Source organism: Lactuca virosa, chromosome 8, assembly GCF_052849685.1.
Source record: "Lactuca virosa cultivar CGN04683 chromosome 8, Lactuca_virosa_CGN04683_v6, whole genome shotgun sequence".
In the NCBI taxonomy this organism is placed as follows: Eukaryota; Viridiplantae; Streptophyta; class Magnoliopsida; order Asterales; family Asteraceae; genus Lactuca; species Lactuca virosa.
In genome coordinates this window covers 185,197,468-185,269,556 of record NC_136433.1, presented here as the reverse complement: position 1 = coordinate 185,269,556, position 72,089 = coordinate 185,197,468, and positions in this window count along the sequence as shown.

Genomic DNA, 72,089 nt, shown 5'->3' with positions numbered 1-72,089 from the left:
TGACTCCTCTTCTTAGTCATAAGAATGCACTAAGATGACCTTTAGATGACTAATTGTGATATGATTTCTAAATCATTAAGATGATCACAAACATGATACTAAAGTACTCTCCCATCTTTTCAGATTTGAGAAACTTTTATCTTTCTGCCTAATTTGATCTTCCCATTCGTTCTACCATACATGGATACTTTTCCAATGTTTCAGAATTATACTTAAACTTGTAAGTATAACCATATTTACTAAACTTTAGTAAATCAAATAGTCTTAACGAGCTTTGTAGTGGACATGACCAGTGCACAAGAATGTGTACTCGATCCCTTTAGTCCTTCACTTGACTCACACATCCATGTGAACAAGTAATTAGTCTTGATTTTCCAATGCTTGAAAGTTCTCATTCATCATACTATTCAACTTGCATGATTCCAAGTTTCGGTCCAATTGAAACTTGGGCGATGAGGAACTTTCCTGATTTGGTAAATTTAGACACTACCACAAATGAAAGAATCAAATCCTTTTTCCAATATTGCTGTCAGTGGAATCATATAAGAAACAATTTTCCACAAATGCCATTGTAAGGATACTTCAAATAAATATAATTAAACAATTTTCTTTTATTTTAAAACTTTGCGGAAAAACTTATCCTTACAATCCACATGAAAAATTGTTGTTATCTATTCCTTAGCAATATATCATAACTTCTTAAGCAACTGCTCAAAATTTTGATGCGATCGAGATCCACCTTCGCGATCAGAATCATCATATACTTCCTTTAAGATTTCTCTCTATTCTTTGATTCTTAAAACACCAACATGTGACCCAGTCACATCATGTAATGAGGATCTCAGAATAGAACTTAACAGAGTTAGATAATGGGCTCTACCTGATGTAGAGTCAAACTTATTGACTTTAACATCCTTAGGTAAATTTAGCAGCTTTGCAATCAACGCCCCTTCCTTTGGAAAAATAAACATATGGACCCTTTGGTAATGGGACTATCTCAGACTTAGCCTTTCTCTTTACCATTTGGTCAACCGGGTTGACTATGGCCAATCCCTTTCCATTGGGAAGATAATGCTTTTTCTAGATTTCCAGTGTCACCATTGTCACTGTCCATAAAGTTTTTGGGAAGTTGATCTTCTAATCAAATTTTCTTTACTATCGTTCCAAATCATTGCTGATTCAGCAGCACCAAGCAAATAGATATGATCATTAAGGTTCATGTTATGGTCTGTTTCATTGTAGTCCCAAAGGAACTCACTATGTGACTTAGAAAGTTATTGAACATCCAACTTTCTCAAGACTTTGACACCCAACTCTCCCGGCTTGTCAATATGTTACTTCATATCTAAGATGTGATCACACATAGACCTTGCTTGCCATTAGGTCTTGAGTGACCTTCAACTTGTGGGTTAGGGAGAATAATTGGAGGAGGTGGAGGAAGAGAAGTTCTAAGAGATTTGGGAAGATCATATATGTCTAAACTCGACATCTTTTGGGAGATATTCAAGATAGTTGATCTAAAGTCCTTAATATAACACCCAATATGAAATATTAAGGCTAGGATCCAACAACCTATTTATAACTGGAAGAGGGATGTCGTAATCCGAGTTATAGAATAGTTGAAGGTAGGTAAATGACGATTTACCAATTTCCACCATGAAAAACGAAATAATTTAATTAGGTTCTTTTACTTGGATTTGAAACTCCTAGATCTTTTGAGATTCATTAAACTTTTCAATGGCATGTTTCAATCTTGAGTGTGCCCTTCAGGTTTTGTGACTGGGATGCCGAGGATCACAAAACAAGGTGTGAAGTAACCATGCAAATATACTTGGTACCCTTAATATTTACCCCTCAATCGATGTGCCGGTTAACCATACACGCTCCAACGATACTATGATAAACATTAAGTTACCCTTTGCCTACCTTGTTAAGTCCAGGTTAGTGTACCGGTTAACCACACATGCTCCACTAACAGCTTAAACAAAGTGCAAAGTGTAATTTCATGGATTAGCACCTTATTCACATTTTCCTAAGTAACTAAGATTGGGAATTTATAAGTGTTTATTTACTTAGTATTTATCATTATACTTATAATGAAGGGAGAATTATAGTCCATGTCCTACCTATTCGGCTAACGACCCTCCACCGGTCAAGGAAGCGGTGAGTGAGAGTGGACACCCATGAAACTGCCATTTTATAGGCAGTAACCTTATACCCCCCTTATAGACCGGCTTCTTGAATGAGGCCTACTAATGGTAAGACGACTTGCTCTTATACATATAATATATTAAACTTTTAATATTATAATAGTATAAGGGTGTATTTTAGACATTTAAAATACTTGGTGGTTTAATCTATTAATTAAACTAGACTTTTAATTTAATTAAACTCAAACCATATATTTATGGATTAATAATACTCTTTTAATTAAACGCTTTAATTAACTATTAATAAAGTCCATAAGAGTTAATTTGAACTATTCAACAAAACATCATAATTCCAATTATGAAACTCAAAATTAAAACCATTTAATTAATTGTTTAAGTTATGAACCCAAGAGTTTTAGAATTCAATTCTTTTTTTCATAAAAAACTTTTCTCAAATTCCAAAACTTGAGGGCAAGTTTTGTAATTCTTGAAAAACCTTTGGATTCCATAACTTATGGAATTAATGGTGTTTTATGATGAAACTTTCCATGTTCCATAACTTAAGAACAAGTTATGGACTTGTTTAAAACATTAACACCAAATTTTGTAACTCCATAAAAACTTTGAATCAAATTTTTTTTTAAAAAAAAACTTTCATATCCATAACTTATGGAAGTTTCAAAAATCCTTAATATCACAACTTAAAAAAAAACTTTTTGAGCTCCAAAATTTTATGACAAAATTTGTAACTCCGTAAAACATTTAGATCAAACTTTTAAAACTAATAAAATAATCATATCATTTTATCTTTTACTAAATTTGACCTAATTCAACTCATATAGCAAATGATTCAAATTTTACAAATAATTAGTTTTTCACAAAACAAGTAATTATCTTAAAATTTGACAAACTTCATGTTTTTTTTCTTTTTTTTTCCAACTTTGAAAATCAAACATTTGCATGAATATAACAGAAAACAACCCATGGCTCTGATACCACTGTTGGGTTTTGAGCATTCTAACACTCCTATGGTGTACATGCAACCCTATAAACCTTGGATCTATGTTTTCTCTATTATACATGCAAATATTAACTATTCCAAGGTTTCATCCTAACTAGCATATTATGAAGCACCTATACTACAAAGTTCTAGTTTGATGACATACCTTTTGATGTAGCTTGATGTCTTCAAGCTTTAAGAGCTTAGCCCCAATAGTGTGGAAGCCTCAAATGGAATCACAAATCACCAAAACACCTTGAAAGAACTTGAGAGAATATGTATGCACACTAAAATCGGCCCATTCTTATTTTCACACACTTGTGCCAATTTTGTGAGCCAAGGACCCCTTTATATATTATGGAGGATTAGGGTTACATCCATGTAAACCCTAATACCCATGACCTTTCATTTACATAGGATCCATGGGTTAAAAGCTCCATGGACCATCCATTAAAGCTTAGCCCAACCTAAATGAACTTGGCCCATTCCATATATATAAGAGTCCATATTTAATTAGTTCTTTTTGATCACTTAATTAATTCTAAATTAATTCTTGATCAATACTAATTAAATACTATGATTCCATATTAATATATTAGAACTTATAATATATTAATATAAATTATAAATATACTATTCTCAAAAGACTATCATATAAATTGTGCCGGTGAAGTGCAACCCAAATGGACCATGCTGGGTCGGGTCAAGTATATACCAAATATAGTTATGGACTTAGACATTAATCCAACAGGTAGCATATTTGAAGACCATTGATTCTACAATCGAAACTGACATACTATTGGGAAGAGATGATAAGAAATCCAAGAAGACAAAGAAGACTAAAACAGAGTTAAAATCTTCGAAATCTCCAAAGAAGAAGCCTGAAACAGTTGAAGTGTCTATTGATGAGACTCAAGTGATTGAGCCTATTATTGAAGAAACACAAGAGCATGTAGTCATTCCTTCGAAGACTGGTATGTTTCGAAGAATCAAAATGAAGTCAACCAATAAAAGCAAGTCTCCTACACATAAAGTGGTTCGAAAACCTCAAATCACTCATCAAGGTGTTTTAATTAGAGAAGTGCCAGCACCTGTTTCTCCGGTGTCCAAGAAACGAAGGGCTGAGGATATGGCAAAACATTTGTCAAAGAAGAAGATGAAGAAGACCCGAAAAATCGTGATTTCTAATGAGTCAACAGAAGATGATGGTGAAAGAATTCCACAAACACCATAGTTAACTCCTCCCGCAGGAAGTTCAACTCCTGAGCAGACCGTCATCATACCACCCAAAGATTCGGTTGCCAAATCAGCATCTGAGGCGGTACGAACTTCAGGCATCCCTGCAAACGTATCTGATACGGATGCAAATGTCAATATGGGTGATGGAGATGCAAAGAATGAAGCTCAAGGTCAAACTACTTCTGCTCCCTTCGAAAGTATTGTTTCTTTATCACAATCCACTATTCCCACAACATCAACCACTGATTCCCCTACCTTCGAAAATATTATCAATCAACCATTCACTTCTATTTTTACTTCTCAATCCACTGACACACCCAAACCGAATTCGAATGTTCAAGAAACCATTTTTATGGAGACAGAAATTGATACTGAGGGGTTTGGAGGTACGTTTGAAGAATTAGAATTTCATGAAGAGGAAGAGGCGTTTCCAGATCATATGCTGCTGACCATGAAGCAATTTAAAATTCTGAATCAGAAGTTGAATTCTATAATTCAATCTCAAGCTGATCTGGGGGTGGTTCGTCTGTTTCAAGTTTGGAGGTTGATTCATTGTTGAAAATGTTCGAAGCCAGAATTGTCAGTAAAGTATCGGGGATGATTAAAGACTCTGAATCTCGAATTTTGGAGAAGGTTGATCATAATGATCAAAATAATGAACTTCATATCAATTCTCAAAATTCAAAGTTTACCAGTGATGTGAAAGAAGTGAAGAATGTCACAAAACAACGGCATGTTCTTTTTGTTCAAGAAGTGAAGAAAGTAAAGGAGGATGTCAATTTGCAAATTCGTGAACTCCGCGAAGACATGCAAAAAGAAATTGGAAATTTTCAACAAGATTATGCTTCTTTGAATCAAAAGGTTGATATCATTTGTGATGCAGTCACACGATTTGTTAAATTGTATGAAAATTTGAGTCCACAACTAACTCAACTTTCAACATCCGGAAGTGCCAACTTTTTGGAAGTGATCACTTTGTTAAAAGAGTTAAAAGATCTATGAGTCAAGCCGGTTTCTTCTTCCCTAATTACTCCTGAATTTTTATCACAAAAATTCATACAATTCGAAGCACTTCTCAACAAGCAACTCGCTCCTATATTTCGCATTACAAGCCTTCTTCCAAAAACATATGCCCCACCTGTTTTCACTGGGGTGCAAGGGGGAGAAAGAAAAACTGGTGAATCGAAGGCGAGTGATGAAAATGCGAAAGTTGTAGGAAAGGTATTTTCTTGAAAGATCCCAACAACAAAGCCAATTATAGTTTCTGCTGGGATGGTTACTTCAACAGTCGTTACAACGTTACCTATTACAAGACCTATTTCGAAAGGAATTATAATTGGTAAATCTACAGAGACTGGTGAGAGTGGTTCGAAACCAAACGAAGTAATTGATACTTCAGCCTTGAAAGATAAATGGAAATCGATTGTTGTGGAAAAGTCGAAAGAAGAAAAGAAGGCTGAAGCAGAAGCTGAAATTGAAAAACTAAGGTTGATTCAAAGCATTATGGCTCAGCGTGCTGGTGATCCGAAGGGAATGGACAAAGGTGATCCATCCAAACACTACAATTACGAAACAATTGAGGCCAAGGTAGCGTATAATCACATGTATTCGTTTGAGAAGAAACCAAAACAAAGTTATTTGGTCATGAATACTGATGCAAGCCAGCTGGATTTTCAAATAAACGAAATGATGTTCATCATGCCTCAGTTCAAAGCAGAAGGAAATTTTAAAGAAAATGATGAAGGTACACACATGAAAATTCGTTTTCATTCTGTTCTTGCAAAAGCCCCTGAGGAAGTGTGGTCATTGATTAAAATCAAGAAAGTGATCAATATGAAAAAGGATGTGGTATTCGAAAACACAGTCCAAAATTTCAAGTATGTGGTTGCCATGACAAATGGAAATATTTATGAGTTTACTGTTGCAGATTTTCCATTAATGAACTTGTATGATCTTATACAAGTTGCATTAATTTTAAAAGACAAATCATTTTCATACCTTCAAAACACAGAACCTGATGAATTCAAGCTTGGGGTTGCTCACATCAAGATTTTCATCGAAAATTACTATGAGTGCTTGGCTCTTACAGATGTGGAGTTAGCTACGGCTAAAGGTATGGAAATTAAAGCTCCGATGGATCCTACGAAGACTCAAGCATAATTGAAGAAGTATGCTGATGGTGAAATTTGCCTGAAGCCTTTTGGAATGGTCTTCGCAGGAATAGACAAGGCTGGTAAAGCAAAACGTTTCTTGTTCCAGGCATGCGAAGTGGAAAGGTATTCAACGTATCAATATACGAATTTAATTGTTCGTATGAATCACTGTAAGAAGAACAATGAAGGAGATAAGAAAGAGCTGAAGAAGATAATCTCCTGGTACACGGAGATTCGAAGAGTGATGCTGTATTCCATCCAGCTTCTTACAAATTAAGTAGTTCGACTTTGATTACAAAGGGGGAGATTGTAAGGGTCGAATTATTGTAATAAGTCGAATTGTATTCTGAACTCTTCGAATGTTTTGTAATGTATTTTACTAAGGCGCTTTTATTCGAAGCGTTAGTGGCTATGCCTTAGTATATTTTTTGTACACTTTCGGTTCCCTTTAAATATGGATATTTACTAGAGTAAGATAAGAGTTTTTACACACCTGTCTTTATTCTCTGTAAACATTCGAAAGTGTAATAGAGCTGAAACAAGATCATATTTACATCTGGTGTTCAATCTCGCATTCTTAATTGATTTCATACTCTGATTTGTTTTATACTTGATTCTTTGATTCATCAGTTTCACAACTTGTTGTGGGCACTGGCAATCAAGTGGTGTTTAACGAAGAAGGCAACATCATTTCGAATGTTGAAACTAACGAAGTTTTGCTCAAGTCCAAACGACATGGTGACATGTTTACTCTTGATATCAAACCGATCATCGGCAAACCCTCAGTGTGCTTACTTTCGAAACCTTCCTCAGACATCAGCTGGCTATGGCATCGACGTTTATCACATTTAAACTTTCGAAATTTGAATAAATTGGTTGTTGATGATCTTGTTCAAGGTTTACCTGTACTAAAGTTTGACAATGATACCTTATGTGCAGCTTGTGAACGAGGGAAACATCATAGGAAAGGACATCCAATTGTGGTAGATTCGAAAATTGTGGAACCGTTGGAACTTCTTCACATTGACCCTTGTGGGCCATCAACTGTTGAAACTCTTATCAAGAAATGGTACATTTTGGTTATTGTTGATGATTTTTCACGATTCACTTGGGTGTATTTTCTCAGGTTAAAATCTGAGGTTACTCAAACAATGATCGAGTTTATAAAGAAAATTGAGATAAGTCTGAAGAAAAATGTTCGAAAGATCAAAAGCGATAATGGGTCTGAGTTTCAGAACAAAGTGTTGGATTCGTACTTAACCGAAAAAGGAATTTTTCATAACTTCTCTTCGCCCTATACACCTTAGCAAAATGGTGTGGTTGAAAGAAGAAATAGGTCACTATGCGAAGCAGCAAGAACTATGTTGACATATGCGAATCTTCCTCAATATCTATGGGCTGAAGCAGTTTCGACAGCATGTTTCACTCAAAATAGATCTTTCATTCATCGTCGATTCAATATCACTCCGTATGAATAATTAATAACCGAAAACCTAATGTCAAATTCTTTCATGTTTTTGGTTGCAGGTGTTTTGTAATGAATCTTAAAGATAGACTTTCAAAATTTCAAGCTAAGGCTGACGAAGGCATATTTTTGGGATATTCACACAATTCGGTTGCATACAGAGTGTTAAATAAGCGCACACGGAAAGTCGAAGAGACATTCAATCTTACTTTTGATGATTATTATGTCAAACAAGTTGAAAGGCAATTTGAACAAAAACCAATTATTAATGAATCATCTGATGAAACTGAAGAATCAAATTCATCTGAATTTGATTATGATTTAATTTTTTGTATTCCTGATAGGGCTGTGGATGCTGAAGTTCATGCAAATGATAATCATCACTCTGAATCTTCGAAGCATACTGATGACTTGGAAATCCCTCAAACAATTGTAGATGTTAATTCAACAACGAATTCTCCAGGAGTTGGCGAAAATATGCATAATAATCCAGTGGAGGGGGAGCACTTGGATTCGAATACTCTGGTTAAGGGGGAGCATTCTTTCGAGGGGGAGAATGGGAGAATGGATGAAGTTGTTGAGGGGGAGCATCTAGTTGAGGGGGAGCATCAAAATGATAATCTTGTTGAGGAGGAGCATGAAGAAACTAATAAAATAAATCTTAATCAAAATGATGAGTTTCATGATCTATATGATAATGTTTCTGTTGCAGGATCTGAAAATGAAGAGATGTATGAAGATGCACCTTTCGAATTTGATCCGGCATATCCACCGTTAGAGAAATGGACAAGGACTCATCCGAAAGATCAAGTCATTGGAAATCCTCAAGATGGAGTATTAACAAGAGCTAAAATTCGTGCAAAGAATGAGGTATTAAATACTCATCAAGAATTTTGCATGTTCAATGTTTTCATCTCGAAAATTGAACCAAAAACAGTTAAGCTTGCAATGGAACACTCAGATTGGGTTGTTGCAATGCAATCTGAACTGGCTGAATTTGATAGAAACAATGTATGGAGATTAATTCCTAAACCTGAAAATGTTTCAATTGTCGGGTTAAAATGGATTTTCAAAAACAAAACCGACAAGGATGGAAATATTGTACGAAATAAAGCACGACTAGTTGTAAAAGGATATTCGCAACAAGAAGGGATTGATTATGAAGAAACCTTTGCCCTTGTCGCAAGACTCGAGGATGTTCGAATATTTTTAGCTTATGCAGCTCATAAGGATTTCGATATCTATCAAATGGATGTGAAATGTGCTTTTCTCAATGGTGAACTTGAAGAAACTGTTTACGTTGAACAACCTCCAAGTTTCGTAAATGAAATGCATCCTGATCATGTGTACATTTTAGATAAAGCTGTATATGAGTTAAAACAAGCACCAAGAGCATTGTATGCAACTCTTACCAGTTTCTTAAAATAGTCGAAACTTAAACAAGGATCAGTTGACCCCACATTATTTCGAAAGAAAGTTGGGAATCATCTAATGCTTGTTCAAATTTATGTCGACGATATTATTTTTGGCTCTAATGACCCTACTTTGTCTAGTGAATTTGAAAATTTGATGAAAAGCCAGTTCGAAATGAGCATGATGGGTAAAATCAATAATTTTCTTGGCTTAAACATTTATCAAAGCAGAGAAGGCATTTTCATCAATCAGGAAAAGTATACAACGAATTTCCTCGAAAAATTTGGAATGAAAAATAGCACGAAGCTAAGAGTACTAATGGCGGTTGGAACAAGGCTATCACCTTCGTTAGAAACGCCTGCTGTTGATCTTACCTTATACAGGAGCATGATAGGTTCATTGCTTTATCTTACTCCAAGTAGACATGATATCATGTTTTCCGTGTGTAATTGTGCTAGGTATCAAGCAAATCCACGAGAACCACATTTAACTGTTGTGAAGAATATCTTTCGTTATCTCAAGGGAACAATTTCGTTAGGATTGTGATATCCTTCGAAATCAGGATTCTTGATGGGAAGTTGGTTAGTTGGGAGTCGAAGAAGAAGACGTGTGTTTCGATTTCTACTGCTGAAGCTAAATATGTTGCAGCTGCTGCTTGTACATCACAAATTATTTGGATCCAGAGTCAGTTGAGAGATTATGCTATTAATATGAAAAAGATTTCATTGTACTGTGATTCACAAAGTGCTATACGCATCTGTCATAATCCAATACAATATTCGAAAACAAAACATATAGCTCTTCGTTATCATTTTATCAAAGATCATGTGGAAGATGGCAACATAGAAGTCCATTTTGTAAAAGCAACTGATCAGCTTGCTGATATTTTTACAAAAGCTTTGGATGAAAAATCATTTGTTCGAATTTTGACAGGATTGGGAATGATCGAAGCATGTTCAGTTCCAGGAATGATTTCGAATGTATAACAACGAAGTGTTATATAAATATGACGATTTAGAGGTCATCATGATTCATTCAGAGGCTGATAGTATTAACCATTCAGAGGTTACTGTTCATAGTCAATGCTTCGACATGCTTCGTATTCATTACATTGAGCATTTTGGTTTGGGGTAAAACTTTTCGTTAGTTTGTCAAATTTTTGTCTAATTGTCAAAGTTTCGTTTGTTTAAAAATTTTTTGATAGGTTTTTCAAATATTCGTTAGATTTCCAAATTTTAATTAGTATCTTAGTTTTATTTTCGAAAAATCAAAAACTACAAAAAGATTTTATTTTGTTTTGTCATTTTATTTTCGAAAAATCAAAAACTACAAAAAGATTTTATTTTTGTTTTGTCATTTTATTTTCGAAAAATCACAAAATCCAAAAAGATTTTCTTTTGTTAATTGTCTTCTTTTTCGAAAAACTTAAAAAAAACACACAAAAATATTTTTTCTTTTCGAAAAATCAAAAATATCAATAAGATTTTTGTTATTTTTTTTCTTTTATGTGTACAGATTTCACGAAAGTTATACAAGGGTCATGCTTGTGTTTCTCTGGGAAGGTACAATTTCGACAACTTTGTACTAGTTAGACTGTCCCTAGAAGCATGCTGCAGTATGTCGACCCAAGTCTCCATAGACTCAATGTGTGTTTATGAAAGCCTCAATAAAATCTTTCATACGAAAATTTCTTCCAAAGTCAGGCTTATATTCACATTAGTCAAATCAGCTACCTTACTCTTCTCAAATGAGTTAAGAGTTGTCTGTTTGGTCCAATCAGAACAGAGGTACAAGTGTTTTCGTGACCCAATCTTTTTCATCACCAAATTTCTTACACTCTCACACACAAAGACATATGCCCAAGAGATCTTTGATTCAACCGATCAAGATTTAGACATGTCAAAACTCTGTGTTAATGATCTGACATCATGAGGCCGTGATGTAAGTGAAACCCAAAATTCTAACTTCGTAAGGAATTGACGGGGAACTATGTTCCAATTTTGACGAAACTTTTGTTTCAGTACTGATTTTCGAAACTCCAAATCATATTCATTTCAAATGAGTGGTCTTGATCAAACTATCGAAGCCCACGATGTTTGTTACCCAACAGGATCCAGTATAAATTTTTTCATGAATATGATTTCTGTGTGAGTTTCATTTGCTTTCGAAGTCACTTTCAAAACAATTCAAATCATACTTGTCACTGACTACACTGGTCAAACAGGTAATTTCGGTTACAATTACTCACCTTATGTTTAGGTTGATATGTAATGAAATTGTAAACCACCCATGAAGCCTTATAAAAGAAGCCCTTCGATACTTCTCTATAAGTATTCGATTGTAATTCACGGGAACATACACAAGTAGTTGATTATCTCTCTTGATAATTAACGAAGTAACCTTTTCCTGGGGTTTATCTGCTTTTGTGTCGAACATTTATTTGTTTGACATCACATATCCAAATTTTTTTTAATTTGCTTCTTATCTTATCTTTGGAACACTGCACTCATGAAATCCTTGAGGTTCTGAGTAATACCAACTCAGGCTGATGATTTCGAACATCTGGCACATGACTTCGCTTTTTATCGCAAAAGTGAAAGAGCCTTACCTCCATCCGAAGGTTGGTGACGATTACAATTCAATTGGGATAAACGATCAGACTGTTTGAAAAGACATTTTGTATTCAGTCCGAGTTTCTAGGCGATGTGACAGCTACTTTTTGACGCATGGCTACTTTATCGGAGTGGTGCGAGATTCAAGGTGCCACGTCAGATCTCATTTAATGCCAGTCCCACTTCAAATTCAAACACTAGGGTTACATATAAAAGGGGAATCAAAGGGTTTTATCAGTTTACGCTTTCAAACGTAAAATTCCCAAATTCTCTCTGCAAATTTCCGATTGTTCTTCAAAGCTTCAACAAACCCTAATCATGGCCAATTCTACTGATGTTATTGTTCACTCACAAAACACTGAAGTTGTTACTTCACAATCGATCATGAAGATTCAAGGCACGAACTATCAAGTCGAAGATGATGTTTCTCTTTATCCAGACGAATTGAAGATGTTGGTAGTCGCATTGAAAAGCTCTGTTCTTTCGACTGCCATGTTCAATTCCTTTGATGTTCCACTTTCATGGCTTTCACAAGTAGGATCCACTGCTACTTACAGCAAAGCAATGGATATCATCACATTCCGACTGGTGAATGAAAAGAAGATTCGATTGTCCAAGAAGATTTTTTGTCGGATTCTTGATATCCCTAATTCTCCAATATATACTGATCTTTCTTCTGCACAAGTCATACACATGTTTAATGAGATGGGTCATCAACCCCCACTCATCAAGATCAGTGATTTCAAGAAGTCTGGACTTCCATCTGTATGGAATTTCCTATTCAGAATCTTTCTACGCTGCTTGATTGGTCGCAGTGTTGGCTTAGATAAAGGTCGAATGGAGGTGTATGTTATGGTCGTTGGTGTGTACTATGATATTACAGTGGATTATTCTACACAGCTGTGGAAGGAATTTCAGAAGAGTGTAGAAAACACGAATGTTGTTCGAGGAATTTCGTGTGCAAGGTATTGGAGTTTAATTCTTCGTTATTTCTATGCTAAAGAAGGAATTGAGGTGCCTGCTGAGTTTATAAAGTATCAATTTCCGAAGGAAGTTACTGATGATGCAGAAATCTTTACACACATTGCAAGGATTACTGATGCAATGTTACAACGTGTTGATCCAACAAACTTGGTTCTTATGGAGTATTTGGAAACAATAAATCCTGATGATGACACTGGAAAGTTGTTGCCAAAAGAAGCAGCTGGTCCTTCGAAGAAGTCACGAAAATCGAAGAAGGATGCAACAACTACTCCTGAAAAACCTGTTCAGGAGCCAAAGAAAAAGAAATCACCACCGAAACAGACGAAGCCAGAAGCACAAGTTTCGACTGTTGTGGTTGAGCCGATCGAGCCTGTTATTGATGACCAAGCAAAGGAAACCATCCCATAAAAATCAGGTATTTTCCGAAGAATTAAAAAGAAGTCTCGTGGATCACGAAAGCTTTCAGATGGTTCGTTTAAGTCTTCTTCTACTATGATTCGTAAACCATATCTGAATCACCAAGGAATTCTTATTCGTGAGGTTCCAGCTCCTATTTCTCCTTCCTCAAAGAAACGAAGAGCTGGAGATATGGCTACACGTATTTCCAAAAATAAGTTAAAGAAAAGAAAGATGGTTCTTCAAGAGGAATCATCTGAAGGAGAAAAGGTTCCTGAAACTCCTGAAGCCACTATTCTTAAATCAATATCTACTCCTGAGAAGACTAAGGTCACACCACCCGAAGTTTCGTTAACTGAATCAGTTACTGAGGAGGTTCGAACTTCAGACATCTCTACACACGTATCTGATACGGTTGTAAATGTCAACATGGGTGAAGGAGAATCCAATAAAGAAATTCCTGTTACAACTCAAGGTATTCCTGCACCTTCTGCTACTTTCGTTTCCTTACCTCCATTTATTGTTCCTGTTTTGAACACTACCAATTCACCCACTTTTGAAACCATTCTTACTCACCCAATCACTACGTTGTTCTCATCACAAACCATTGATCCACTTCAATCTACTGAGGACACTGATGTTGACGAAGGGGGATTTGGAGGAACATTTGACGAGATGGAGTTTGATGAAGAAGAAGAAACTTTCCCCGACAATATGTTAATGACGACGAAGCAGTTTAAGATTCTGAATAAGAAGATGAATTCGATTATTCAGTCTCAAGCTGACATGGGGGGAAGTCAATCTCTCTCAAGTTTGGAACTTGATGTTATTCTCAAAGCATTCGAAGCCAGGATGGTTAGTAAAGTTTCTGGAATGATTCAAGATTCTGAATCTAGAATTTTGGAGAAGGTGGACCAAAATGATAAGTGTAATGAATTATGAGTGAAGTCTCAATCTTCGAATTTTGTGGGTAAAGTTCAAGATTTACGAAGGATGGCTAAAGAACTACATGTCTTGTTTATTAAAGATGTGAAACAAGTACGCAAAGATGTCAACTTTAAGCTTCAAGAACTTTGTGAAGATATGCTTAAAGAGATTGTTAGTGCTGAGCAAGACTATGCATCTCTCAATCAAAAGGTGGATATTATTTGTGATGCTGTCACAAAGTATGTCAAGTTGTATGAAAGCTTGAGTCCTCAAGTAATTCAAATTTCTACGGATAACAGTCGAAGCTTTGTAGATCTTACTTCTTTGTTAAAGGAGTTGAAAGACTTATCTACCACACCTGTTTCCTCTTCGATCATTACCCCAAAAATTTTATCACAAAAGTTTTCTCAATTCGAGGCTGTGTTGCTTAAACAGTTGGCTCCGTTGTCCAAATTTTCAAGTCTTCTACCAACAGATGCCCCACTTGTTGTCACAGGGGTGCAAGGGGGAGAGAAGAAGGTTGGTAATGCGAAAGAAGGTGAGGTTTCAAATGAAGCTGTTAAGACTGTTGGGAAATTTTTTCATACGAAGATTCCATCATCAAAGCCAATAGTCTCAACTGCTGGGCCTGTTACTTCAACAGTTGTTACCACGATGCCAATTTCCACAATGCCAATTCCAAGGCCAATTTCTAAAGGAATTGTTATTAATTCTTCAGCCGAAGGTGGTAGTAGTTCGAAGCCCAAAGAAGTTGTTGATAGCTCTTCGATCAAAGACAAAGGGAAAACAATTTTGGTCGAAAAGTCGAAAGAAGAGAAGAAAGCTGAAACTGAAGCAGAATTGGAGAAATTACAAGTGGTTCAAAGTATTTTGAGTCTTCGTGCAAATGATCCACCTGGAATGAACAAGGGTGATCCTGCGAAGCATTACAACTACGAAACAATCGAAGCAAAAGTTGCATATAATCATATGTATGCTTTTGAGAAGAAACCGAAGCAAAGCTATGTTGTTGTTAATTCTGATATGAAACAACTGGATTTCCCAGTGAATGAAATGATGTTCATCATGGCTCGGTACAAGATTGTTGAGAAATTTGATAATGATGATGATTACACATACATGAAGCTCAGGTTTCATGCTATTCTAGGGAAACTTCCAGAGGAAATATGGTCACTTGTGAAGATAAAGAAAGTGATTAGCATTAAGAAGGACGTTCTGTTCGAGAACATGATGCAGAACCTTCGTTTTTATGTTGCAAGGGCGAATGGTCAGGAATGTGATTTCTCTATAGCTGATTTTCCATTGATGAACTTGTATGATCTTATACAAGTTGCATTACTTTTGAAAGATAAAGATGCTTCTTATCTTCGAGAAACTGATCCATAAGTTTTTCGTCTTGGTCTTGCCCACATCAAAATATTCATAGATAACTACTATGAGTGTTTGGCCCTAACTGATGTGGAGTTGGCAACTGCGAAGGGATTGGAAGTAAAAGTACCCATGGAACCAACGAAGACTCAACCTGAGTTAAAGAAGTATGCAGATAGGGAGATTTGCTTGAAGCCTTTCGGTTTGGTATTCGCAGGGAAGGATAAAAATGGAAAAGCCAAGAGATTCTATTTCCAAGCATGCGAAGTGGAGAGATACACAACGTCCCAGTATAGGAACATTATTGTTCGTATGAATAGCTGCAAGAAGAATAACGAAGGGGACAAGAAAGAGTTGAAGAAGATTATTTCTTGGTACTCTGAAATCCGAAGGGTGATGCTGTATGATATACATATTCTTTTGAACTGAAGATAGTCGACATTATTACAAAGGGGGAGAATGTAAGGGTCGAAGACCTGTTGTAATATGTCGAAGACATAAGTTTATTTTACAAGGCATATATGTAACGAAGCTTAGATGTTTAGTCCTTGTAATTTTTTGTGTGCTTTCATGTTTAAATAGGGACATTACTTAGAGTTAGATAAGACTCTTTGTATGAACTTGTCTATTTTCTCTCTGTAACATTTGAAAGCATAATAGAGCTGAAACCAGATCATATTTACATCGTGTTTTCAAACTATATTAATTTAACTCTGATTTGATTCATACTTGATTCTACACTTCATCAAAATACATTACGCCTAACATACTGGGTCAACCACCCCGATGGTGGTCAACATCAGGGCGAGTACGCCCCGCGTACTAGAGGAGTACGCCCCGAATACATCCTCTGTTGGGCCTTTGGTATTTGGGCTTCGGGTTTTGGGCCGTGTATGGATTAGTTGGATTTGGGATTTTTGCTGGACTTTATGAATATTATGTTTGTTGGATATAGTGTCTAAGTCCATAACTATATTTGGTATGTACTTGACCCGACCCGACATGGTCCATTTGGGTTGCACTTCACCCGAACAATTTATGGATACTCGTTTGAGAATAGTATAAGTTATGATTTATTAATATATTATAAGTCCTAATATATTAATATAAAATCATATTATTTAATTAGTATTGATCTATAATTAATCTAGAATTAATTTAGAGATCAAAAGTATGACTAATTAAATATGGGCTCTTGTATTTGTATAGTGTGGGCTAATGCTTATTTGGAATGGGCTAGGCTTGCATGGAAAGTCCATGGATAATCCATGGAGCTTTAACCCATGGATCTCATGGAAATGAAAAGACATGGGTATTAGGGTTTACATGGATGTAACCCTAATCCACCACACTATATAAAGGAGGCCTTGGTTCTTGAAATTACACGAGTTGATGTGTGTAAACTAAGAGGGCCCATTTCAAGAAGTTTGTGACTATTCTCTCAAGTTTCCAAGTTTGTGGTGATTTGTGACTTCCATTTGAGGCATCCACATTATTGGTGCTAGGCTCTCAAACTCCAAGCAATCAACTACTACTACAAGGTAAGTAATTCTACTAGTTTTATTTGATTCAAGTACCCCATGCCATGCTAGTTAGGATAAGAACCTTGGAAAAATAATTATTTGCATGTATCTTAGTCAAACATAGATCCAAGGTTTCTAGGGTTGCATGTACACCATAGGAGTGTTAGAATGCTGAAAACCCATCAGTGGCATCAGAGCCTGGTTTGTTTATTTGATACTTGATGCAAAAAAAAAACTTGAAAATCGAAGTTTTGTTCAAAAGCTCGTATCAAAATTTCAAGTTTTGTATATGTACTTACGATTCTTGAAATTTTTGATATGAACATTCATAAACATATGAGTTTAGAAGATCATAGAAATTATGTGCTAATAATTGATTAGATTAATTCTTGATCTTTATGTGTTTTAATAGAGTCCATAACTAGTTCTTAAGTTATGGATAACCAAAAGTCACATTTATAAATAACCATTAAAAGAACACATAGGTTACAAAAAAATAAAGAGTCTTCATTTTTAATAACCATTAAATTCATAAGTTATAAGAAATGAAAAGTTTTGAAAGTTTACAAAACTTGCTCTCAAGTTTTGGAACAAGTAAAGTCATGATTAAAACTTTAGTTCCAACCCTTAGAATTTTAAAAGTTAAAATTCAACCCTTATACTTTATAATATTATAAGTTAATAATATATATATGTATAAGATCAAGTCGTCTTACCGCTAGTACGCCTCATTCACGAAGCCGGTCTAAAAGGGGGGTATAAGGTTGTTGCCTATAAAATGGCAACTTAATGGGTGCGCACTCTCACCCACCGCTTCCTTGATCGGTGGAGGGTCGTTAGCCGAACGGGTAGGACAAGGACTTATAAATTCTCATTAAAAGTATAATGATAATACTAAAGTAACTAAACCTTACTAAATTCCCAATCTTAGTTATTTTAGGAAAATGTGAATAAGGTGCTAATCCATGAAATTACACTTTACACTTTGTTTAAGTCGTTAGTGGAGCGTGTGTGGTTAACCAGCACACTAACTTGAACTTAACAAGGTAGGTAAAGGGTGACTTAATGTTTATCATAGTATCGATGGAGCGTGTGTGGTTAACCGGCACATCGATTGAGAGGTAATACATTAAGGGTACCAAGTAATTTGCATGGTTACTTCACACCTTGTTTTGTGATCCTCGGCATCCCAGTCACAAAACTTGAAGGGCACACTCGAGATTGAAACATGCCATTGAAGAAAGTTCAATGAATCTCAAAGAATCTAGGAGTTTCTAAGCCAATTAAACCTAATTAAATATTTCGTTTTTCATGGTGGAAATTGGTGAATCGTCATTCACCTACCTTCAAATATCTTATAACTTAGATTACGGCATCCCTATTCTAAGTTATAAAATATTGTGTTGGGTCCTAGCCTTAATATTACATTTGGGTGTTTTATTAAGGACTATCTCTATATCTAATCTAATCTATTCCCTCTTCTTTTCAGATGTCTTCCAATAACAATGCTTATGGCTCAAACCCTACTAGCTCCTTCTCTCTCATGAATCTTTGTGGGAGAATCATCTTTGATGGGTCCAACTTTACAGATTGGATCAGAAACATCAGGATGGTCACTCGGTATGAGAACAAAGAATATGTTCTTGACAAGGAGCTGAAGGTACCCGAGCCAAGTGCTACTCCTGAAGAGCTTGCTGAATATGAGGTACATGAAAGAGATGCTACAAAAGTGGCATGCATCATGATGGCCACCATGATAGCTGAGCTCCAAAAGTCCTATGAGGACTATTATCCTTTTGAGATGCACCAGGACTTGATGGACCGCTACCATCAAAGTGCTCGTCAAGAGAGATATGAAATAATCTCCTCCATGATAACAAACCGAATGAAGGATGGTGAACCCATCACGGGCCACATACAGAAAATGCAAAGGTATGTGGACCGTTTACTGAAGCTGAATGTGAACTTCCCTGAAGAGTTAGCAATAGACATCATTTTTCACTCATTGCCATCGTGTTATGATCAATTCCGCATGACATATCACATGAACAAGGAAGAAGTACCCTCAGCAAACTTCAAGGACTCTTGAAGACAGCCGAAAGTGGTCTAAAGGGTAAGTCGGTTGTTACTACTCCTACTCCTACTCCAACTGAGGCCAATGTCTTGGCAATCGGGCATGGCAAAGGGAAGAAGAGAAAGAACCCTTCTAAGGGTACCAAGGGTAAGACCCTTGAAGGCTCCTCTTCAAACAAAACCAAGAAAGGTTTTGTCACTCCTTCTGCTAACCCTAATGAGGCTGAATGCTTCTATTGCCATGAAAAGTCGCACTGGAAGCGAAACTGCCCAAAGTACCAGCAAGATTTGAATGATGGGAAAGTAAAACCCAACCATGCAGGTATATACACTATATTGTCTAATAACTCACCTCATTCTAAGTCTTGGGTCCTTGATACAGGTTGTGGTATTCACATATGTTGTGATTTGCAGGGACTAAAAAGAAGTGAGAATGTGGAGCAGGGAAAGATAAACTTGATCATGGGAAACATGAAAGCTTCACCTGTCACCAAGATAGGAGTTTATTCCTTAGTGCTAAATAGTGGGTTTACATTAGATTTGAATAAATGTTATTATTCGCCAGAAATGGCAAGAAATGTTATTTCCTTTCATGCATTGTATAAACAAGGTTTTGCCTTTTATTTTGATAATAATAATAGTAGTATTGATGCTTTCTTTAATAATGTTCTTTATTTTAAAGCATTACCTTGTGATGGGATGTTTGAAACTGTATATGTTGTAGATAATCTAGGAAATAATGTATTGTGTATTAACTCTTCCACTAGCTTAGATAAAGCATCCTTATGGCATTGTCGTCTTGGACATGTAAGCAAGAAACGCATAGGACAACTCCAAAAGGATGGAGTCTTGGAGTCATTTGACCTAAAGTCAGATGATAGTTGTGAATCTTGTTTGCTTGGTAAAATGACAAAGTCACCTTTTACTGGCACTTGTGCTACGGGTGAAGGTTTGTTGGACCTCATACACACGGATGTGTGTGGACCCTTCAGAACCGCCACAAGAGATGCTAATCGGTTCTATGTGACTTTTACTGATGATTTTAGTAGATATGGATATGTCTACCTAATCAAGCATAAGTCAGAAACCTTTGAGAAATTCAAAGAGTTTAAGCAAGAAGTGGAGAATCAGTTGGGCATGAACATTAAGATGCTTCGATCCGATCGTGGTGGTGAGTATCTTAGTACTGAGTTCCTTGACCATCTTAAGGAATGTGGGATTGTCTCACAATTGACACCTCCTAGGACACCACAGTTGAATGGTGTAGCTGAGAGGCGCAATCGGACCTTGTTGGACATGGTTCGTTCCATGATGAGTCGAGCTTCGCTACCAATCTCATTTTGGGGGTATGCCTTAGAGACTGCCTCCCATATCCTTAATCTAGTCCCTACAAAGAAGGTTGCCAAAACACCTCACGAGTTGTGGACTGGAAAAGTTCCCAATCTAGACCACATCAAGATTTGGGGTTGCGAGGCTTTCGTGAGACGCGAGACTCACGATAAGCTCGAACCCCGAAACGAAAGGTGTATTTTCATCGGCTACCCACAGAAATCCTTTGGTTACATCTTCTACAGACCCAGTGATAATGTGGTCTTTGTAGAAAGAAGAGGATTCTTTCGAGAGAGAGAATTCATGAGCCAAGGAGACAGTGGCAGGCAAATTGACCTTGAGGAAATTCAAGAGTCAAGTGGTGAAGGAACCTCAAACCCTAGCCCTCAACCTGAGGAGGAAACTCCTGTTGAGCCGACTGAAGAATCTATACCTCTGAGGCGTTCCACCAGAGTTAGGAATGCACCTGAGCATTATTATGGTTTTCATATTACTGCAGAAGGTGAGACACTTATCAGTGATAACACACTGGTAAATCTGGATGAGCCTAACAGCTACACGGAAGCCATGGCAGGCCCTGAGGCTGCTAAATGGAAAGAGGCTATGGATAGCGAGATACAGTCCATGTATGACAATCAAGTTTGGAACTTGGTTGACAATGTACTAGATTGTAAGATAGTTGGGTACAAATGGATCTTCAAGTAGAAGACCGACATGGATGGTAATGTACACACTTATAAGGCACGACTGGTTGCAAAGGGTTATTCTCAAACTCCGGGAGTTGATTATGATGAGACCTTTTCACCAGTGGCCAAGATTAAGTCTATTAGGGTTCTGTTAGCCATTGTTGCATTTCATGACTATGAAATATGGCAAATGGATGTTAAAAACCGCTTTCCTTAATGGAAAGTTGACTGAAGATGTTTACATGGTTCAGCCAGAGGGTTTTGTCAGTACAGAGTACCCCAATAGAGTGTGTAAGCTCGAGAAATCCATTTATGGATTGAAACAGCCACCTCGCACATGGAATCTTTGCTTTGATGAGAAAGTCAAAGAATTTGGCTTTTCAAGGAGTGAAGATGAATCTTGTGTCTATATCAAGGCTAGTGGGAGTATAGTCAGCTTTTTGGTACTGTATGTGGATGACATACTACTCATAAGAAATGACATCTGAACCCTGCAGGAAGTAAAGTCCTGGCTTGGGAAGTGTTTCGCTATGAAGGACTTTGGAGAAGCTGCCTATATCCTAGGGATAAGGATTTTGAGAAACAGGAGTAAAAGACTAATTGGACTTAGTCAAAGCACCTATGTGGACAAAGTGTTGAAAAGGTTCAACATGCATAACTCCAAGAAAGGAGAGTTACCCATCCAGAGTAACGCCAGATTGAGTAAGACACAAAGCCCTAGTACTGAGGCTGAGATAGCAGAAATGAGTCGAATACCTTATGCTTCAGTTGTAGGATCGATCATGGATGCTATGACGTGTACTCGACCTGATGTAGCCTTTGCTTTAAGCATGGTTAGCAGGTATCAGGGGAACCCTGGCAAGGCACACTGGACTGCGGTAAACAATATCCTCAAGTACCTACGGAGGACTAAGGACTGGGTCCTTACCCTTGGTGGCAGCGAGGACTTGAGAGTTGTAGGGTACAGTGATGCTAGCTTTCAGGCTGACATGGATAATTTCCGCTCTCAGTCGGGCTGGGTCTTTACTCTAAACGGAGGGGCAATTACTTGGAAAAGTTCCAAGCAGGAGACAGTGGCTGATTCCACTTGTGAATCAGAGTATATATCAGCAAGCGAGGCAGCAAAGGAGGCTATATGGCTAAAGAACTTCATCGGAGACCTTGGAGTTGTACCAGCTATAAAGGAGCCAATGGAGATTTTCTGTGACAGCAATAGTGTGGTTGCCTTAGCCAAGGAACCAAGAGATCATGGGAGATCCAGACACATTGACAGAAAATATCACTTCATCAGACATCGAATAGAAGAAGGAATCCTCGTGGCAAAGAGGGTATCATCGGATGAGAACCCAGCAGATCCCTTCACGAAGGGACTGACTCGGGCTAAGCATCTCCAGCATGCTCGGAGCATAGGGCTGAAGGATGATATTAGTTTTTGTAGTTAGATAATCTTGAAATTTGTAAAATGTAATTGACATTTGATGATAAATATAAGGCTGTTATTTATGAGTAAAGTGTTGCTATCTCTTTTTAATCGTTTACTATTATTTCTTTTTGCATGTTTTGACTTCCAGAATAATTATGTTATGGTTTATATCATATTATTCAAACTATCCACAGTCGGTCATATGTTGGAAGTAGATATGAATCAAGATTGTCATGGGTTGGCTTGTAGAGGTCTAAGATGTTAGACAAATCTTAGACAAAGCAGGGCTACAGCACTCATGAGTGCTCATAAGTTCTGAGTATTGGATTCAACCCACGCTCACTTGTATCACTTCATGGAGTTTATCTCGAGTGATCGTGAGACGATAATATCATATAAGTCTTCAAACCTAGAGATATGATTTGTTGCCTATGAGTTGGTTATGCATTGATTGCACGAAAACGCATTGGTAACTCGATGTTATAAACCGTGCTTTTGTGTGTAATTCAACAAGTAGTAAAGCAAACATACGAGTCGAAGTTTATCTGTTCCTTCTAGGATTAGAAGCGATATCTGGGCCCCTAATATTTTTTGTTTTGACCTATGTACCGGGCCCGGTCAGAACTAAATTGATGTGTTCAGTTAAGTTCTATGTCAAACAAATCGGAAATTAGGAAACAAATGCTGGATAATAAGCAAGACCATGTTCCATGTATTTGTCCGGCTGATATCTAGAACAGAGGATTATATGATCACTTATCTAAAATGGCGCTTCATAGTTCAACAGAGTTTAAAGAGCTACGATTGCTGATCGGTTCCTGAAGTCATACTTGCAACTATAGTTATTAGACTTATCCAAGTGGGAGACTGTTGGATATAGTGTCTAAGTCCATAACTATATTTGGTATGTACTTGACCCGACCCGGCATGGTCCATTTGGGTTGCACTTCACCCGAACAATTTATGGATAATCGTTTGAGAATAGTATAAGTTATGATTTATTAATATATTATAAGTCCTAATATATTAATATAAAATCATATTATTTAATTAGTATTGATCTATAATTAATCTAGAATTAATTTAGAGATCAAAAGTATGACTAATTAAATATGGGCTCTTGTATTTATATAGTGTGGGCTAATGCTTATTCGGAATGGGCTAGGCTTGCATGGAAAGTCCATGGATACTCCATGGAGCTTTAACCCATGGATCTCATGGAAATGAAAAGACATGGGTATTAAGGGTTACATGGATGTAACCCTAATCCACCACACTATATAAAGGAGGCCTTGGTTCTGGAAATTACACGAGTTGATGTGTGTAAACTAAGAGGGCCGATTTCAAGAAGTTTGTGACTATTCTCTCAAGTTTCCAAGTTTGTGGTGATTTGTGACTTCCATTTTAGGCATCCACATTATTGGTGCTAGGTTCTCAAACTCCAAGCAATCAACTACTACTACAAGGTAAGTAATTCTACTAGTTTTATTTGATTCAAGTACCCCATGCCATGCTAGTTAGGATAAGAACCTTGGAAAAATAATTATTTGCATGTATCTTAGTGAAACATAGATCCAAGGTTTCTAGGGTTGCATGTACACTATAGGAGTGTTAGAATGCTGAAAACCCATGAATGTTTTGGGCCAAGTTTTGATAATGAATCTTGGATTTAGGCCCAATTAGGGAGTTAGGCCCAATTTGGTAAATTGGGCCAATAATGGGCTTTGCATAAGGGCTTTTAAGGTTATGGAATTGGCATTAGGCCTTGGCCCAACAAAGAAAATGGACATGATGGATTGTGTGGACCCCCATTAGTCACGATTGTTATGTTGTGTAATGACTTGGTGTTTATTATGTGATAGTTCAGGATTTTTAGTGAGATAGCGGTTCGGGAGCTCGGTTCTTCAGTTCAGATCGGCATTTCGAGGTGAGTTATCCTCACTGTACTCAAGGGTCTAAGGCACCAAGGTTGGCCCTTTGATTTATGATTTGTTATTTGGGCTTGTTACTGTTGTGATCTGTTAGATCAGTATCCTGGTAGATATGATGGTTATATGTTCGTATGATATGTTACATTGGTATCCTGGTAGATATGATGGTTATATGTTGGTATGATCTGTTAGATTGGTATCCTGGTAGATATGATGGTTATATGTTGGTATGATCTGTTATGTTGAAAATATACGATCTGATTACCACGAATAAAGGCTCGGATACCAGTTACTGGGTGACAGATATATATATTTAAGGAGATAAGATGCAAAAAAAATAAGAAGTGCGGAATAAATATAAACTGGAAAGCTATAAATGACTGAAAGCTATAAATGAAATAAATGACAGTATTTAAATGACGTAAAGCTGTAATAAAATATATAAATATATAAATATATATAAAGTCGGTTCGGCAATAAATTGACTGAACTGGTTTAGAATTGGACTGGATCTTAATAGTGTGTCTCTATTTGTTCAAAGTTCAATCCGGTAAGTAACAATAAGTTCTTTTTATGTAACAATGAATTGTTTACAAAACGATACAAAATACACGGGTAATGTTTTTTTTGTATGTGGGTATGGGGTTTTTTAAGGTGATTTGATGAGGTTGAAGTGGGTATTTGGAGGGTGGTAGAAGGTGTAATAAGGTTGTAGTTCTGGTGGTATAAGGTAACAAAGAGGGTGATGTTGAAAGAGCTTTGGGTGGTTACGAATATAGATTTTCGTAGTAAATCTCTCTGGATAGCCAATTCTCTCTCGCGTCTCTCTGGGGTTTGCATTGGTCAAAAAAATCGAGGAAAATTCCTGGATGTAGGTAAGGTCCTGAATAATTTGCGGTGCAAATCTCTCCTGTATTATCTTGTTGAGTTGTGCTCGGTGAATTGTTTCTTAACTTGCAAATTCTGATGTCGAAAAACAGCAAGGTGGTGATGGTTGTGGTGATTTGAAATGGTTTTTGGAGGAGATTTAAGGAGGGTATTTGGAGGGTGTTTGGAGAGTATTTTGAGGTTGGCTATGTGTTTATTCTTCTGGAGATGAGAGAGTAATAGGAGATATATTACAAGGAAACACAAAACACACACAAAAACTCATGTAAACATGCATCTATATATATGCAAAGGAATCAAGCAACTCTTGTTTGTTTAAGGAAAAGTAATGAAGTGATTGATTGTAAAGGTTGGAAGCACACATGATGTTTGGTACTTTTGCTTTTGTGAAGATTTCTTTCCAATATATATATATATATATATATATATATATATATATATATATATATATATATATATATATATATATATATATATATATATATATATATATATATATATATATATATGCATGATTCATGTATATATATATATATATATATATATATATATATATATATATATCCAATTGTGAATTGAATTTCCATTTTTGACCCTTGAGGTTTTTAAATTCTTGACAATTTTAGTCTTGATTTGTTTTGTCTTCAAACGACCAAATATTGCGTCTATTTTTCCGTCTTTGCGTATTTCGTCTTTTGCATATTTTTCTATTTCATAATTAAGCACGAATCCACGCAACCTGAAATAACTAATAATATTTGTTAGATAATATAAAACCAATTCGTCTTATTTCAGTGATGATCACATATAAAAACATTTTTCAACAATTTCCCCCTATGTGATCATTGATGAAATAAGGATAGATATAATCACATTAACAGTTTTAATCTTGAAGATATGGGATAAAAGTTTTGTCAATGAGAAGATATATATAAAACCATTGTAATCGTTTTGAAAGTTTGTGACTTGGTTTAACATATCTTATGTAAAAGATTTTCATAAATTTGTTTCCGAATCAAAGTCTCGGGTTCGGTTATCAAAGGGTAGTCATATATGTATCTAAAGAAATTTCCTTGGATTTTATAGCATTATTAATGACGACAAGTGGTCTAACAGGTCGATTCAGATGAACGCTCATAGGTATAGCTCACACTTCACTTGGGTGTTTGGTTGTTCTGGCAGCAGAACAAGTTAATGATCCCTAAAAATGAGTGATATCTCTCTCTGACGACTCACACTCATATTGGAGGTGTTCAGCTATGCTTTTCCTGTAAAGTCACCTAGTCTCATTATTAGATAATCAATCACATAAGACTGGTTTCGGCATTACTCAGCGGGTTTCTTCATTCATGCCATTAAAGTTCACTCTCTCTCCGTCGGGAAATACATGTAGAGGGGTTTAGCAATTTTCATAGTGCAGTTTGCAACTAAGATTCTTCAGTGATGAAGGCTATAGTATCCCGGGAAATCCATTGTTGTTGCAGCTTCTTCTTTGATAGTATCCTGTTTGTTGATCAATATCGATTTATTGTAAAAAGATATTTTGTTTTAGCATTGAGAATTTGCTACATTTGAGACCTTTTTAAGAGTATTTTGACTTGAGTGATTGAGATATCTTCTTTTGTGAAAAATGGTTAAAACAAATCACGGGATTTTATGATTTTTGTTTTGAAATAACCATTTGGTTGAAAGTTTGTTTGAAAATACCAAATATAGAATATTTTTTTTTGTTTTGTTTGGTATATCTTTATTGAATCCATTTGTTTTCTTGTTGATTTGTCTTTGAGGATTAGATGTTGATAGATATTTGTTTCTCCTTTGGTTTTCTTGTAAGGATATGTCGTTGTTTGCTTGATGGATCATGGGATCGCAAGTCTTCATTTTTGGTTGGCTTTTATCTAGGTAGGGATAGGTGGCATAAAAGACAGTTTATCTAGTATGTAAGAAATGAATGTATCGTCCCTGGTCATTTTGATATCTAAGCAAAAATGAGACCGTGACAAGGTATAATTGGGTATACCTTATAAGCAATAGTGACACACCTAAGCTCACAAGAAATGATTTCCACAATGATTTAGATCGACGAGGCACAAATTCTCACATGGGTTTTTGTTTTCATATGAACCTCCTAACCTTATGTCCCTTGATTGTTTAAAATCGTCAATAATGAAATAAAATCGAAGGAAATAAAGTTATATACATTATGAAAAGTAGGATATTTGAACCTTCACTCCAATTGAGAATCAATATGACTTAAAATCTTCATCGAGCATAAGCATCTGAAAATTAAGTCAAGAGAAGATTAATCACAAGGTTCTATAAAAGCTTATTATGGCAAGTCTTTTATTAATTTTTTTTGAAGATTTGTTTTTCTGAATGTTTTTGGAAATATTGGTTATTTGAATGTTTTTGGTAATTTTTAAAAGGAAAGCAATTTTCAATTGTTTTTGAATTTTCCTTTTGAATGAAAGTAAACACACTTTTGTACAAACAAAAAGTAAAAGTTTAAGGATAGATGTTATCTGGATTTAACATTCCTAGACGGCCTAGGAAGTATTGAAACTTTGTTTCATCGAGAGCCTTAGTGAAGACATCGGCAATTTGATCTTCGGTGTTGATGAAGTGCAATTCGATATGACCCTTTTGAATGTTGTCTTTGATGAAATGATATCGAATATCGATGTGCTTGGTCATGGAATGGTGAACGGGATTGTGAGAAATGGCAATTGCACTGGTTGAGTCACAAAATATGGGAATTTGTGAAATTTTGAAGCCATAGTCTCGCAGTTGAGTTTGCATCCATATGACTTGCGAACAACAGCTGGCGGCAGCGACGTATTCAGCTTCTGCTGTTGATGTGGATACACAAGTCTGTTTCTTTGAAGTCCAACTCACTAGTCTACCTCCTAGGAATTGCAGCTACCAGATGTACTCTTTCTATCTAACTTGCATCCTCCATAGTCTGAGTCGGTGAAAGCGTTCAGCTGAAAATCGGATTTAGCTGGATACCAAAGGCCAAGTTTGGGAGTGCCTTTTAGGTATTTGAAGATGCGTTTCACAGCAACTACATGGGATTCCATAGGATTTGCTTGGTATCTGGCACAGACACATGTAGAAAACATGATGTCAGGTCTGCTGGCAGTGAGGTATAAGAGTGATCCGATCATTCCACGATATCTTTTCTGATCAACAGGTTTGCCATTTAAGTCTGCATCGATTTTGTATCCAAAAGCCATTGGGGTTTTTGCGGTATTGGATTTGTCCATTGAAAAGCGAGTGAGTAGGTTTTTGACATAATTCTCTTGGTTGATGAAAATGCCATCAGTTGACTGTTTGATTTGAAGTCCGAGAAAAGTAGTCATCTCCCCAATCATGCTCATTTCAAATTTGCTCTTCATTATATATGCAAACTTAATACTCAAAGATTCATCAGTAGAACCGAAAATAATGTCATCAACATATATTTGTACGATTAAAAGATGTTTATTATAGATTTTACGAAAGAGGGTTTGATCGATTGAACCTCTTTTAAAACCTGATTCTTCGAGAAAGGTTGTCAATGTGGCATACCAGGCTCGGGGTGCTTGTTTCAAGCCATAGACAGCTTTCTGCAATTTGAAGTTGTGATCAGGAAATTTGGGATCTTCGAAACCTGGTGGTTGTTGGATGTATACATCGCGATCTAACTCTCCATGTAGGAATGCACATTTAACATCCATTTGGAATACTTTGAAGTTCTTATGTGCAGCATATGCAAGAAAGATGCGAATTGCTTCAATTCTGGCAACTGGAGCATATGTTTCATCGTAGTCGATTCCTTCTTGTTGTGAATATCCTTTGACTACGAGACGTGCCTTGTTTCGACAAACGATTCCTTGATCATCAGTTTTGTTTCTGAATACCCATCTTGAACCTATAACAGAAACATCGGGTGGGGTAGGGACAAGATTCCATACGTCATTTCTTTCAAATTCTTCTAGCTCTTCTTGCATAGCTTTTACCCAGTCTGGATCTTTGAGAGCAGAATGTATGGTTTTGGGTTCAGTCATGGATAAGAAGGCTCCAAATAAACAATCATTAGAAGTTGTGGCTCTAGTTTGGATGCCTGAGTTTGGATCTCCGATGATTTGGTCAGTTGGGTGGTTTCTGGTCCATTTTATTAAGCGATTCTCTTCCGCTATAATAATTGGAATTTCAGTATCCCATTGTTCTTCTCCGGGAGTTTCATCTTGGAATAGGTTTGAAGGTTCCCCCATAAATGATGCATCGGGAATGTTTTGGATATTTGGGGATGGGGTATTTAAAGGAGGATTTGGTGTTTGTTCCAATGAAGAAGTATGTGTAGGTGGTTCCCCCTCCAATTGATCTGCATCATTTCGGTTTGTTTGTGGAGTTCCTTCAGTGGTCGTTCCTGTAGAATCAATAGAAGTAGTTAGAAGTTCAGAATTGTAATCGGTTTTGGGTTGTTCAAAAAGTAAATCAAGATCGATTTCAATATCTCTGTCAGGAGAAGGTGTTTGTTGAATTGGATTTTGAAAAATATTATCGATCATTTTTGAACCAAAATGTTCACGATCCAATTTCCTGACATAAAATTCATCGAAATGAACATCGGTACTTTCTTCAATTACTCTGGTATGTTTGTTCAGTACTCGATAAGCAGCTGAAGAAAATGAGTAACCAAGGAAAATTCCTTCGTCCGACCTTGATTCAAATTTTGAGAGGTGGTCTTTATTGTTCTTTATGAAGCATCGACAACCAAAAATATGGAAAAATTTGATGTTTGCTTTTCAGTTGTTAATGACTTCATATAGTGTTTTATGAAGATGTTTATGGATTAAGGAACGATTTTGAGTGTAGCAAGTTGTGGCTATTGCTTCTGCCCAGAAGTATTGTGGCAGATCAGCGAAGATAAGCATTTATCTTGCAGCTTCACATAGAGTTCTGTTCCTTCTTTCGACAACACCGTTCTGTTGTGGAGTGTATGGGGCTGAGAAGTTATGTTCAATTCCTTTATCTTTGAGAAATGAATCTAGAGTCTTGTTTTTGAACTCTAAACCATTATCACTTCGGATTCTTCGAACAGGTCGTTTGAGCTTCAGTTCGATTTGTTTTATGAAGTTGATCATCTATTCAGGTGCTTCTGATTTTAGTCTTAAGAAGAAGACCCAAGTAAAGCGCGAGAAGCCATCAACGACAACAAGAATGTACTTCTTCCCTTGTATGGTTTGGGTTTTGGCAGGGCCACAAAGGTCTATGTGCAGCAATTCTAGTGGTTCGGATACATTAGATTCTGAGATGCTTTTGTGAGTGGATTTGGAAAGTTTTCCCTTTTCACATGCAGCACACAGAGTTTCATTATCAAGCTTCAGAAGTGGCAGTCCTCTAACAAGATCATCGCCGATCAGTTTGTTGATGTACCCAAAGTTTAGATGGGAAAGGCGGCGGTGCCATAACCAACTGATATCTGCTGGGGCTTTTGATAGCAGACATATATCGGGTTTACCATAGATAAGATCCATGTCAAGTGGATACATATTTCCGGCACGGTAAGAATCAACAATGATTTCTTTGGTTTTGGCGTCCATGATCAAGCTTCTTTGTTTGGTGAATAGGACTTCAAGATTGTTATCACACAGTTGAGACACACTGATGAGGTTGTGTTTCAGGTCATCGACATAGGCAACTTTCTTTATGGTGAAGTTACCATTTGTTATGTTTCCATAACCCTTGATTTTTGCCGTCATGTTGTTGCCGAAGGTAACGTCTTGATTGGTTTGGGTGGGTTTGAAGTCACGAAGGTAGTTTCGGTTTCCTGTCATATGCTTGGAGCAGCCACTATCAATATACCATGTATCATCCTTGGGTTCTCCAGCATTAGATACCTGCAATTTAGACAGAAGATTTAGGTACCCAAATCTGAATGGGTCCTGGTTTGTTAGTTGTTTTTATTTTGGGTTTTTTGTTTACTGAACTTCTTGTAGCATTTGACTTCATATTGCTATAAGAGTTTGGTTTATAAGGATGGAATGGTTGAGGTTTGATTTTATTTATCAAATTTTCCCAAAAAGTGATTTGTTTCTGAAAATTCGTTGGTTGATAAAATCTGTGATTTGGTGAATGATATCCTAGATGTGAATTTTTTTTTGAAAAGTTCTCTTCATATCTGGGATGTGATTGGCGGTTATGAAAGGCTTTTTGAAGATGATGTTTTGAAACTTTCTGATTTGGTCGTTTTTGAAAGTTCCTTGAATTTTTAAAGGTGATCTCTTGAAAGCGGTTTTCAAAAGGTTTTTGAAAAGGTTTTGGTTTTTGTTTGGAAACCTGTTTTTGAGGTATGACGTATGGTTTAACAGGTTTCTTTGGTTTGTTTTCAAAAGCCTTTGGTTTGTTAAGTGGGGTTATGGTTGCTTCATTGGTATGTTTGATTTGGTTTGTTGAAGAACTAGCAGAGTTTGTTTCAGATTTTACAACTCTTTTGATAGACTTTTTGGAAACAGTGAAAGCAGTGTCATCTGGGCTACAGTTGATAACTGTTTCGTCATCTGAATCTTCCTCATTAGCAGATGTGAAAAGATCTGGAAGAGTGGATTCAGAGTTTTCACAAATTGTCATGTTTTCTTGTTTAGCTAGTTCATTTTCAAAGGATTCTCTTCCAATTCATGGTCTGTAATTCGTATCAATTTTGCCAGTTCCTAAGGTGTTTGCTTTGGTGAAAACATCATCACTTAGTTTTCTAGCAATTTTGATAGAATTCATATTCCATATCAATCTTTTGTTATCAGATTCAAGAAAATTGGTTTGGTTTAAAGAATCAGTCAGTTTTTCATTTAAAGTTTTGTATTTTTCAGTTGATTCTTGAAAGTTTTGTTTCAACTGAAGGATTTCCTTTTCTAAAACATCTTTTGTTTCAGAGGAAATGACTGACTAATTTTTTTTGTTCCAAATCCTTTTTCTGAATTAGGGTTTGATTTAATTGTTCCAAGACGTGATTATAATCTTCTGATTTTCTTTCAACGTCTCTTTCCAATTTGTTCTTTATCCTTGTTGATTCTCCAAATTTGAGTTGCAAGGTTTGTAACTCAGATTTGCAGATATCGGAATTGATCATTGTGTCATGATATTTTTTGAGATCAGCTTCTAGACTTTTCTCAATCTTGGTTATATGGGACTCAAAAATTGATTTCGAAAGACCAAGTTCAGAGATCATAGACCATACCTGTTCTATGACGTTTGGAGCTCTTGAAGGTCTATCAACACCAACTACGAAACAGAAGTTTGATTGTGTTGGTTTATTGTCAGCTTCGTCTTCAGAAGTTGGCCAGTATTCCACGTTTGGTTCATGGATTGCCATCAATGCTCTTTGCTTATCTTGATTTTCCTGTTTCTTTAATTCATCGGGTTTTTGAGCGTAGTATGCTGAGTCTTTGACTTTGGTTTTGTTTTTGGCTCGGCATTCTCTGGCATAGTGATTAGTTCCTTTGCAGTTGTGACAAATGATCACTTCTTCATCACTGTCATCCTTTTGACTTTTAATCGGAAGTCTTTCAGGAACTTGAGTTTGGATTTGTTGGGAAGATTGGGAAGGGTTCTGTTGGAATCCAAAATTTTGGTTGTTTTGAAAGCCATTGTTTTGATTAGTGTAACCTTGATTGTGGAATCCTCTGTTTTGGTTTTGAAAACTGTTGTTTTGGTTATTGTTATGATGACTTGAGTTGGGATTGTTTTGAAATCCCTGGTTTTGAAAACCTTGGTTTGAATTGTTTTGGAAGGAAGGTCTTTGAAAATTTTGTCCAAAATAAGGTCTTGGTTGAAAACCTGAGTTGTTTTGAACAGGTTGAGGTCTTGGTTGAAATCCAGAATTATTTTGTCCAAATGATGGCCGGTTTTGAAAATTTGGTTTAAAATTCGATTGACCGTGATTTGGAATAAATCTCTGGAGGTTTGTGTTTGCTACCAAAGCACACAGTTGTTGGTAGTCTGCTTCATCATTTAAATCAGATTGATCAAAAGAATTGTTCAAAAAGGGTTGGTTTTGAAAAGATGTCTGATTAAAATGATTGAAGTTTTGTTCATTAAAAAGTGTTTAGTTTTGAGAAGATGTGGAAACGAGAGCAAGTGGTCCTCCAAAAGCTGTAGTGGTTGGTGGGTCAATCGAGGATTCATACGATTGAAGTTCTCCATACAAATTGTATAAAGTTTCAGTATGAATGGTTGGATTTCCCTGAATGATGAGTTTAACCATCTTCCAGCTTTCGTAAAGATTGTTTAGAAACTTGAGATTTATCTCGTGTTGTGTCTTTTTGATGCCCAAATTGTTCATTTTTACCATGATAAAATTGAACCTATCATGAGCATCATGGATGGTTTCTGATGAAAGCATCTTGAAATTATCGAATTCATTTAAAACAGATGTTCTTTTGTTTCCAATAATTCTTTGATTTTCACAAAAACGATTTTTTAAATTTTCCCAGATTTGATTTGCAGTCAACAGTATTATGTCATCCATTTGACTTAGAATACTGTGGGGAATTACAGACACAAGTTCCTTTTTGGCTTGGAGTTGCAGCCTTTTTTCGGTTTCAGCAAGAGTTGCTTGATTTGTAACAAGAGTAGTCATGTCTTCTGAAGTAATATATGTTCCTTCTACACAATTCCAGACATTTTCATTTATGGAGTTGAGATGAAGATTCATACGGCCAACCCATGAATTATACTCTTCGGGAATAAGTATGGGTGCCCGTGAACCAGATCCCAAGCTGTTAGCAATAGAAACAGAGTTCATGTTGGAATAATTATCAGAAGACATAATAAAATTTTTGTTTTTGAAAGGATTTTGAACAAGTGATATTAAAATGAAATTTTTAAAGAAAAGCTTATGGAAGGTTTATAAACGCTAACCAAAAGTTTTCGACAAAATTTTCAAGGTAAATCACACAAGCTCTGATTTTTTTTTGTTTAAGATTTTTTTTTTTTATTAAATTTTTTTTTAATTTTTTAATTTTTTTTTTTAAGGATTTTGAACAAGTGATATTAAAATGAAATTTTTAAAGAAAAGCTTATGGAAGGTTTATAAACGCTAACCAAAAGTTTTCGACAAAAATTTCAAGGTAAATCACACAAGCTCTGATACCAATTGTTGAAAATATACGATCTGATTACCACGAATAAAGGCTCGGATACCAGTTACTGGGTGACAGATATATATATTTAAGGAGATACGATGCAAAAAAAATAAGAAGTGCGGAATAAATATAAACTGGAAAGCTATAAATGACTGAAAGCTATAAATGACTGAAAGCTATAAATGAAATAAATGACAGTATTTAAATGACGTAAAGCTGTAATAAAATATATAAATATATATAAAGTCAGTTCGTCAATTAATTGACTGAACTGGTTTAGAATTGGACTGGATCTTAATAGACTGTGTCTCTATTTGTTCAAAGTTCAATCCGGTAAGTAACAATAAGTTCTTTTTATGTAACAATGAATTGTTTACAAAACGATACAAAATACACGGGTAATGTTTTTTTTTGTATGTGGGTATGGGGTTTTTTAAGGTGATTTGATGAGGTTGAAGTGGGTATTTGGAGGGTGGTAGAAGGTGTAATAAGGTTGTAGTTCTGGTGGTATAAGGTAACAAAGAGGGTGATGTTGAAAGAGCTTTGGGTGGTTACGAATATAGATTTTCGTAGTAAATCTCTCTGGATAGCCAATTCTCTCTCGCGTCTCTCTGGGGCTTGCAGTGGTCAAACAAATCGAGGAAAATTCCTGGATGTAGGTAAGGTCCTGAATAATTTGCGGTGCAAATCTCTCCCGAATTATCTTGTTGAGTTGTGCTCGGTGAATTTTTTCTTAACTTGCAAATTCTGATGTCGAAAAACAGCAAGGTGGTGATGGTTGTGGTGATTTGAAATGGTTTTTGGAGGAGATTTAAGGAGGGTATTTGGAGGGTGTTTGGAGAGTATTTTGAGGTTGGCTATGTGTTTATTCTTCTGGAGATGAGAGAGTAATAGGAGATATATTACAAGGAAACACAAAACACACACAAAAAGTCATGTAAACATGCATCTATATATATGCAAAGGAATCAAGCAACTCTTGTTTGTTTAAGGAAAAGTAATGAAGTGATTGATTGTAAAGGTTGGAAGCACACATGATGTTTGGTACTTTTGCTTTTGTGAAGATTTCTTTCCAATATATATATATATGCATGATTCATGTATATATATATATATATATATATATATATATAATATATACAATATATACACACACACACACATATATATATATATATATATATATATATATATATATATATATATATATATATATCCAATTGTGAATTGAATTTCCATTTTTGACCCTTGAGGTTTTTAAATTCTTGACAATTTTAGTCTTGATTTGTTTTGTCTTCAAACGACCAAATATTGCGTCTATTTTTCCGTCTTTGCGTATTTCGTCTTTTGCATATTTTTCTATTTCATAATTAAGCACGAATCCACGCAACCTGAAATAACTGATAATATTTGTTAGATAATATAAAACCAATTCGTCTTATTTCAGTGATGATCACATATAAAAACATTTTTCAACATGTTAGATTGGTATCCTGGTAGATATGATGGTTATATGTTGGTATGATCTGTTAGATTGGTATCCTGGTAGATAGGATGGTTATATGTTGGTATGATATGTTAGATCGGTATCCTGGTAGATAGGATGGTTATATGCTAGTATGATCTGTTAGATTGGATATGGTTATGCTTAGTGACCTATAGTTTGGCCTGACTGTTTGTATGCTGCTAGGAGATTACGTGTTATATGTGCACATGATTGATTGGTACTTGGGGGTATTCCATCCCGAGGATGATAGGACCCTAGTATGTTGTCTTTATAGACTGTTATATGATTATCTGATATAGGTGCACATGTTTGATTGGTTATGTTGGCATTCCAAACCGATGGTTGAGGGCCTGGGGTATCCCAACCCGATGGTTGATTGGACCCATAGTATGTTGGCATTCCAACTCGATGGTTGATGGCCTGGGGTATTCCAACCCGATGGTTGATTGGACCCATAGTATGTTGGCATTCCAACCCGATGGTTGAGGGCCTGGGGTATTCCATCCCGATGAATGATTGGACCCAGAGTATATGTTATATATGTTTTGAGTGCAGGCATTCCAACCTGATGGTTGAGGGTCTGGGGTATTCCATCCCGATGGATGATTGGACCCATAATATCTGTTATATATGTTTTGAGTGTGGGCATTCCAACCTGATGGTTGAGGGCCTGGGGTATTCCATCCCGATGGATGATTGGACCCATAGTATGTTGTTTGTTATTGTATGTATATTTTTGTGTATGGGTATTCTTGGGGTAACTCACTAAGCTTTCGGGCTTACAATTTCATTTTATTGTTTCAGGTTCAGCTGATGACCGCAGGAAGGCGAAGGCGTGACCGTACACTTCCTCGATTGATGATTATGATTTCTGGGAACTCTGATGTTTAAACTATTTTGAAAACAAATTGTAATAACTGAATGAGTTTAAATGGTTTGAAAAGTTTTAAATCGGCTCGAATTTTATGAAAAGTTTTAAAAGGTAGTTAGCTGAAAGTATAGCTTCCCCCCCCCCCCCCCCCACATTGAGGGTGGCAACCCAGAACTTAACAACATGGCATTCATCATTTCCTTTAAGGTCTGATTTTTCCTTTCTGCCATGCCATTTTGTTGTGGTGAATAAGGTGTAGTAAGCTCATGTATGAAACCATGAGTTGCACCAAATTCCTCAAATAGTTATACATATTCACCTCCACGGTCACTTCTTAGTACTTTAATTTTCTTATTAAGTTGATTCTTAACTTCACTTTTATACACTTTAAACTTTTCTATAGCCTCATCTTTACTTTTAAGTAAATATACATAGCATAATTTAGTATAATCATTAGCAAAAGTGATAAAGTACTTATTTCCACCCTTAGATGGAATGACTTCATGTCACACACATCGTTGTGAATTAATCCAAGTGGTTCAGTCGTCCTTTGAATGGACTTAAAAGATTGTCTTGTTAATTTTGATTTAACACAAGTTTTGCATTTGTATTTTGAGTTAATGTGAAAGTGTGGTATGTGTTCCAGTTTAATTAAACGATACAGAGTATCAAAATTAACATGTCCTAATCTAGCATGCCAAATATTTGAAGACTCAAGCAAGTAAGTAGAAGAGTTATTCATTTCATTATCATTTGGCATAAGAGCCATTACACAAAGTTTGAACACACCACTATCAGCATAACCCTTACCCACATACACACCATTTTTGGTTAACACAAATTTATCTGACTTAAACACCAAGCGAAAACCATGCTTGCTCAACAACCAACCCGACACAAGATTCTTACGAATTTTGGGTACATACAACACATCATTCAATGTCGTCTCTCTTCCTGACGTCATCTTCAACACAATCTTTCCAAAACCTTGGATATCAGAAGTGACCGAGTTTCCCATAAACAACTTATCACCATTGTCCACAACCTTGAAGTTTCTGAACCATTCTCTATTCGAGCAAACATGACATGTAGCTCCCATATCAATCCACCACTCCCTTGGATTAGACTCCACATTATTAACTTCAAAAATATCCGCTGCAAGATCGATGTCAACACATCTTTGGTTATCTTCTCCATAATATTTGCTTTTTTTTTTCTTTCTTTGGAAGCATGCAATTGGCAGCCCGATGACCATGGTGGTCACAATTGTGGCAGTTTCCTTGAAACTTCTTCTTAAAAGTTCCACCTTTGGTGTGACAACCATCAAATTTCGGTCAAGTCAAAGTCAAACAAAGTCAACTAGTCAAACCGGTCAACTCCATTAACCCTTGTATGATAGGGTTTACGTTATGTAATCACTGTACAATTCGCTATTTTAATGAGAAAACATCATTTGGAAAGTTCATGTGTTTGATTTTCCTTAGCCTTAACAGTGCTAAACAATGAACCAAAGCGATAAAACACTATTGCACAATCATCGGGATTGTGTAGGACACTAAATCATGGCTTAACGGGGTCTATGGACCTTGCGTTGCGAAGCCGGACACTCAAAAAGATCACAAACGAAACCTCTCTCAATCTCATTCAAACCCTACTCAAGATTACTTGACGCTAATAGGATCAAAACCCATACACTACGATATAAATTGACGTTAATAGCAACATAGTATAGTACAACGTTATAACTATAATCAAATTAAATTATGATACCATATTAAAATCAAATCAAAGTATAATGCTCTAATTAAATTAAAAGAATCAAACTTGAATGCTATAATTAAACTTCAAATCAAAGTAGATTGTTATAATCAAATCATAACCTATCTTTTATAAAACTCCATTTTTATAAACTTTACATTAAATTTTATAAAACTCTATTTTTATAAACTTTACTTTAAATTTTATAAAACTCTTATATTAATTATGTAAAAGATGCTTGTGTTAGTGGAAAATTATGAAGACCACCAAAAGCAAAAAGATTATTCCCATGGTCTCCCATTCACACCTCCCATCCACTTTCCTTTCATTTTTCTCCCAACACATTATTCTCTTCACCACTTAAACCTTCTCTATTCTTTCTCTCACTCTCAATCTCGAAATTTCCTCCAAGAATACTCATATTCCATCCAAGAACAATCTATTATACTCAAATCTTCATCCCTCTTGAAGCATTCATCAAGGTATGTTGTTAAAAGTTTCATATTCATACAAGAAACAAATTAAATCCACCAAAATATCTAAAACTCATTTTATGCATAAACCTGATTTTTCTCAGAATCCCATCAATAAAATAAGAAGTTCTGGAAATTTTCAGAAAATAATTTATTTTTATTGAATTACTATAATTATTGCAATAAAGTAGGGCAATAATTCACATAAAATACTTTTTGCATTCAATAAATTCTGAGAAAATTCTGTGATGACTTGTATACTGATTAAACATGATATATAAAGTTTCATGCATTTATATTACTTTTTACTATTATTTATGATTTTATTGATTAATTAATAATGAAATATATAAAAAATACTTCTCATAGTCACAAATATCTTAAACTTATACACTGAGCTCTACATCATGTTATAAAACTATGGTTAATTTTACAGATTTTGTGATAATCATTTACTATTTTTCCCGAATTTTGTGTTGTTTAATCATTAAAATATTAAATAAATACTAAACAGTTCAGAAAAATATACAAATTTTACAGTAATTCATATTGTATGCAATAATGATTTCCTAATAATTTCATAATTTTTCAATACTGTTTACTATTTAAAACTATTTTCCTAAGTATTTAAGCATGTAAAAAATGCATTTTAATGATTATTTCATATAAATAATTGTTAAAATCTGTAAATACTTATAATTAGGCAAGTTATTATTTTAATAAGAAATTATTAAAATCTGGCCTAAATTGAAAATATAAATTAATTATGCAAAGTAATTAATTCAATTTAGAATTCATTTAACAAATGAATACCTTAATATTATAATCAAAATGAATTATTGTTAATTCATCTAATATAAGAATATGTGTCTAATTATTTGTATTAGTACTATATTCTCGTTTAGCATTTCCTAAACCAAAACTATTAATTATATTAGGTTCTACGCCATTTTGACCTGAATCGTCTATCGTACGACACACGCATTTCATTTTGGGACTAATGTGAGTAATCTACCCCATATTTTATAATTTTCAATACTTTTGGGGTATATCATGTGGTTCTAATATGTTCCAACTTCATTTTATTGTTTTATCACAATTGAGACATTGTTGGGACATTTATACGTGAATCATTAATTGTATAACTATTGTTTGTTTACGCTACATGTACTTGTAGTGCATTATCATTTTTAGTCTAATCTCCATGACTATGCCCGTATTCTTGAGGTACGTTATGGACAATAATAGCGCTATTGGGTTGACCACCCCGCCTTGGGACGCTAAGGTGATTGATCGCACGTGGTTGAGTGTGTATGATGATTAGATGCTCCATCCTATATATATTTATTTATATATATATATATATATATATATATATATATATATATATATATATATATATATATATATATATATACACATATGTATATATAGGGTGAGGACTTATTGTTGTTGTTATCATTTGTTAATCAATTTTTGATTTATAAACCGTTATCTCAAATACAATTGTTTGCCGACTTCAAAAGAAAACAAATTTCCAATTATAAAGGTTTCAACTTCACAATTTTCTCTACTAAAATTAGATTACTCACCAACTCTCGTAGTTGACCTGTTTTTACCCATGATGCAGATTTGAAGAATGAAGTTGATGAAAAATAGGTTGTGCCTTAGAAATCCATAAGACTATTTAAATTTGATGTAATAAATGTTGTTCGTATTTGGATTTGTATTTGTATGTTGTGGATCTTGTTTGCATACTTAGTACTTAATTGAATCTAATCATATTATAACATAGTTGTCATGAGACTTTGAACAATATATCACGCCTCGATCGATTCCGACAAGGATCGGGGTGTGACAGATTGGTATCAGAGCCCTTGACTATAGGGAATTAGGTTAATTGCCTTGACCTAGTCTATAGCCTCTAGGGTCCTCTCGTATGCTAGTTTATAAAATGCACACACAACTGCATGCAATTCACACTTAGAAAATCCTAGGAATACCTTTGTGTGTTAATTGCTCCCTTATGTGCATACGTATTACTCCTGACACTTATATGTGTGCATACACTTGTGAATATTCTCCTCTTTCTCTAAAAATCACACACATACTCAAGTTGTTTAACAAAATGTATATACATATATGTATTCCTTAGAGCTCATAGGAAATTCAAAGTCATCCACTCTAGTCGGGTAGGATCATAGTAATTGACGCGTAGTAACTGGAAGGGGGAGGTGCCGGTAGCCCGAAAGTCCTGACTAGGTAAGCATTCGTATACATCCCAATCAACTGAGGGACCAGTTTGCTTATCTGGGGACCAAAGGCGAGAGTTCCCAAACCTATAGGCCAAAGCGCGTCATTCACATTACTTTTGAGCCATCAAAATACCCGACCTTATCAAACGTATCCGAAAGGATACACTCCAAAATGGCCAACTCATTGGACTATTAAGTTCCCTAATGGGCCTAGAAGTGGGAAAGAAATGTGAAAACTTAGTTTTGTGGGGGCCCACGCAAGTGCTACATGTTTCACATTTAGTAACCATGGAAAGCCCAAAAGGTGCCCAACACTCATAACCATGGCCCAACAAGTGTTTTACAATTATTTTACCCAACAATGTCAAAAAAAAAAAAACTTTATTTCCCTAATCAATTTACAAATAACTCACAAGTCCATATGCGTGTTTCTCATAGTTGACATGTTCCTTGTTTGGTTGTGGACTTAGGGTAGACTCATTAGGATCAACAGTCTAATAAAATTTTAATTACACATAACTGGGGGCATGTCGAGTGAATCTTAGGAGTGGATCAGACATGGAACAAATCACAATATTATAATCAAGTTATTCCTACTAAATTCATAAGTCTATTTATATATGCCTCTGGTATAGAGTCGTCAGCGTAGTCGTGTCGGCAATCTAGAATATAGCTAAATACATAATACAAACTATAATACCCAAATTATACAAAATTTTCTGCATAAAAAATCAATAGACAAACACAATGAAACTAAAAAGGGTATCAATCTATCAAGAGAAAAACACATACAATGTAGATTAAAATCCACTAATTATAACAAAATGGCTAAAAGAAAAGGTAAGGACTAAGGATTGTTAAGTCCTCTCTTCTTATAAATAGCTTTGAAGCAAGCTTGCCTAAGCTTCTTTGTTCTTTCTATCAATTCCATACCTGGCAATTTCTCCATCATCTTCTTGTGCCCTGCTAACGTCTCTACCTCCTCCTTTAATCCCAACTCCTAGTTTTTTTAGGTAGATGCAATATATTTTTCGTGTGAGTTCACAAAATTTACAATGAGTTAAGTTTATGTAAATATAAATCAGAAATCATAGTAAAAAAATTGATTCGATGTGGCATATGCCTAGGGCCTATGTTTATGTTATAAAGAAACTAATAATTAAAATTTTAGAAAATACCAAAACTACTTTGGTTACCAAGTGCATGCATACATGCATGAGTAATGTATAGAAGGTTATTATCGTAGTTTACCTTGGCATTTTGAATGAGGGATTGAAGGCTCTTAAGTTTTCTATGAGGCCATCTGTTTATGTTTAGCTCTCTGCATCTTTTCTTCAACAATGTTGACCCTATCCGTAGTTCCTTTGCTGCCATGATTATCGGCATCTCAAAGTACTTCGCTATCTCTTCAAACTCCAATGGTCTCAATCTATTTGCCACCTTCCGGTCACCGTGATCAGTGGTGGCAGCACTAGAACTACCTGTAGCCTCACCACCGGATTTACAGTCTTCACTGAAACTAACCAATGGTAAATTACCATCCTCCCAACAATCCCATAAGCTTATGTCTTTAAGGGGATCCAAATCGTGAAACTCATTTCTAGAAATGATGTTTTGATCTTTGTTAAGTACTGTGGAAACGTTCTGATCGAGCACTTCATGCAATTTTTCCGACAACTCGAAATCCTGATGGTTGAGCAGGTCACCACTGCAAAAATCGAACCATGTTTTGATCAATATAAACAAAATCACTTTTCTGTGCGAAAGATGGTGTAATGAGTGACATTTATATATACCTGAACAGATCCTGATGATCAAAGTACTGAAACCGATCGAGGTCATCTATGGGGTTTTGATGATCTGCAGGCGGATCCATTTGTGAGGGAGAAGTTAAAGAGTCGCGGTAAGAATGTGCTGATTTATATAAGGGAAGTGGGAGAAGTAACGAATAACAAATAAAGAGGAAATGAATGGTCTTTGAGCCGTAACCTTATTCTGTGATGATTTATATAAGGGAAGTGGGAGAAGTAATAAATAACAAATAAAGAGGAAATGAATGGTCTTTGAGCCGTTACCTTCTTCTGTGATGATTTATATAAGGTAAGTGGGAGGAGTAATAAATAAAAAATAAAGAGGAAATGAATGGTCTTTGAGCCGTAACCTTCTTCTTCAATTCACACACATATACGTATATGTTGCTGCAAATTAGGACTTTTGTGCCTCATGCATTTAATGCATCACATGCCTACTGCATATTCTTGACTTTGAAGCTACATACCAGTTTCAAATTTCCCCAGTAGCACACTTTTCATTAGAAAGTACTCCAAGTCTTCACACATGCAAATTATGACTTGAGTGTCGCTATAGGTAACTAATAAAACTTTATTTTTTTTAACCCCTTAAATATCAGTACAAGCATCTAACATCGACATTTAAATTCTAAATTTTTTTTTATTACTAAAACTAGCATCTATTCAAGTCTATAAACCATGAATCTTGGGAACACGGCAAAACCCAAATAAGTCTTATCATCTATGTAAAAACTCAGGGTTTTTACCAGTGAATCTATCAGTAGCGGAGCTTGAACAATTAACTTGGGGGAGGGGGGCCGAAAATATTATAAACTGAAATTAACAAAAAAAAAATCAAAATCAAAATTTGAACAATAACCAATAACTCATTTAACAATAACCAAATCTATAAGTTCATAACTTATAAATCAAATTGGAAAATCGCCAAATCACAAATGACAGCCAAATTAAAAAGAAACTCAGTAAGACAGTAGTAACGCATAAATAGGCAACGGATTGACTGAAAACAGCAGCAGAAGTGCAATACGCCAACACCAACAATCAACAATCTTACAATCAGAAAAGAAAGAACAGCTGAACAGGATATGGGTCTCGGGATTACATACCTGATTTCTGTGAAGTGTGAATAGGGATTTGGGCATTAGGCGATGGCGATTGGCGAGAGTGAGACCAGGCGACTGACTTGGCGAGACAGCGAGAAACGAACAGCAAGCGAGATAGGCAGCGAATTGGGCAAATAGGGATGAATCGATTTTGATTTCTTGATATCGGGCTTGGTAACACTTGCCTATAACCCAAGTGGGGTAACAAAGTGGATGTTCATTTGAGTTGGCCCAGTAGGCAATGTGGGCCTGAAGAGCCGAGGCATGTTATCTATCCACTGTCGAGAGAGAAGAGTTTTTGCAGCTCTGTGAAGCCAGCCTGACGCATTGCCTCTTTCTCTAAGACCCAAGCCTAAGCTCAAGCCACATGAATCAACTCTCGACTTGGATCGGGCAAGAGTATTGGACCATTCTGATTAGGAATCGGGAGGGGCCAAAGCCCAAGTTTGAAGATAGCAGGCTTATAACAATTTTATTTTGAACTACAATTCCTACTCCTGGCCCCAATAATACTACGCCCCTGGAATCTATGATGGCTAGTGTAAACGTTATGGTCATATATCATTAAGATTCTATGGACTTAGAATGTGTGATTCCGCCTCGTTCACTGTTCCTTGTTTGGTTGTGGGCTTAAGGCGGGGTCACCCATCCAAAATGCCCTTGCAATCTTAATGATATACGACTATTTACGCCAATCGACTATAAAAGAACTAGTAGGACTTATAATGCAAATTTCGTCAAAATTTGTTGAAACATTCGTAATGATGGAACTCGCTAACTACGTTATAAAATATTCATAGTGGTAATACCAAGGATAAAACAGGGAGTATAAAAGCACACATAGAATACTCTATCATCCCAAAACAATAAACTCCTTTTAAATTGACTCAGTTCAAGTTACAATAAGAAATTTCCAAGGTCGTCATGTGACATCAGGAGGGTTGTTCCTCACCATAATCAATTTCTTGTACTACGCAAAGTTTTCCACATCTTTTTCCAAACTCTTGAAGTCCCAATCAAAATGCAAATTTCGGGACGAAATTCCCTCTAATGGGGGGATGATGTGACAACCATCAAATTTCGGTCAAGTCAAAGTCAAACAAAGTCAACTAGTCAAACCGGTCAACTCCATTAACCCTTGTATGATAGGGTTTACGTTATGTAATCACTGTACAATTCGCTATTTTAATGAGAAAACATCATTTGGAAAGTTCATGTGTTTGATTTTCCTTAGCCTTAACAGTGCTAAACAATGAACCAAAGCGATAAAACACTATTGCACAATCATCGGGATTGTGTAGGACACTAAATCATGGCTTAACGGGGTCTATGGACCTTGCGTTGCGAAGCCGGACACTCAAAAAGATCACAAACGAAACCTCTCTCAATCTCATTCAAACCCTACTCAAGATTACTTGACGCTAATAGGATCAAAACCCATACACTACGATATAAATTGACGTTAATAGCAACATAGTATAGTACAACGTTATAACTATAATCAAATTAAATTATGATACCATATTAAAATCAAATCAAAGTATAATGCTCTAATTAAATTAAAAGAATCAAACTTGAATGCTATAATTAAACTTCAAATCAAAGTAGATTGTTATAATCAAATCATAACCTATCTTTTATAAAACTCCATTTTTATAAACTTTACATTAAATTTTATAAAACTCTATTTTTATAAACTTTACTTTAAATTTTATAAAACTCTTATATTAATTATGTAAAAGATGCTTGTGTTAGTGGAAAATTATGAAGACCACCAAAAGCAAAAAGATTATTCACATGGTCTCCCATTCACACCTCCCATCCACTTTCCTTTCATTTTTCTCCCAACACATTATTCTCTTCACCACTTAAACCTTCTCTATTCTTTCTCTCACTCTCAATCTCGAAATTTCCTCCAAGAATACTCATATTCCATCCAAGAACAATCTATTATACTCAAATCTTCATCCCTCTTGAAGCATTCATCAAGGTATGTTGTTAAAAGTTTCATATTCATACAAGAAACAAATTAAATCCACCAAAATATCTAAAACTCATTTTATGCATAAACCTGATTTTTCTCAGAATCCCATCAATAAAATAAGAAGTTCTGGAAATTTTCAGAAAATAATTTATTTTTATTGAATTACTATAATTATTGCAATAAAGTAGGGCAATAATTCACATAAAATACTTTTTGCATTCAATAAATTCTGAGAAAATTCTGGGATGACTTGTATACTGATTAAACATGATATATAAAGTTTCATGCATTTATATTACATTTTACTATTATTTATGATTTTATTGATTAATTAATAATGAAATATATAAAAAATACTTCCCATAGTCACAAATATCTTAAACTTATACACTGAGCTCTACATCATGTTATAAAACTATGGTTAATTTTACAGATTTTGTGATAATCATTTACTATTTTTCCCGAATTTTGTGTTGTTTAATCATTAAAATATTAAATAAATACTAAACAGTTCAGAAAAATATACAAATTTTACAGTAATTCATATTGTATGCAATAATGATTTCCTAATAATTTCATAATTTTTCAATACTGTTTACTATTTAAAACTATTTTCCTAAGTATTTAAGCATGTAAAAAATGCATTTTAATGATTATTTCATATAAATAATTGTTAAAATCTGTAAATACTTATAATTAGGCAAGTTATTATTTTAATAAGAAATTATTAAAATCTGGCCTAAATTGAAAATATAAATTAATTATGCAAAGTAATTAATTCAATTTAAAATTCATTTAACAAATGAATACCTTAATATTATAATCAAAATGAATTATTGTTAATTCATCTAATATAAGAATATGTGTCTAATTATTTGTATTAGTACTATATTCTCGTTTAGCATTTCCTAAACCAAAACTATTAATTATATTAGGTTCTACGCCATTTTGACCTGAATCGTCTATCGTACGACACGCGCATTTCGTTTTGGGACTAATGTGAGTAATCTACCCCATATTTTATAATTTTCAATACTTTTGGGGTGTATCATGTGGTTCTAATATGTTCCAACTTCATTTTATTGTTTTATCACAATTGAGACATTGTTGGGACATTTATACGTGAATCATTAATTGTATAACTATTGTTTGTTTACGCTACATGTACTTGTAGTGCATTATCATTTTTAGTCTAATCTCCATGACTATGCCCGTATTCTTGAGGTACGTTATGGACAATAATAGCGCTATTGGGTTGACCACCCCGCCTTGGGACGCTAAGGTGATTGATCGCACGTGGTTGAGTGTGTATGATGATTAGATGCTCCATCCTATATATATTATATATATATATATATATATATATATATATATATATATATATATATATATATATATATATATATATATATATATATATATACATATGTATATATAGGGTGAGGGCTTATTGTTGTTGTTATCATTTGTTAATCAATTTTTGATTTATAAACCGTTATCTCAAATACAATTGTTTGCCGACTTCAAAAGAAAACAAATTTCCAATTATAAAGGTTTCAACTTCACAATTTTCTCTACTAAAATTAGATTACTCACCAACTCTCGTAGTTGACCTGTTTTTACCCATGATGCAGATTTGAAGAATGAAGTTGATGAAAAATAGGTTGTGCCTTAGAAATCCATAAGACTATTTAAATTTGATGTAATAAATGTTGTTCGTATTTGGATTTGTATTTGTATGTTGTGGATCTTGTTTGCATACTTAGTACTTAATTGAATCTAATCATATTATAACATAGTTGTCATGAGACTTTGAACAATATATCACGCCTCGATCGATTCCGACAAGGATCGGGGTGTGACATTTGGCTCCCAAGTTTCCACCTTTGCCTTTCTTTTGGAATTTTCCCTTTCCAAGCTTGTTCTTCCCAGAAGTTTGTCCATGCTCCACCACATTGGCTTTTTGCGAGGTAGGAGTGTAGCTACTCTTTTGAGCTGCCTTATTGTCCTCTTTAATTCAAAGGCGAACAGTTAGGTCCTCGATAGCCATTTCCTTTCTCTGATGTTTCAAGTAATTCTTGAAATCAACCCAACTAGGGGGTAGCTTCTCAATCATGGAAGCAACAGAAAAAGGTTATTTAAACCCCATACCCTCGGCATCAATTTCATGTAGGAGGACTTGTAGTTCTTGGACTTGGGACATAATAGTTTTCACATCTACCATTTTATAGTCTAGAAACCTACCAACCACAAATTTCTTTGTCCCGACATCTTCTATTTTATATTTTTTGTCCAATGAGTCCCATAGTTCTTTGGCCATTTTTGTTACACTATATAAATTATACAATGAATCAATTAGACCATTTAAAACATAGTTCCTACACAAGAAATCAGAATGTTTCCAAGCATCAATAGCAGTCAAAGCTTGCACATCTCCTTCTCCTTCGGGCATTTGAGGAGCCTCTTCAGTTAAGAATCTAGCAAGATTCAATGTGGTAAGATAGAAGAGCATCTTTTGCTGCCACCTTTTAAAGTGCAGCCCAAAAAACTTTTCCGGCTTCGCTCCATGACTAACTGGCATGGTCATAGTTGGAGCTCCTTGAGAGTTAGGAGTTCTAGAAGGCTTTGGATTGGAGCTTTCAGCAGCAGTCATGCTACAAGAGGAAGCAAATATAAAAATATTAAAGATTAGATTGCAATAACAACTAAACTATTAAGTATTGTCTATTTCAAGAAACCAAGTTCTGAAAAGCTCTGAAGACAAAAGAAAAAAAATCTGAAAACTGTTTTAGAAACAATATCTGAAAACAGTAACAGATTATGGCTGCAATAAACTAAAATGGTTAAATACATGTAAACAGAAAAACTGAAGAACTGAAAAATGTCTTAGAAAACAATTTCTTAAAACAGATTCTGCAAGTGTGAGTGATTTTTTTTCGTTTATATAAGCAGTGTAAGATGAAACATAAACGATTTTTTTTCCAAGTTCGTTTTGCACAAACGATTTGTTTTAAGACTGTTAGGAAAATATAACCAAAAAATTATACGAAAGAAACAAAACCCCAAAATTGTTGACTGAGGCCTGTGTTTAACACAATTTCCTTAAAACAAATTCGCCCTATATGGGTGTTTGTTCCCAGGATACAGCAGTAGAAAGCAATTCTTCTAGATTGCCCAAACCCTCACTTGGCCATATTATACCTTGGTTGCAGCAAGAGAGAAAAGATGAAGCAGAAGCGGAAGAGTATTATTTCATTTCATTCGTTGTGTATAATCAGTCATATAGGTGTTGTATTTATACAACCCAATATAACTAATGTCATTAAAACGAAATCGTAACTGTCACAATTAAATAAGATAATTAATCAAGTAATCAAAACCAAAATCGCTCTTAATTCGTTTTTGTAACTGTTAACTAAAAGGACTTAATTGTAAAAAGGTCCTTGAACATTTATGGTCAACCGGTGGTGCAATGCTCGCACACAATTTCAGTGGCCCGAAGCCAAATTTGGCTTGCAGTTGCACCCCCATGCGTGCGCGCGCAAGAGAGAGCCTTGGTTCTAATAAGTCTTACAAAGGTAACTAGTTTTTGTAATTATATACCCATTTCCTTTTCATTCTCCCATCAATGTGGGATGAGTTAAAACCAGTTAACCCACTTATTTTCCTCTTCCAATTACCACACTTTGATAAGTAATTTATCATTCATTTCTAATCCATTTTGGACGTGTGATATATCAAAACGAAGGTATCATAGAGGAGAACATGAATATATAACCATTTTTCCTTTTTGAATACATTAAAAGTTAGAAATCCATGCTAAAAAATGGTGAAAAAACATTTTTGGAAATTAATATAATTATTTTTCCAACACATGTCATTCCTAAATTGGTAGATTATGTTCTTGATTTATTTGAGAAGATGTGAGAAGAGAATATTGAGTTAGATGTGCTGACATATAGGGTTGTGATCTTCAATTATGCTTAGGGTAAGGAGATCCAATGCTATGTCATCAAAAAGATTTTAAACATCAAGTACAACGATCATGGAGATGAACAAATTGTTATCAATTCTTTCATCGATATGTATGCCAAGATGGTTATTTTGTTTTTCTCCAAATTGAATTCTCTAAAATCTTCTCTTGGTTTCTAATTGTCATCAGTTTTAGAAGTATTTTGCCTTTTTTTTTTTACTTTGTGAGTCTTACAGTGATTTGTTTACTTTGTGAGTTTTATACTGGCATGAGGCTTTTAGACACCACTTTCACATTTTGTAATATTCTTTTGTACTCTTAATTGAGTGTTTACAGGGAAGAAAGGTTGATGTATTTTAAATGAGCTCATTTAATTAAGAATAGGTATTTGATTAGTAGTTATAACACAATAAAATTAATATAAAATTTCACAAACAGTCCTTGAGGTTTGTCGTGCTTTCAAATTTGTCACGGGTATATTGGTCATTTTAAAAAATGTAACAACTCACAAGTTATATTTAACACATGAAGGATCAACCATGTTATAAAATGAAACAATGAGGACAACCATTGTAATTATTTCTAAATATATCCTAAAAGTGCTACTTTTTGGAAACCAAAGGGACCATTTTTGAAATTTTGTGTTTATTATTTTTATTATTAAAAAATATCATGGGTTCTACAACCTTTTCTCTACTTATTGCCTTCTAAACCTGATATCCCCCCTTCTCTCTCTCTCTCTCTCTCTCTCACACACACACACACACACAAACACACACACACACACATTAGAGTATAATGGAAGACTATATCCGCCGGAAACTACCACAACTATTAGGAGCATCCACCGAAGACTACCTCTCTCCTATATCATAGAATGCCTCTCTCCACCATTGTCCAATATATCTTTCCCCTTGTTGTTTTTCCTTCCCTACAAGCAACCTCACCGTCGTATTCTGTTTGTTCTCCGGCAATCAGAAATCGAAGGTTCTCCTCCCATGGCATCTTCCCATTCTTGTTCTTATAACTCATCTATAAGTTCAAAATTCATCTATGATTTTAATCGGAAGAGGGTTTAGATACCTTAATGCATCTAGTTCAAAATACAACCTCTGGAAACCATGATCTAGGGTTTTGATATCAGAATGGTGGCTTTACTAATGGTTGATGCACATTAATAAGAACGAGGAAGGGCAGATTAATTTCACAATGTCAATAGGGAAGACGGAAGGTGGTTTATTAGTGACTGACGGTCCAACGGTCCAGTAATGATGGTTTCATGTAGCGATGGTTAGCTAAGGATGATGGCTTGTTGATGAGATGGTTTAGGGTTTCTTATTCTTTTATGTTTATTAAGAAGCGAACAAGGATGATCATTACAAGAAAAATGACTTACAGTCACACCAAAAAAGTGTGACCATATGCGTATAGTGACATTTTATTTTTTCACTGAAAGTGTGACGGAAGGTGACGCCATCGTATGGCTCTTATGGTCACTTCAAAATGTAGTGCCCGTATGATATGAAAACATGTGGCCGTATTATAAAAGTGTGGCAAATGTGTACATAATTTTGTTCCTTAAATATCCAATATTGTAGCGTTAAACCGTCAGTAGTCACATATATTTAGTAAATGTTGTGACTGTATATCACCAACTTGCGACATTCATGATGTTTAAGTGTAGTTGTTTTCTTCTATATTGTCACACAGTTTCAATTTTATTAAGACTATTGTGTATCTTTTGTAAACATGTAATTATGGTGAGTGTGACCATGTTTGCTAAATGGCCACATGTAATTACTTCCATAAGTGGCAAATTGGAAATTATTAGTCACAAAAAACAATCAATTTTTGTGACTATAACCGATCGTATAGAGACACACAATTAAGTGAAATACAATCATAAGTATTATAAAGACACACATTTTATTAAAATTAAGGACTATTCGGTATCTTATTAAGACTATTGGGTATATTTTGGACATATATAATTACGGTGAACATGTCCATGTTCGGTAAATGGACACATATAATTAATGATGTAAGTGACGATTAACTAGTATTTAGTCTCAACAACAATCAATTATGGTATTTATTTGCCACATAAATTGTTTTCATGTTGTTATTGTTTAACTTAGTCACAAAAACTTTAGAATAAACATCATTTTAAATCAATTGTAGTCTCAAAATTCTTGTATATTATGGCTATTGTTAACCATTTAGCCACACGCTAAAAATTGATGTAAAGTAACCATTGTATATTTTTAAAGACATTAAAAACCTATAAAACATGGCAAAATTTATATTACAGCCACTTCAACTTACTATTTATTGTTACTTTTTATACATTGTAGACACATCAAAATAATTTAAATTAAAATAACGAAACCCAACAATATGAAACAAAAACAAAATTCATAATTTGATATTACTAATAATTGAAATCCAAATCCAGACATTACATTCCAAATTAAAATATCAAAGAAAAGAAAGTTGTCCTCATTTCAAGAATTTAAATAATTGTTAAAAAATCAAACACATCATAAACGAAAACCTAAACATAACTAGGCATTCATCTTGTTTGTATTGCTCCTTGTCTTCTTGAGAAGGGCATCAGATGAGGAAGCTTTGTGAACGGGTTGACAGCAATTAGAATGCTTCCTGTGTATGTCTAATATAGACACCAAGAACAGATTCAAAATGAAGCAATGCAAAAATCAAGGATAATGTAGTATGAAGAAAGGTAAAAGAACAAAGTTCACCAGCCTCACTAAGCAAATTAGCTGATCCCTTTGTCAAATAATTCACTTTACTCAACTGTCTTATGTATCACTATCTCCTAATCTAAAATGAAAGAGAATCATGACATCTTGGGCAACTTTAAAGGAGAAGTATGTATGTATAACAAATAATAAAAATACATATAGAGTTATAAATGATAACTAGTTAAATGAATCTTCATAAATTTATTTGTATAAAAATACATATAGAGTTAAAAGTGATAATTGATTTTACCTTATCAGGGAATACCTTCTAATGGGTACCTTTTGGAAATCAATAAAGATAAAACTTCCTCTGTTTCATTCAGACCAGTATCAATTATCAACCAATTGTTTCATTCCTACAAAGTTTCAACAAGTGAGAAGGTTGGAATTTTCATAATTAAGAAAAAGAGTTGTGATGTGATAGATACGTTTGGGAAACTTGTTGGATTTCGTACCTGGAGGAAAAAAATTGTAGGTGTCAAAAATTAAGACAAATATGAATAATTAAGTAACTAGTGTTATAATTATGCATTGGTCGGGTTGACCAATGTAATCTTTAATCTCTTTTATTGCGTATTACTTTCATTTATTCCGATTATTGCATTTATTATTGAATTGTCCTTATAAGAAAATATATATATATATATGTATAATGCTATAATTGGATAGAATTTTAAAAGTATAATGTCCTTATAAGAAAAAGTTAGAAATATAATGTTGTAATAGATTAAGAAATGGATTTAAGAATTCAATTAACTACTTACATATTTCGTAAGAAATCCATCAAAAAGGTTGATGGTTTTCCATCTACAACTAGCTCTTTCTTTGTTGCCCCACAAACAGCAACAACCATCTACATTGGCAAATTTAGCTTTCTTTATCTATGTCATTCCATTTAAATGTTGAAAATAAAAATCCAACATCCAATTAATATTCATCAAATTTTTAATTAGTTTTGCATACATAAACAGGAAAGTGAAGTAAAGAAAAACTCGACCTGCATTTTGTTTGTTAAATCCTCCAAGTCAGCTTTGCTTACCAAATCTATCTGCCAAATTGTTAAGTAGAATTGTAAAGTGATTGGTTAAAGGTGAATATATTATATATATGATATATATCACAAGAGAAAAGTCATAAAGAAAGGCTTGCTTTGTTTAGAGGAATACGATATGCATATCCTACTTGTTATACTACTTCATTTACCATAAATCTAGGTTTAACCTCATTCAAATGTTGCATGGCATGCTTAGAGTCAACCAGAGTAACAAAACCATCAAGTTTCATGTGGGAAAAAATCTGCTCATCAGTGCAAAATGTTTTAATGACTGCAACACCTGCAATCTGGATGACACGAATATGTTAATTGAATGGAGCAAATGACTATTTTACCCTTCTCTCTAAGGATAGATCAGTTAAAAGTAGAAGTAGTAAGGATGGACAGGGGTAAAGGTGAAGTACTAGAGAGTAGGGTCTGAATACATAAACCCTTCCTCCTTTCACTTTAAACATTAAGACCTTTTGGTAAGCTCATAAATCCATTTTTATCCGAGAATGGGTGTATTTAACTGCACAATGTCTTTAGTAACATAACATACATGTGGTTTCTACAACATATATGACGAATTGAGAAATAACAACACATTATGTAATCAAATAAACAGGAAATTGAAAAAGAAAGGTTAAAAGGAGGATAAAGGCATACTCGTGATCATGGTTGCATATAATGGCCCTATCAGGACCTATGAGCATGTCGCTTGTGGATCTTCCCACCATGGAGTTCACAATTTGTATCTAACATAATCGGAATTTTGAGAAATCAGGGTTAGTAGATCAGACTTGAACTAATGGATGGACAGAACAAACATCCAGAAACGAGAACAAAATCTGAAGTTGGAATACATATTCCTCATGCCACTATATTTCTCTAGAAACAATAATATACACAAAATGGAAGAAAAATCGTATGATAATTACAAAACCTGGCCATTAATTTATAATTAAAGTTTATAAAATATCTATGACAATATGATATCTCCATTACCAATCGATTTACTGGAGAACATGGAATCCTTTAGCCGTCGCCGACCCCCTTACACCCACATCTTGATAGCTCGTGTTATAGAAGAAAAAATAGAACCGAAGAGCAAGGCAGTTGTGTGTTTGCGTGGCTACCTAATGAACAGAGGTGAAGTGGTTCCCATGAACTTCAGAAAAATCTTGTAGCACTAGCAATCGATTTCCAAGATGAATGAAGTAGAATATAGAGTGGAGCAGTAGCGTTCGTTAGAAGAGGTGGAGGCGCAAGAAATCAGGATGAGAGGCATTTAGTGGTTATGGCAGTGGTTCTTATGTAGGTGGTGTATGGTGGTCACGGGTCTGTGTAGCGTATTCTATCGTGGATTCTTGTGGGATATGGTGTGAAGGTTGTCGATGGTTAGTGGCTGGTGACTCTTAGATGTGTGAGATGCAACGTTGTCGTGAGTGGATAGACAATTGTGATTCAACCGGCATTGTGTATGGCCGACGATGGAGATTAGGTTAAAGAGAATATAGATTGTAGAAGAGAAGGAGGAGCGTATTGGCCTATGGTCCTAAACCTGAATTAGGTCTAAAAAGGGGGAAAATTGAAAGTGGGAAGGGGGAAATGAAAATAAGAGCGGTAACATGAAATTTTCGGATTTAATTTCGAAAGTTTGTATAAAAACTAAAACTTTCAAACTCTCAAAGTTTATGCTTGAGATATATTATTAAATATATTTTCCATAAATTAACTATATATATATATATATATATATATATATATATATATATATATATATATATATATGTTTTTAAATATACAAGGTACATAAAAAAAATATCTCCAACACTCGGTTTTCGATTCAAAATCTATAAAAGGATTAAAACAAGAAAATATATATATGTGTGGGTCGTGTAGGTTATATGGGGTGATGATGGGCGGGGGAGGGAATGTTGACGTGGATGTAGGACGATGTGGGTGGTATTCATGCGGGTGAGGAAGAATTAGGTAGATGAGTGGGTGGGTATGGAGTGGGTAGGTTAATGCTTGTGGATTTAAGGGTTATGGCTAAGGGCTTTGGGCATACAACTTACAACTTATGGTTTAGGGTTTAGGCTTTAGGTTTTAAGACTTATAACTTATGGCTTATGGATTAGGGCTTACGGTTAGTCGATCAAGACTTAAGGAAAATGACTTGAGATTTATGGCTTAAGGTATAAGGCTTAAGGCTAAGGATTTAGGGCTTATGACATAAAGATAAGGACTTAGGGACTACATGTTAACATTTATAGAATAATGCTTAATGGTTAGAACTTATCTCTCAGGGATTAGTGCTTATAGAGTAATGCATGCAGTTGTGGGTGTGAGTGTTAGGGTGGCTGGATGAGTGGGGTTGGGTAGATGTAAGGGTAGGTTAGGGATGTAGGATTGGTTGTGGGTATGGGTATAGGAATGATGGTGGGGTGTGGTGTGTGAGGTGGGTATGTGGTGTGAGAGTGTCAAGCGAGTTGGAAGTGTGATGTAGAGATGGAGTGAGGTAGAAATGGGGTAGGCGTCGGCGTAGGCGTGGGATTATGGCCTCAAGCCCTAAGTCGTAAGCCGTAAGCATTAAGCATAATTTATAAGTCAATTCCCTAATCCCTAAGTCATAAGCCTTAATCATTAAGTCATACTCCATAAGCCATAAGCCATAAGCCTTAATCTCTAAGCCATAATTCATAAACCCTAAGCATTAATCCATAAGTTATAGGCTATAATCTATAAGCATTAAGCCATGTATCATATAGTCATAAGCAATAAGCCATAAGCCATACGCCTTATGCCTTATGCCACAAGCCATAAGCAATAAGACTCGACACTTAAGCCTTAAGCCACAAGCCTTGAGCCCTAAGCTATAAGCCTTAGCATATAAAAACCATAATACATAATTCATAAACCCTAAGCCATATAAAATAAACACTATGCCATAAGTCCTAAGTCATAAGCTTAAAGCCCTTAGCTGTAAACACCATAAGCCATAAACCAAAAGTCCTAAGCATAAGCCATATGTCAAAAGCCTTAGCCATAAGCCATAAGCCTAAAGTTATATTCTATAAGCAATAAGCCTTAAGCCACGAACCCTAAGCCACAAACATTAAACACTAAACCATAAACATTAAACACTAAGTAATAAGTCATACAACATATCTCATTAGCTCTAAAATATACAACATAAGCCCAAATTTACAAGTCATAAGCAATAAAAACATAAGTTTTAAACCATTAGCTTTAAGCTCGAAGTCATAACACATATATGTGTATATGCATCAAAATACATACACATACATACATACACACATACATACAAGGCCGGCCCTAGGGGAGTTCAATGTGTGCGGTCGTATAGGGCCCCAAAAAAATAGGGCTCGAGTTTTAGCCGTATTATGTAATTTACATTTAAATAATTGGCAAATTGTTTAGGATGTGACATATAACACATCTTGTTCGCTTGGTAAATGAGCGCTTCGTCAATCCTGTAGCACGGGTTCAATTCCTTCGGTGTTACTTTTGTATGAAATTTTAATTTTCCAAAACAAACTATTTATATAATATAAATTTAGTTGACATTTTTATTTTACGCATGATCCTTTTGTACGCCTTTTCTTTCCCTTTACAAACTACTTTTTGAATTTTAGATTTAATTGGCCTTTTTTTAACATTTGTTCTGAGGCTTTTTTTACAACAGAAATTGTTTTTAACTTTTTATATTACAAAATTAATTTATCTTGCATCATAACTTTCTTATAAGCTTGTATTGAATAAAATAATGTAAAAAGTTACGTGACAATAAGAATTTGTATATTTTATTAGGTTTTTTTCTACGAAATGAAATGTTAAAGTTTACATTTTATTTATATTTTTAATAACAATATATGGTGAAACCATATAATATGTCAAAATATATATATATATATATATATATATATATATATATATATATATATATATATATATATATATATATATATATATATATATATATATATATATATATGAGGTACATGGAGTAACAGGGTCGGCCAAGAGGAAGTGCGAGGTGTGGGAGCACACGACATGGGCCCGAATGTTTTTACGAATTAGGAAATTTTCGTTGTCGACAATGTATTATTAAGCCGTCAAATAGATTATGTCTGGATTTCGTTGTTAATTATCTTCTTTGATTATTTATACATAGTAGTTTTTTCGTTTTTAAACTGCATACTAATATAATTAACGACGGTAATAACATTTTCTTATATAAAATAATATATTTAAGGGCCATTTTTATTTTTTGTACATTGCTTTCAAGATCAATGGGTCGGACCTGCATACATATACACATGCATCAGATGGTACAATTTATTAACTCTAGGGGTGAGCAAAACCGCAATAGAATTAAAAAAAACCGAAAAAACCATATAAGCCGCAACTACAATGAATATCGACGGTGATGTTTCTATTTTTCAAAAACCGCAAATATGTGGTGCGGCGCAATTATTAGTTATCAAAAACTGCACCGCAAAACTGCATATAATATGTACAATCTTTTTTATTAATTAGTAATATATTAAATATTAAAGATAAAATGGTCGATCCATGTCACTAAACCGAAACTTATAACACGAGTCCGATAGTCATTTGAAGGGTAATATAACATTTTCAATTTTAAGAGAGATCAAATCGAAAACCAAATTACTAAAACGTATGAAAGCAAATAACAACCCATAATGACTATTTTTTTAGTTTCTTTATAGAGTATCATAAATAAAAAGAAATATATATATATATATATATATATATATATATATATATATATATATATATATATATATATATATATAGTATTTTTTTTAGTATTTAAAGGTCTTTGGATGCAAAATCCATAAAAAGTTTATAAATTCATAAACCATAAAAAAAAACTATATAAAATGAGTAAATTGACAATCCTTATTGTTTTTGCAAATGAACAAATAAAATTCAATTTCTATGAATTCAAAATCTTTCGAATTTTAGTTTTTTTACAAATTCACACTCCCTCGCTTTTTGTTGTTTTCCCTCCTTTCATTCCCATTATTTATTTCAATTCCACTCCTCATGATTTTGGATAGAATCCTAAATCCGATTTCCCCTGCTGCTCATCGCCTCTACAGAGGCAAAATTATTTCCTAAATTTTATATGTTGTTTTCCCTTTTTCATTCTAATTGTGTATTACTTTCTCCCTTCTTTCTCATTCCTTCACTCCATCTCCTTTGATTGGACCGGCTCCACAACAACATCCATATTCAAATCTGCAAGTAAGTTTATCAGTAAGTTTTTTTTCATCAAACACTAAATTGATTTCAGATGACAAATGAATGACATCTGTTAAACTTGTTGTGGAGTGGATGATTATGAAAACAAGAAGGACTGGCAATACACAAATATTAATATTCTCCACACCCAAATTTCAAACTTCAAACTATCGATTATTACATTTGAAGAGATATTCAATTACGGAATTCGCCATCATCATTCAGTAATATTGAAAAGCCCTACAATTTCACTGCCTTACTACTTAACGCAAAGACCAACCGACCAAAGTTGCATCTTCGATTCTCCAATTTTCGACTGCCTTCTTTCCCCTAGAATCGATGTTTCAACAATACCCATGGAGGCGGCGGTAAGGCAGCAAAACAAAAGGAAGGCTCGACGATGTCCAGACCCAACCATATTCGAGGTTTTTCTTCAATTGTTGGGAAGGAATTGACCTGAACCATCCATTAGTTCCTGCTTACTTGAGTGACAATGTTGATGAACACTATTTTCACACACACCCACTCTTGACAGATTCCATCGACTCTCTCTCTCTCTCTCCCTCTCTCTCTCTCTCTCTCTCTCTCTCTCTCTGACCCTAAACCCTAAAGTCTCTAATGCAAGGATATTTATATCGATAATTTTGGTTGAGTTGAATGCCTTTCGGGTAGAGTCCTTACAGGTATGAGAGAGGGAAAATGGGGGGAAAACGACATAATGCGCTCCTGCGATGGTAAACAGAAGAAGACAATGAAGTTCTGAAACTTGTCAATTCTAGTCCCTGGGATTAGGCATAATGACAAAATCTACCCAAACTTCAACTTATACCGATAAGACATTATTGTTCTTTTATAACTATATTTACATATAGACACATATAATAACTGTAATCATAACTAAATGTTACCTACACACAATATTTGTTTCTTCTCAAAGTCAATTCGTCATATTTTGACACACATAATAAAAGGTACATGACCATAAATAACCAATACTAACTTGTTTTCTTTTCTTGCGTTAACTAAGTACAACTAGTATAGAACCACCCTATGGACACACAAATATTTAGTGTGACCATATGTATCACCTTTTAGCTACTTTGTCTGTTATGTGACTAAAAAGGCACCAAGTTATAGACACACATACAACTGACTCATGTCACAATACGTTTATCTACTGTCTCTTATAAAAAAAGTATGACAATCTTAATCGATACCTGTGACTGATTGTGACCTATAGCCTCAGTGTTCGAGTGTGACTAATATATTTGTCACATTTGGTATAATTAAGTGTGGTTAAAGTTTTTATTATATATATAATGGTCACACAAACTAATTTAAATGTATCCAAAAACAGTCTCTAAATTTTTTTAGTGACCTTTCGCCACACTTTTAATAAAAAGTGTCACAGACTATTTTTCGAAAAGTGTGACCGTAGGTCTTTTTCTACTAATGGATCTAATGGCCGATGGGTAATGTATTAATAAGTACAAATCATAAAGACTGGGACCACTAATTTTATTAACCTTCTAATAAATAAATAAAAGAAAAAGGATAAAAAAAATGTATAACAGTCAGATTAGATTAGGTATGTCAGCGATCAAAACACAACAAAACCAAATCATAGAGACCTTTTGAATTAAAAACAATTATGGACCCTACGTGCAAATCAACCCTGAACCACATGACTTTTCGTGTAATTTACTCTTACATTTATTTTTCTAAGAAGGTAAAATGGACCCACCTACCATCCCTTATTCCCAGAACTTAAAAAGGTAAAGAGAGAGAAAAAAAAAGGAGTTCCATGGACGACCATTGTTACATGTAAGATACGGAAAGAGATATTAGTGATGTCGTTAAGATGTGGACAAAAGAGAAACAAGAGATATACTGCTAAAAGTGAGACGAATGAGGTCAGTCGCAATGGAGGACCACCGTCGAGCGAGACATAGAAACTGGATGGCGTTGGAGTAACCAATGCTAAGGGAGGCGGATAAGTGCAACGTCTAAATGTTTTTGGGAGAAGACGATGGCTTCGGTGTTTTTTTTTCCTTCAGATTCATTGAATTTTAGGATAAGGTCCCACAATTTTATAGGTTTTCTTATTTTTAGTCCAATGGAAAAAAGTGATTTTACATTAAGTTTAATTGAAAACTTTAATGGTGTTAACCTAGAGGACCAACGATGATGTATTATTCAACCATGAGAACTATCGACATCAATATTTTTTAAAAATATTGCTAAACATATAGATATGACATACCGTAGACACCAAAAGAGTAATAAATCTTTAACTATATTAAAAAGGAAATCTGCATAAAAAAATTTATATTTTGACTCTTGACAAAATAGTTATCAATCATGATTTTTTTTCAATTTAACCACTGAAACTACTAAACACTTGTAAAATAACCATTGTACCATGTTACTGGTTTTAAGAGTTAAATTGCAAAAAAAAAAAAAAAAAAATCATGGATTACTTTTTTCCTTAAGAAGGTTAACGTTTAAGGACTTTTCTGGATATTTTTTTATATGTACTAAATTTATTTGAAGAAAACTTGTATTTATTTATTAAAAAACACGATAATGATAAATTATATATAATTTTTGGAATTTTTTGTGATTCTCTTTAATAGATATCATTATTACAATCATAAAGATGTCATATATATCCTATATAACTTAACAGGACTTTGTTACGGAGGAATAAGGATGGTCTTGAGACGGTGATGATGATGTGTCCAAATGGTGATAATGGTGGGTGCAGATGGTGATGATGGTGGGTCGTAGATGTAGAATGCAGAAGGTGGGTCGGAGATGGTGTTGATGGGGCTATTAGTGTTTTGCTTTGCTGGTATGGAGAAAAAGGCCCGATATGCAGAATAAGGTTGGTGTTGAGAATGTGAAGATAATGGTTTCTTTCTTGGTAGTGGTGGTGGTTGTGGTGATGGATGGTGGTGGAAGAATGTGGTGTTGGTAGTGGTGGTCGAGTATTGTGGTAGTAGTTGGTGTTATTGGTGGGAAAGGGTGGTGGTGGTGGTAGAGTGTAGTTGTGGTGATGTCTAAATATAAGGGTTTTTATGACAATGGTGACTGGCTAAGAAGGTGCAAAACCTGATAAAATGTTAGAATGAAAGTTTTTGACAAATATAAGACATTAATGAACATAAAAATAGACTTAGGACATAACCACACATTTCATGTAAATATGAGGGCTTTTACGACAATAACCCTTATATTAGTTATAAAAACACATGCTAAATACAGTTGAACTTTTGTCGATTTGTCGTAATGAGAGTATTTCTAGGTCATATAATGTGTATTATGGAGCTCTATTTAGGAATAACAGCCTCTGATATGCCTTTATTTTATGTGGTTTCGTTCGATTGTGAAAAGATCTTCGTTAAGTGTAGTTTTATGGTAAACATTTTACATCTATTACCTAAAATTTCAACAATGAAGTAGCATTTAGCCTAGAAATGCACTTCTTGCGACAAATCAAAAAAGTATTCTTAAGTTATGTATGATATAGATGATATTTTTACGATTGTAGATGTATCCCAAAAAATTCAAAAAATGATATATAATTTATCATTATTGTGTTCTTTAATAAAAAAAATAACTTTATTTTGAGTTTTTTAATAAATAAATATGAGTTTTGTTCAAATAAATTTACTATATATAAAAACGAAAATATCGAAAAAAAGTCCTTAAACTTTAAACTTATTAACGAAAAAGCTTTTTTTTTTTTGCAATTTAACCTTTATAACTTGCATAAACAGGTTACAAAGGCTATTTTGCAAATGTTTATCGGTTTCAATGGTTAAATTACAAAAAAATAAAAATAAATAAGTAAATAACAAATAAAAAGATTAGGGTTGACTTTTTGTCAATAGAACCAAAATATAAGTACTAAATTACAATTTTGATATTTAAGGTATACACCTTTGTAATAGTTTTAGAAATTAGACACCATTGGTCATACGATTTTCAAATCCATCTCATTCAGTCTCTCCCTTTGTTACTGCTCATATCCCTCCGTTAAGTAGCTGGAAATTGATGATATTCCCTCGTTTTTTGTCCTTTCCAAATTTTATCTTTTTTTTCTATAACATATATTTTAATTATTTTACAACAGGCCGCATATGTGCTGCCCCACCCTACCCTACCCACAATCTTTTGGGTCAAATTAGCTCCACCATATATTATAAACATTATGGGTGTGATGTTTCTTCATGTTAGTAGAACCACCAAATGCTTTAACAATATCCCTTTACAAGTTACACTAGCATCAGCCATAAATTCCACTTCACATGAGTAAAGAGCTACACATTTATGTTTTTATGAGTCCTAAGTAACTAGATTGTCAGTAATGTAGAAAACCATAGTCATTGTACTCCACTTGACAGTTGCATCCCTTGCCAAGTCGCTGTTACTGTAACATGTCATTATATCTTTACAAACACACGTTAAGTACTTCAAGCCAAAATCTACAACCCCCTTCATAAAGCTTAGGATGTTTTTAACGGCTTGTATATGCTGTCTTGTTGGTCTTTCCATTAACCGACCAAACAAACCAACAACATATGATATATTAGGTTGAGTATGATTCAAATACCTTAAGCCTCCAACAATGCTCCTGTATTTTGTGTGCTTTACTGGTTCTACTTCCTTGTCTTTTGTTTGATCTAACTTTGGTTGTATTCTAAATTTACAATGATTGCCCTCTTGCATTCCCACATTTTCAAGCACCTTAAGTGTATAAACTAAGAGCTTTAAGGTAAATCCACCTTTAGATTGATTTACTTCAATACCGATATAGTATAATATGACAACCGGAAAAATTTCCGTCAACAACCGTCACTAGATATTAGCACCATCAAATGGTAACAATAGACTTTTTCATATTTAGGGAAAATATGATCAAACATGCTATGATTTATAAGTAAGAAAAAGGTTAATAGTGTCAAAAATGAGTGACCAAAAAGTTATACGGCTACTAATAATGGTTACTGTATTTGGAAAGTGCACCGTAACGTGATCCCAATGATATATAAACTATGTAAAAATCCGACTCCGATTGGAGAAGTTATGATTTTATAAAAAAAGTAAAAATCAACCATGTCATTAACGTAATCAACGTCAAAAAATTATAAAAAAATCAGTTGAGTTTTGGCTAAAGTTATGAAAAGAAAACTGTAGTACTCCGAGAGATAATAACTTCGAAAAGAAAAAGGTCAAAAACGGAGTCCATATAAAGAAGATATAATTTTTGGAAAAATATAAAATACGGGTTAAAAATAAAATTTAAAATTTGGCGACGTAACCTTAACGAAAGTTATAGTACTAATGAAGAATTACAAAAAACTATAAAGAGGGTAAGAAACAAGATTTATATAAGGAAGATATGAATTCTTATAGAAAATTTTAGCGATGCACGCCAAGTACGCGTCATGCTCGACGCGCACGTCTGACACCCATATTCGTCGAGATTGGAGAGACGTGGACCACTAGAAATCTAACATGTGGTAAGCCTTGGATGTTGCCACGAGTCGTGTACATGACACACATGAAGTGCACTATAAATAGAGGTGCCCACTTTCTGAATTCTTCACACCCAAAAACCCAAAATCTCTCTTTCTCTTTATCTATCTCAAAATTCCTCTCAATGGCGCGAAGGTTCGGATGTAATAGCAAGGAAATACCTGATCTCGCTACTAAGGTGAGTTCACGACCCCATTTTACTATTTTCAAAGTTTCAAAGGGGGGGGGGGGGATACATGCTTATCAAACTGTTTTATGTATATATATATATATATATATATATATATATATATATATATATATATATATATTAGTAGTTATACAAAGCATGAAAACCTTAGGATAGTGTACCCATAGATACTCTACATAGTTGTAAGCTATGATATTATGTCTAAGAGTTATGATTCCCAATAGTCTAGGAAAAGATTTTACCTAGATGTTATAATGGCGAATTTCTTAGGATAACATACTACCTAGAAATAATACTTGTCAAATACAGGGATATGCATTCTACCTAGTCGTTACTCTGTCCAAATATCATGTTTTCATATCAACCATAATTAGGGTATATATATATATATATATATATATATATATATATATATATATATATATATATATATATATACAAAGATAATTATGTGACCTATGGATTATAATTATCAAATGTAAAGTAAAAAGATTATATAATGATAACTAATGATTAAATAAAGGAATTAAAGAAATGAGAAAACACCTAAGGTTAATTGTGTTAGTAAGTTGTTATTATTCATCCTTAGCCTGATTAAATTCGGCAACCCCGAACCTATAATCGTTAATCTTGCGAGAGCCAGAAAGATATCTATAGATCTATACAAGGCTGACACCCCTACCTGCGTTTCCTAGCTACAATCCTGGCAGGATAACTTTCTTTATTATATACAACTATTATTCGATGTCCGATGAAGCGTCGTGCGGGGGAAATTATTATTCTACAGTGTCGATTATGGGGGCTCATAGTAATACAACCCGAAAACTTTAAGGAACCAACTACCTAGAGGGACGTCTTCGAGTAGTTAACCTAATAAATTAGGATTGATAAAATATCCTAAAATATATTAACATAAATTAGGATTATTAAAATCCTAGTAAGTATTTAAGTTAGGATTGTAGAATATCTTAAAAATATATAGTAAATTAGGATTAGTAGAATATCCTAAAATACATTATAATAAGTTAGGATTAATAGAATATCTTAAAAATATAGCAAGATAGGATTGATGAAATATCCTAAGGAAAAAAGAAGAAAATACAAAATATATTATCCGAAAGATTAAAAGTTTCAAAGTAAAAGAACTTTGGAAGTAAACCTAGGAAACAAGAAAGACAACCAAAGTCATTACAAAGATTCCTAAAAGTTTTCAAAAAGAGTTTATTTGACATTTATTTTAACCTATAATCTCACCAACATCAAGTTGATGTTTTAAAACCGCATGTATTCCTAGGATGAAGTAAAGATCAATGGAAAGAAGGACAAGCAGCTCGAAGATAGATAAGTTTTATTTATCCTATGTAATAAACATTAGATATTAATAAAAAGGATAGTTATAGTTTGTGCTCTATTATTTGGATAATCTATGTGACCGTCGTCACCCCTCGACGCTTCCGCCGACGACAAGCACCGACTGGGGGAGGTGTGACATATGACAATAAGCTAAGGTCACTAATCTCATACTTCATGCTTATTTGCTTCTTGAAAACCTTCACATCATCACTACAATTACCAATAACAATGAGATCATCAACATAAACACCAACTTTTAATAATTTTCCATCTTTGCTTCTATCGTGAATGACATATCCATATAGACATATTTGGAAACAAGCTGTTTCAAATACTTATCTAACCAAGAATTCCAAGCTTGAGCTGCTTCACACTAATCATAAAAAGCCTTCAATAGTTTGTAGACTTTACCCGGTTGACCACGGTTCACAAATTTTGGTTAAGTCACATAAACTTCTTCTTCCAAATCTCCATACAAAAACACCAATTTCACATCAAGATGGTGTACTATCCACCCTTATCACCAATATCACCAATAGAGAAAGCAATACTCATTATTTATATCCATGCAATAGGTGCAGATACCTCATCAAAATCAATTTCCTGGGTTTTTGCACATATCCTTTTGCAACAAATCTTGATTTATACTTTACTATTTTTTTTGTATGGATCCCTTTTTAGTTTAAAGACCCATTTAAAAACAATAGACTTTCTTCATAGTGCTAAGTTCACTAACTTCCAAATTTTATTTTCTCGATTGCACTCAATTCAGCCTGCATTGCCTTGACCTACTCTTCTTTCACACATGCTTCGAAGTGTGATGTGGACTCTTCTTCATCAGCCATAAAAAATAATTGATGATAATCTTTATAAACATCAACTAATGAGTGATACATGAGTGGAGTATCATTATCTGTTGAGCTTTGAATCTCACTTAATAGATTACTACAAAATGACGAACCGACATGATACAAGAAAACAAAGCAAAAAAAATTTGATGTATCAATTTCATATTCTTGATTGAATCCTTTTCAAAGAAGTTGTGCTATGTCTCTGTCTATTGTGCCAATATATAGAGTTTTTACTTTGTAAACCCATTTGAACTAATAAGAGTGTCTTAGTGAAGGTGGAGCAAGATTCCAAGTCTGAGTTCCAATTAGGCTTGTAGTGTGTCATGTCTAGTATTATGCCATAATGTGATAGACAACTTCCATATATGAGTTCCAATTAGGCTTGTAGTGTGTCATGTCTACGGACATCATGCCATCACCAATATCCTCTAAGTTTGGGTTTAACATCGTTCGATAGAAAATGAGGACAATTCTTGTATGGGTGACACAAAACGATTCTAGTCTGCGTGACACAAAACATGAGCACAAAGACATTATGATGATCCGACGTCCGACTATACGGTTGCAAATGTGAAATGGTTTTCAATAATTTGTATTTTCAAAATCATTATAAATGAAAAGTAAATATAAAATATTATTTTAGGTTCTATACAAGGAATACATCAAAAATAATTTTATTTTTAATATAAATTAATCAATATTTAACTTTGAGCTATTTAATTGGAACAAAAATTAAACACGAATGATAAATCCACTTCAGAAAAAAAATTTAAAGTATTTAGATAAATTACTTGGTTATCATTTAACGAGTGGTGATCTTAAATGAACCACTCCCACATACATGATGACCGACTAGGGATGGAAGTGGGTCCAAACCCGGACCGGATGGACCCGGACCCGGAAAACCCGGAACCGGTTAATGGGATTTTATAGAACCGGAAACCGAACCAGTATATAGGAACCGGTTCTGGTTCGGTTCCGGGTACAGTACCGGGTAAAGTGGGTCTAGAACCGGAAAACCCGGAAACATCACAGTGGGTAGGTTGGAACCGGATAAAGTGGGTTTAGAACCGGAAAACTCGGAAAAACCGGATTTTTTTTGGTAATTACTTACTATTTAGTGGGTTGAACTTTAAAAAATTTCATATTGATATCCCGACTTTCAAAATTATAGTCTAAAATCATGTACAAACTCTAAAATACACTATGGAAAAATTGCATGTCAATCCGACTTTAAATGAATGAGATATGCATGTGTTAACATTTTCAAAGAATACAAAGTACAAAAACAATAGCTGAAAAGTTGAAAATTTTCAGTTTTAATATCCCGACTTCGGGGGACTGTATATCATTGAATATTAAACCAAAAATGAAAAAATTATAGTCTAAACTCATGTACAAACTGTAAACTACAAGTTGGAAGAAACTACATGTCAGTCTGACTTCAAACGAATTGGATATGCATGTTCTAAAACTTTCACAGAATACAAAAAAACTAAAAAACTAAAAACTTTTAGCTTTGATATCTCGACTTTGGGGGACTATAAGTCAACGAATATAAAACTAAAAATGGCAAATTTATAGTCTAAAATCATATACAAACTCTAAACTACACTTTGGAAAAAACTTCATGTCAATCGGAGTTGAAACGAATGAGATATGTATCTTTTAAATGTTTCACAAAAACCGGTTCCGGCCCGAAAAGTGGTTCCAGTTCCTAACACCGGTTCCGGTTTTTAGACTCGGTTTACCCGGAACCGATGGACCCAAATCCGGGTTACCCGGAACCCGGATAAAGCCAATTTTTAAACCCGAAACCGGAACCGGTTCTATATATTCCGGTTCTAACGGTTCCGGTTCTGGTCCGATTCCGGTTCCGGTCCGGTTTTCCGGTTCTAAATCTCATCCCTATGTCCGACTACATACATATAAATCTTCAATAAAGTTCCACACAGACATAAATCTTCAATAAAGTTCTACTTAGCACCACCCTTTAATGAGATTAACCTAAAAGATACAACAAACTTTTTCAAATTTTAATTTGGTGAACTGACTTTTGAAAATTATCAACAAAAAGTTTGAAATTTGTAAAAAAAAAAAAATCATTAGTCTAACATAGCCAAATTTCTTCATTGCGTCATTGCACTCATCCCTATTATATTTCCATTGCCAATATTTATCAACTCTCTCTTCATTGCACTCATCCCTATTATATTTCCATTGCGTCATATACTTTTAAACTTAGTAACCATTAAATTTCCAATATATAACTTGCATTATGAAATTATTTATCTTATTAATGCGATGTTAACTTGTAATTATCCATTTTTAGTGATTGAATAAGTGATTCCGATTTTGACTATTAAAAGCATTTATAATGCATTGAACTTCATAGAGTTCAACGGATTGACACATCATCTTTCTATATGATGTGTATTGGACCTACTGCCGCTAGTAATCTTCTATCTTGGTGGGGATCTACATCACAACAAGAAAGCACGCCGTTGGCCGGTCTCCGGGATGGCATCCCGGGAGAACGTTCTGGCGGTCAAGTTAGTCTTTAGGAGAGATGTGTATGTGAGTAGGTATAAGATTTAGAGTGTGAGGATCCATTTTACCATTGGAGGCATGCAATCTTATATAATGAGGGCCTGGGCATAGATCCTGCTCGTGGGGATAGGCGTGTCATACCCGAATTTGAACAATAGCGCTGATTGGTTGGTCGTACTCTTGCCCCCTGCTCAAGCCTTGATTGGCATAGCAATGGTAGTGGTGCGTGCATCCGTACTGAAGTTGGCAGGTGCCCGTTTTTCGCTTGATGGCTTTCCCGCACAGTCGTTAAAGCGGACACTGGATATCGAGGGATAGTCCGATGCAGGACGAGGTATAGTCCAATGCAGGTCGAGGGATAGTCCAATGCAGGTCGGACCTGTGGCGAGACAGTTTGGCTAGTTGGCTACATGCTTAGTTAAGTGGCTAGTGCCTTTGGTACTTTTGGCATATATGGGAGACACACTATCAAGTCTCCATAGTCTTATCTGTTATGACGTAGGCTTGCTTAGCTATAACGAGTGAGACTAGCCTGGGTGATGTGTCCCATTATGTATGGTTGATGTCTTTTCGTTGCATGTCGTAACAGTTTTCTAGTTGTGACGTCAATTATTATCATTATGGTTTTGATTTCCCGCCAAGTGACGACTCCTATATGTTCGTTCCTTTATTTCATTTCTTCCTCTTCCTTTGTTGCATTTTCTGGTTTCTCTCTCGATTTTCTTCCTTTCTGCGATGGATGCCCCGATCTATGTTGTGCCTACTTTAGATCAGTTTGCTACTATACAGTAGAAATATAGGTTTCAACCGGAAGACAATGTAACATTTCCTGGAGGGAAGGCCATCTTCATTAACCCACCTGGGGGTAAAATCAGTGTGTTCGTGAAGCACTTCGGCGCATGGTATCGTCTTTCGACATCAGATTTCGTTCGTAAGATCCTCAGGCACCATAAGGTTCAAATTAACCAACAGATGCCAAATGGGGTGAACAAGATACTCACTTTTGAAATTATGTGTCGTGCTAACGGAATAACTCCTGATGTGTGGTTTTTTGTCATTTCTTTTGATTTACTTCAACCTATTTTTGGTGAGAATTATACGTTCTCTGTTTGTAAGTACAGTCATGATTTGGTGGTGGACCAAACGAACTCTCCGAATAACTGGGCGAGTCGTTCTTATTGGGTCAATGTTGATCGTGTGGATTTCATGGAACGTCAGAGAACTTCGATTTCTGACATGTTGTTTACTCTTTACTCCGACAAAGAGCAGAATGTGAGGGTTCCCCAACCTTTTCTTGATCCCGATGACTACGGTTTTGTTCGATACTTCTATTTGGCCATTTGCCTACGAATGGGGCTACTGATGTGAATCGTTGATTTATGTTGCACTCTTCACACCATCCTCTGAACAGGTTCTCAAAAAATTACAGGTTGTTATCACTAACCAAAGTCCTTTGTTCCAAATCAAGTGAGGATGTTTTTCCTCATGAATTTTATGATGCTTCAGCCATTAATTGATACTACTGGTTCTGTTTCTATCCTTTTTATGATGTACTCTATAACCATCACTAAGAACTGATCTTTCCCTAGAGCTTCTAGGAAAGACCCTGCGATATCTATTTCCCACTCGTGGGATGGCCATGGGATGGACATGCTAGTCATAGGCTGTTATCACTAACTAAAATTCTTTGTTCCAAATCAAGTGATGATGTTTTTCCTCATGAATTTTATGATGCTTCAGCCATTAATCGACGCTATTGGTTCTTCTTATATCCTTTTTGTGATGTAATATATAGCCATACCTATGAATTGAACCCCTAGAGCTTCTAGGAAAGACCCTATGTAACATCCCAAAAATCATGACCAAAAATTTCATTTCTGATATAACAACTCATAAAAAACAATTTAAAGAAAACATCATCAAGTTATTTCATTTCATTAAAGCCATAGACCATATGTCTCAAAAGCATGTCATAACATAGTAACAATGTCAAAGTACAATCCCAAGAACATCATAGTGCAGAAAATAGTGGTGTGATGCGCTGCTACCGTGTCGGCTCCTTTCCCTTCGAAGAAAAAGGACTGA